Source organism: Telopea speciosissima, chromosome 11 (genome assembly GCF_018873765.1).
Source record: "Telopea speciosissima isolate NSW1024214 ecotype Mountain lineage chromosome 11, Tspe_v1, whole genome shotgun sequence".
In the NCBI taxonomy this organism is placed as follows: domain Eukaryota; kingdom Viridiplantae; phylum Streptophyta; class Magnoliopsida; order Proteales; family Proteaceae; genus Telopea; species Telopea speciosissima.
This window is the reverse complement of record NC_057926.1, coordinates 8698184-8770272: the sequence shown is the minus strand read 5'-3', so window position 1 is coordinate 8770272 and position 72089 is coordinate 8698184. Positions and strand designations below refer to the sequence as shown.

Genomic DNA, 72089 nt, shown 5'->3' with positions numbered 1-72089 from the left:
GTCATTTCACTTCTACTACTTCTCTTGATGGCGGTCTTTATAGCTTATCTTCGAGTTCCAGTTCTTCTCCAACGGTTCATCTCACTTCTACTACCTCTTTTGATGAGTGCCATCATCGTTTAGGCCATCCCCATGAACGTGTCCTTTGCAATATTGTTAGTGTCAATAAATTGCCGTATCAGTCCACACAAGTCCCTTTGATCTGTAATGCTTTCCAGTTGGGCAAGCTGTATCATTTATCTTTAAAAGAAACTTCTACCATAGTTTGTCTCCTTTAGATCTGATACATAGTGATGTGTGGGGACCTTCTGCTACCCCCTCTTCTGATGGACATCATTTTTTTTGTGATTTTTATGGATAATTACACTAAATATATTTGGTTTTACCCCGTTCCTCGTAAATTTGATGTGTTCTCCACTTTTATTTTGTTTCAAAATATTTTTGAACAGTTCTTCAGGAAAATCAATTCCATTCAAACTGACTAGGGTGGAGAATTTTGTATTCTCCCCAGATTTTTTGCTAACCTTGGAATTGTGCATCGTCTTTCTGCTCCACATAATCATGGAAAACAAGTCATAGTTGAAAGACGGCACAAGCACATTGTTGAGACTGGTTTATTCTTTCTTGCCCATATTCGGTGCCTATGTATATTAGTGGCACTTTGCCTTTGCAAAGGCTGTCTACTTAATCAATGCCCTCACAGGTTTCCCACAATAGATCACCCTTTCAATTGGTACCTCACAAGCCCCCTGACTATGGCTTTTTTTTTTTTTTTGGATGTTTTGCCTATCCTTACATTCGACCTTATAGTACTCACAAATTGGACTTTTGGTATGTTCCATGTGTTTTTCTTTGTTATAGTCTTTTCCACTCCGCTTATCGCTGTTAAACAATTCAGATCTATATTGCATGACATGTAAAGATCTCTGAATCTATTTTTCCTTTCTTTGTCTACTCATCCCCACGATCACCTCCCATTCCCTCTCCCTCCTTAGCACCATGGGTTGCAGCCCCTATTTTTATTTCCCCAACCACGGTCTCCCCAACTCTCCCTCTCCCATTGTCTTACCAAACTGTTCCCTGGTTCAGGTACCAACGTCCCTCCTAACCCGCCTCATGCAACCTCCCCCTCTCTACTTCTACCAGTTCACCTTCCCCAAGGGTGCACATCCGTCCCATCACTCCTCCATTGGATGCCTCCTCATCCCCACCCCTACAGACTCGACCTTCGATGAACCTTTATGCCTCTCCCTAACCTCCAGTCCATCCACTGCCCCTCAACTCGTATCCGTTCTCACCACATGCAACTGTGGCCCCATCCTGGACGGCCCTTTACTATATTGGTTACGAACTCCACTGAACCGACTTGTTTTTCACAGGCAGAAAAAATCCCTAAGTGGCGTGCTGCCATGAGCAAGGATTTTAATGCATTTCTTGGAAATGGCACCTGGTCTCTTATGCCTCGTTTTCTACATATGAACCGAGTGGGCTGCAAGTGGGTATACCGTATCAAGCATAAGGCAGACGGGTCTCTTGAGCAATATAAGACTCATTTGGTAGAAAAGGGGCCCCACTAACAACAAGTTGTGGACTATACTGAGATTTTCAGTCCAGCAGTCAAACCCACCACCATTCGAATGGTACACCGCTTAGTCATTTCCAATAGGTGATTTGTTCACCAACTAGATGTCCACAACGCTTTCCCTCATGGAGTTCTGAATGAGGAGGTATACATGTCCCTACTTCCCAGTTTTTTTGATCCCACACATCCGGATCACGTGTGCAAGCTCCACCGCTCTCTCTATGGCCTCAAGCAAGCTCCATGGTCATGGTTCCATCGATTCTCTCAACTTTTCATGTGTTTGTTATCATCAAAACCATTTTATGGATAAGGGTATTTTCCCACACTCTATTTATCCACAACACTGGTACACAAGTAATTTATGTCTTGGTTTATGTGTTTGATATCCTAGTTACTGGAAATTCTTCTCCACAAGTGGCCTCCCAGCCATTAAGTTCTCCATCAAGGACCTAGGTGAATTGAGTTTCTTTTAGGGCATTGAGGCTATACCACAAAAAATGGTCTTTTCTTATCTCAAACCCGGTACATTAGTGATCTATTACAACGTGCATGGATGAAGGACTGCAAGCCTCTCCTTAGCCCACTGTCTCCCTCTATCAAAGCATTTTCTACAAGGGGTGTCCCATATTCTGATCCGTCGCACTATCGCTCCATTGTTGGAGCATTACATTATGTCACCCTCACAAGACCGGATGTGCCAATTTATGCATGCACCCACTGTAACCGTTGGGGAATGGGGAAACGTATCCTATGGTATCTACAGGGAACCCGTACTTATGGACTCTTTATCACTCGTTCCCCCATATCAGCTTTACAACCATTCACAGATGCTCACTAGGCCGGTAGTTCTAATGACAAGAAGTCTGCCGGTGCTTACGCCATCTTCTTGGGTCCCAATCTTATTTCATGGGCCTCCAAGAAACAAAAGACGGTTGCTTGTTCCTCAACTGAGTCTGAGTACAAGGCTCTAGCGGATGCTAATGCCGAATTGATCTGGCAGCAAGCCTTATTCAAGGAATTAGGGGTTACGTTCCCCTCCCCTCCTATACTTTGGTATGACAATCTCGGTGCGACGTATATGTCTGCTAACCCCATTTTCCATGCACGCACCAAACATGTGGAAATAAATTTCCACTTTGTCCATGATTGTGTTACCAAACACCAACTATAGGTACAGTTCATTTCAACAAAGGTTCAGATTGCAGACATATTGACCAAGGCGTTTCCTACGGGGTGATTCAGTTATGAGGGATAAGTTGAAGATCCACTCACACGGCCCTTCAACTTGATGGGTGTATTGACCGGATATATAGTTTCCATATTTAATGAAACTCAATATTAGGATTATCTTTAGCGCAATTTTTCCTTATACTGTTGCAGTCCATTCATGGTAGCACAATCTTTCCATGTATAACAAGAGTCTATTTTTGGTTTTTAATCTTATGAAATCTTTTCCTTAATAGCCGAATAGGACATCTGGTAATCACTTTTATAAATCCTCTCTTTGAGGACGAACTATTTCACACATGAAATATATCAACTCTAACATTTTCTAATGAGTCAAATTTTGAAAGTAAAGTATCTCAATTTAGGCACTATATATTGTCCATTAACACAAGATGTTAGACAGTGAGGAATCTTCAGTTGTTTCAACAAAAATCCAATATAATTTTGCATTCAACCTAGATAATGGAGACCAGATGCAAATTGATGATCTTTACTCATCATAAGATCAAATGTCCTGGCGCACCAATGAAAATAATGGTTTTTCCTTCCCAAGTAAAATGGGCTATCCAATGCACAAGGCTTCTGCCATTACGGGGATTGGGTAGGGTCGTAATGTACACAGCCTTACCTTCATTTCGCAGATAGGTTGTTTCCCATTATTATTCCTAACTCATAGCATCCAATTTTTCAAGACTTGAACATCTAAGCTTATGTAGGTAAATAAGCAATAACAAAAAACGAAAGAAAAAAACCCCCTTTTTCTCCATATCAAGAATGCAAAGCATCGAAAGGAAGACATGCTTACAGCATATAATGCAACTGTCTCCCTATGTACGTACCCCTAGAACAACCAAAATCTAAGAGAACAAACCAACTCTAAAAGAGTAGTTATAGAAGAAAAGAATGCATCTATTGATGGTCCAATAATTAAAGAATAATAATTCAACCAACATGTCCCCATGACATATGATTATAAAATAATAACAAAAAAGTGTCCATCATATAAAGGATGCAGGTTCAAGGAAAGCATCGTGAAACAAATAAAAGTAAATAGTTCACTATTACCAAAAGAAGCAGCATATGTTGAAATGTATACAAGCACAAAATAGATCCAGTTTAGGAAACTTGAAACTTGAAAAAACAAAAACAATGTACTTGGAATTATATTTTTGCATTATTATAATTCTTATTTAGTTACTATTTATAAATTCAAATTAAGCCGCCCTTGTCACAACCATAGGTATCAATCAAACAAATCATTCACATCTATTAAGTTGTAAGCTATCAAGTCTATTCTCACTTCATGTTCGTGATCAATCCATAAGAGAAATAACGAGCAATAGACGAAGGATTTAATGTGGTTCAGCTTCCCAGTGTAGGAAGCCTACATCCACAGCAGGAAACCCCTCACTCACACACTTAATCGTGAGGAGGGTATTCTTCTTTCTTAAATAACCAAGGATTACACATGTGATAAGATAAGAGTGAACAACCCATAGAGACCCGATTACACCCATCAACAGCTGTAGAATCCTGATTATACTCTCCAACCATATATGCCATATTTCCTACCTTATCTGGTGCACTAATTTCGCTAACACTCCCCCTCCAAGTTGGAGCGAAGATGTCTTCAGAGGTCAACTTGGATAACATGTTTTGGAAGAGTCATCCAGATAAGGCTTTAGTAAACATATCCGCCAGCTGGTCTTTACTCTGTGTATATGGAGTTTCAATGACCTTGGCCTGGATTTTTTCACAAATAAAGTGACAGTCAACTTCTATGTGCTTCGTTCTCTCATGGAAGACAGGATTGGAAGCAATGTGTATGGCTGCCTGATTGTCACAAAATAACTTCATAGGAAGATTAGAAGACCCAAGATCGAGTTCAGTAATCAAGGAACGTAGCCAGACCAATTCACTGGTAGCTAAGGCCATTGCTCTGTATTCAGCTTCAGCACTAGAGTGGGCAACAACACTCTGTTTCTTGCTTTTCCAAGTGACTAAGTTACCTCCAACGAAGGTGCAAAAACCAGTAGTAGATCTTCTGTCAGTAGGAGAACCAGCCCAGTCGACATCAGCATAGCCAATAATTATAATGTGACCATTTTTCTTCATCCAAATTCCTCTTCCAGGACAAGACTTTAGGTATCGCAGGATACGATCAACAAGATCCATATGTCCTTTAGTGGGAGAATGCTTAAATTGGCTAACATAGCTAACTACATACATGATGTCAGGTCTTGGATCCTCCACCTAATCTCCTAAAAATAATATAACAAAATAAAGAACAAAGAGCTCAACCAATCTCTGAGAACTTTAAAATCATCAACTTAAGATCATCAGAATCGCCAAAAGAAATAAAAATAGGCCCATCTTTGAATGAACAAGAGGTTCAACCTTTGATTGAACTTTTGAAAGAATTCACAGGAGTGTTCGCACAGTCATACGATGACATTCCCAGTATTGACACCAACATTGTCACACACCGTCTACCTTTATACCCTGGGATGAAACCAGTAAAGCAAAAACTAAGACGGATGAGACCAGAATGAATCTTAAAGATTAAAGAGTAGGTCACTAAACAACTCAAAGTAGGATTCCTAAAAGTAATGGAATACCCTGGAATACCCTGATTTTTTTTTTTGGTAGAAACGGAATACCCTGAATGGTTGGCCAACATTGTGCCGGTACCTAAGAAAGATGGACAAGTGCGAATGTGCGTAGACTTTAGAGACCTGAACAAAGGAAGTCCAAAAGACGACTTTCCCCTACCTCACATTGATATACTTGTAGACAATACAGCCAAACACGCCCTTCTATCTTTCATGGATGGGTTCTTAGGGTACAATCAGATCAAATGGCACCAGAAGACATGTAAAAGACATCTTTTATAACCCAATGGGGAACATATTAATACAAAGTAATTTCATTTGGACTCAAAAATGTTGGGGCAACCTATCAAAGGGTGATAACCACCATTTTACATGACCTAATGAGCAAGGAGGCCGAGGTCTATGTTGATGACATGATCGTCAAGTCAAAAGAACGTGAGGGACACGTTGAAGCCTTTAGAAAATTCTACAAAAAAATTAAGACATAAACTAAGGCTAAATCCCCAGAAATGTATATTTGGAGCCACAGCTGGAAAACTCTTAGGGTTCATAATCAGCCACAAAGGCATTGAGGTTGACCTCAACAAAAACTGAAAAAAAAATAAAGGGTTTCCTAGGGAGGATCCAATACATCAGTCAGTTCATTGCTCGGTTAACCATGGTGTACGTATCTTCAAGTTAATTAAGAAGAACAAACCAAAAGAATGGAAAGAGTAGTATGAGGCAGCATTCGATAAAATCAAAAAATACTTGGCCAACCCACCGATATTTGCACCCCCAATATCCAGCAAACCTTTGTTGCAATATCTGTCTATAATAGACAGTACCATAGGAGCAATGTTAGCACAACACCAGGAAGATGGAAAGACAATACCCTATTTACACCCTCACTCCTACCCCAACTAGGATGTTGAAAAACTAAACCTAACATGATGCAAAAAAGAGCGGAAATCGCAAACAACAATCACACAAGGATTTACGTGGTTTTGTAAGATTACTTACGTCCACAGTGAGATCAGATCAGTTTCACTATCAATGGAGAATAGGGTTATAGTTGCTCATCCTCACACCTCTCTCGGATTGCGTTACAGAGAAAGAACCCTCGCTACATAGTTATAGTGAAACCCTATACAGGAAAATCACTGATATATCCATATAGTCCTTAAAAGATTTTCCTCAGGAGCTGCCACCCTCGAACTCCCGTATGGACCCGCTGGTTCGCCAAAATTCCACCAAAATAGTAGATTAACGCACAAGTGGGCCGATTCCTCTGGGCCTTGAAGCCTTTGGCTTCTTAATGGCCCTTCAAAATCAACCCACAAACCAAGCAACGGAATACAAGACATCATACCCTCAACATAGGATTCCTCCATAACTTCAGATTCGCCATTTGATTTAACTGTGACTTTCATCATCTCTTCTCTCCTATATAATCAATACTCGACCTACGTTTTAAGCCCATTCAACCACTTGATTTTCTATTATCAAGATTTTTCCTAATCTGAACTATCCTTTGATGAAAAGCTTCTGTTTTGGTTCTTGGTTTGGGCATTCACATCCAGAACTATATTAACCTCACATTTATACAATTACATGTTATTGACTTCCTTCTTCAACTCATTGAATGGGAAGATGGAATTTTGTTATGTAGTTCTTAATTTGGAGTTTTATATTGTTAAATGAATTATAGATTTTAGGTGCATAGTAAGAATTTTGTATTTCTTCTTTCTTCAAGGAATTTAAGTATGCCATTTTGAGTACAATGAGGAAGGCGTGGTTGATTATCTTTCTACAAATATGTTGGATCAACAAAAGTAATAATTCTTATTAACAAAATAAATACAAAATAAAAAATGCTATGGACTAGTATGCTTTTTTTTTAGCCCAAATATTACTTGGGACCCAGGACAGCCCCTAAGATTTTATTAAAATTAATCCAAATTAACGATGAATACAATAGGGGGGGAGATTTCCCCCTAACCCCAAGCCCAGTCGAGAACAAAAAATAATAGGACAAAGCACTCGACCGCTCAAAGAAAAAGCTCACTCCCAGACCCAAACAGAACCAAAGTTACACTCTTCACACTGGAAGACCACTAGCATCCTCGCGAGAAATCCACCAAAGATCCTGAGGTAAACTAGTTTCTTCCTGAAACAACAAATTAGAGGCCGATTCATAAGCCAAGTTTGCCAGGTAATCCATTGCCCTATTATCTTCACGATATGTGAACGAAATCATAGGTTTAAGGGAGTCAAACAGCTCCAAAACTTCCTGAAACCAATACCATCCTTTCCAAAAACCACATTTTCTTTTTGAAATGCAAAGCATTGTAGCTGCAGAATCAGTGTTGACATGGAACTTCCTAAACCCTAAGCTCGAGCATAGCTTAAGCCTATAGACTAGTATGATGTTCTATAAGGGAAATGTCGATGCTAAACACAAGTCTACATTTTATGAGCAAGTTAAATAAATCAAACAACCTGAACTCTAGGCTATTTAAAGATCCATGATAATATCCTTATCAACATTTACTTTTCTTGCTTGGGTCTCTTTCTTCCAAAGTTGACGAAGGTATTACTCAGTACTGATTGGGAGAAGAGAGAAGCCTTCAATAGTCTCAAAGCCTGCATAAAAAAAAAGTAAAATGATGTAAGAAGCATAACTATTAATATATCAAAACAGAAATCATCTCACCATGGACATAGGCAATCTTGCCTAACCACGTAAATCCTTGAGAGCACTATGTGATTGGTTGTTTGCGATTGTCATTCTTTCCTGCAACGTTATAAGTTTTGTTTTGTTCACCTACCTTAGTAAATGTTACATTATGTTGCGTCAAGAAATCGTCGGGCGGTCCTGCGAGTGCCGTCACCTGCAAGAGGACCAAGAAGTCACCAGAGAGAACCGGTGTGGTTCCGGCCTAGGGCTCTCCGATAGCAAAATCAGATCTCCTGAGCAAACAGATAAATAGTGATTATTCCAGATGGGTTGAGGGTGTGAGATACCTCTACTTTTATAGTGGTCTGTGGCGGAGTGAAGAGTCCCTAGATGATGTGGAGTCTTCTTCGTGGGTGGAGGAATCCTAAGTAGCAGGGCTCCTTCCTGGTTGATTGTCTTCCCGTGAGACTTAGTATCCTAGTAGGGTTGTTCTTCTTGGTGGATAGATCCTTCTACGTGGTAGATAAGGTCCCTGGTGCTTGAGTCCATCTGGGTTACGTAAGTGGTAGGTGATGGCCCAGAGTCCTCGCGGTGGTGTATATCTTGTTGGCGACGTGGTGGTGGTGTCATCCAGCTGGTTCCTACACCCTATCGAGGTCTCAACACCTCAGTGGATGAGGGCTGAGAGGGAAAGATGTCCGGGTGGTCCTTGGCTCAAGGTGGGTTGTGCCCAAGGCAACTGGCGCCCTGGTGGATGGTGCCCCAGGGGATGGCACGCAAGTACGAGTGACGGCGCCCAAGGTGTAGCTGGTGTCTGGGTGGATCTCCTGCTGTTAGTGTCCGGGTAGATCTCCTACTGTTGGTGTCTGGGTGGATCTCCTGTTGTTCAGGGACACGTGGCATCTTTTGATAGGTTGGGATGATTTGTGGTTCATCATTTGGCCCCCACTCTCTTGGAACAATGTGCTCAAGAGAGTTCTCTATACACTTGTATGTTACCTAGGGGGTTGGCGGCAAATAATCTCTCTTAGGGGGTGAGTCTGCAAATTGTTGGGTGAGGGAGAGGTTGTGGGTTCAAACCCCTCCTCTCACATCTTTTTACCTTTTTCTTTTCTTTTTTGTAGAGATATATATTCTTCTTTTTCTCATTCACTTTCCATTTCCTCTCATTTCCTCTCCTTAGCTTGTCTTTTTCCTTCCACTTCTTTCGTTTTTTTGCTCTTCTCCCCTACCTTTTTTTTGTCCCTCTCTTGGTGTGCCCCCCAAGTGTTTGTCACATATCCTCTCTCATGTCCTCCCTTACCTTTTACCCTTGGGACTTGGTGTCTTGTGGCTTGCCTTGAGCTTGCCTTTGTGGTGTCTTCTCTGCTGGAGGTGTGCCTACGGTCTTGTCCCTAGGCTCGTGCTCTGACCACCACCCATGCTTGGGCCTTGGCTTTGGCCCACTCCGTCTACTCTTGGCCACGACCACGCTTGCGCAGTCGCCCCCGCCAGTCGTCGTAGCGCCACGTCTGCTTACCGTCGTCGCGCCTGCCTTAGTGCATCACGCTCGCCCAAGTCATCATGCCCGCCTTGGTGCATCACGCCCGCCTGCCTATTGAGCTCACCTGTTCGTCACGCCCGCCTATCGCGCCCGCCTGTTCGTCGTGCCCATCTTCTCTCGATCGTGGTCACCGTCGCGTTGCACCTGGCCACCTTCTCTTGGTCGCGCCTGCCTTGGTTGTGTCCCTATCTTGGCATTTGGCACCTGCAGTCTGCGGTCCGCATCTGTGTAGTGGTCAGTGCTTGGCCATATTTCGATCAGTGCCTTTATGGCGGTTGGTGCCTGGTAAGAGCCTATATATTTTTATTTTATGTTTTTTTTAGATGACTTTCCCTGATCAGTTCACATGTTGGTGGTTGCAAGTTGGCATCCCTCTTCGGGAGTTGGAGATTGTCGCTCCGACTAAGTAGCTTGATCCTTCCTTCTTTATTCATGTCATCTCCCGACGACTCCGATCCGGCCAAGGCCCCGACTAAGTATCCTAGGGAATCTTTATCTGGGTCATCCTCCTTGACGGGTACCGCCTCGTCATTGCCCTCTCCCCCTGCTAGTGATGGGGAGGAGGAGGTTCCTAGAGGCTCTGCCTCTGGTGTCAATAGGGGTCGCAGGGTTCCCCGAGCCTCGATTGGGGATCCTCGCAATACGTTGGCCCAAACTGCTAGTGTCCTGACCGCCTTGGAGTTAGTTTCTATCCATCACGAGTTTCATATCCCTCCTGAGATTGTTCTTCGTGTCCCCGGTCCTAACGATCATGCCTACTCCCATCGAGCGGACGACCCATCGAGCGGACGAGGTCTGCCTCTACCGTATTTTTTTCACCTATGGTCTTTGTCTTCCCGTCTGCCGCTTTGTGGAGTTGGTATTGGTGCCTTACCCCTGGGCAAGTGGTGCCCAACTCTTGGCGGATTATTTTAGGAGTATATGTATTTTTTGCCCGGGCGGGGTATGCAGCCACTGTTCCCCTATTTTCGTGCTTCTACGTTCTGAGGAAGGGGGACAGTGGGTGCAACCACTTCGCCCGTCGTGCTCCCAAGGGGCCTCTTGTTGCATTTGATCCTATTGTGGGGTTTACCGACTCGATAAAATGCTGGAGGGATCGCTTCTTCTTTGCCACGGCCCCCCGATGTGCATTTTGGTTTACCTGGGAGGCCATTGATCTCAAGAGAGTGAACTGCCCTCTTCCGCTGAGTGACTCTGAGCTCGACACCCTCTGGCAGTGTCAGGGATGCGACTCGTTCGACGTTCATCAGTTGGATTCTGAGGCCTTCTTGTGCCTCTGGAAGTTCAGTCCTGGTAAGATTTTTCCTTTTTTGCTTGCATCCATGTTTATCTTCTACTTCACTAGCTGCCTGACTTGTCCTGTGGTCTTGATTTGATGTTGTTATGTAGTGAGTATACGGTTGGACCTTAATGTTTACCGGTCCAGTATGAGGAGGAAGGGCCCTTCGGTCACTCCTCCTGTGAGTAGTTCTGGTTTTAGAGCTGCTGGTGTCAACGTTCCCCCTGTCCCTGCCCCTTCTTCTCTTGCGGTCGCTGGGACCAAGCGGAAGGGTGGTTCGAATTCTTCCAGTGTGACAAGGTCTGGCATGCGTGTCATCCTCCCACGTTCTTCTCCCCCCGTTGTTGTTGCTTCAAGGTTTCCTGCTCCGCCTCCCACTGTTGCCCCCCTGGGGTCTTTTACTTTTCCCCCCTTTATGGGGAAGGGGGTGAGTTCTTCTTCAGTCGGCACGACTGTCGATCCGGCAGTCCCTTCGTAGTTGGTGCTTTCCTTGGATCTTGAGGAGGGTGCGACACTGTCTGGGCATGGCATGCCACGGGAGTGGTTGGATAAGGGGATGCTCCCTGTTGAGAGTTCAGCCCTACAGGGGCTTAGTGACGTGTTCCTGGCGCAGACCCTTTATCATGACATGGCCTCTATAAGTCCTACCTCTTCTTTCCCTTGATCTTTCGTGCTTGTAGCTTTCCCTGTATACTCATTGGTTGTGTTGCTTACAGGTTCAGCACCGCGCTACGGAGGCAGTACTCTATCTTGAGAGATGTGCTTTTTGGGAGGTTCAGTTATCCCGCCAACTGCAGGGTGTGGAGAGGGAGCTCCAGGGGCAGAAAGTGGCTAGGGAGGAGGATGCGGCTCTTGAGAGGAGCATGGCTGAGGAGCTCAGGGTGGCATCCGAGGGACTCAGGGTGGTGTCCGAGGAGCTCCGAGTCTCATCTGCTGCGGCGGCTGAGAGTTCAGCCAGAGTCCGCACCTTGGAGGAGGAGGTTCGTGCACTGAGGGAGAGTCATGAGGTCGAGCTGTCCGCGGCTGGGGAGCCAGCTGTGGCTGAGTTTCGGGAGTCTCGGGCGATGTTAGACTTGTTCCATGAGAGTGCCCAGGAGGTATATGAGGGGGGTGTCTGAGATTTGGCGGTTCGTATCTTGGAGGAGACCCCTAGTTATGATTTCTCGAGATTCTCTGAGTTTGCCTCGGTGCTGTCTGCGTTGGTTTGAGTTCCTACAGGGGATGGTTTTGTGGTGTTCGAGGTGAGTGCGATCTTGCCTTTGGGGAGTGTAGCCTTCCCTGTGGAGAGCACATCTCTGCCTGAGGAGAGCGCGGTCCTACTTGAGGAGAGTGTGGCTCATCCCCCTGAGGGTGACATGATGTCTCCTACAGGGTCTAACGTGACTCCTCCCGTCGACGCCCCATGATTTTATATGTATTCTAAACAGTGAACCTTGGGATGCTAAACTTGGTTGTAGTTATGACCTCTGTCGTTTATTTTTTATGTGTTTTCCTTCTATTTTTCTCCTTGCTATGTAGGACCTTGATGATCTTCGGTCCTTGGCGGTCTGGGGACCTGGGTGGCCTTGTGCCTTATTGGTCATTGGACCTTGGTGGCCTACGGGCCTTGGTGGTCATTAGACCTGGGTGGCCTTGCGCCTTATTGGTCATCGGACCTTGGTGGCCTTACGCCTTGGTGGCCTACGGGGCTTAGTGGTCATCGGACCTGGGTGGCCTTGAGCCTTGGTGGCCTACGGGCCTTAGTGGTCATCTGACCTGGGTAGCCTTGCGCCTTGGTGGTCATCGGACCTTGGTGGCCTACGGGCCTTAGTGGTCATCGGACCTGGGTGGCCTTGAGCCTTAGTAGCCTGCGAGCCTTAGTGGTCATCGGACCTTGGTGGCCTACGGGCCTTCGTGGTCATCGGACCTGGGTGGCCTTGCGCCTTGGTGGTCAATGAACCTTGGTGGCCTTGCGCCTTGGTGGTCGTCGGACTATGGTGGCCTACGGGCCTTGGTGGTCATCGGACCTGGGTGGCCTACGGGCCTTGATGGTCATCGGACCTGGGTGGCCATGCGCCTTGGTGGTCATAGGACCTTGGTGGCCTACAAGCCTTCATGGTCATCGGACCTGGGTGGCCTTGCGCCTTGGTGGTCATCGGACCTTGGTGGCCTACGGCCTTGCTGGTCATCAGACTTGGGTGGCCTATGGGCCTTGATGGTCATCGGTCCTGGTGGCCTTGCGCCTTGGTGGTCATCGGACCTTGGTGGCCAACGAGCCTTCGTGGTCATCAGACCTGGGTGGCCTTGCGCCTTGGTGGTCATCGGACCTTGGTGGCCTATGGGCCTTGGTGGTCATCGGACCTGGGTGGCCTACAGGCCCTAATTGTCATCGGACCTAGGTGGCCTTGCGCCTTGGTGGTCATTGGACCTTGGTGGCCTATGGGCCTTAGTGGCCATCGGACCTGGGTGGCCTACGGGCCTTGATGGTCATCGGACCTGGGTGGCCTTGCACCTTGGTGGTCATCGGACCTTGGTGGTAGTCGGCCAACAGGTAAGAGTAGACAAGCGTATCCCAATTTCCAAATTAAAATTTTAAATAACTCTTGAAAATCCAAACCTACTGTGTATCATGGCTGACTGCCGACTCTGCTACTGCTACTTGGCTGACTAGCGACTCTACTACTCCTACTTGGTTGACTAGCGACTTTGCTACTGCTGCTAGTGTTTCTCTCACTGGTGGTACTTTAGGTGTGTTCTGAGTTCCAAGTGCGTTCTATCTTCTTGCCCCCCTGAGTCTTCAAGCGGTAGGTCCCTGGACGTATCTGCTTGGAGACTATGTAAGGTCCTTCCCAATTGGCTGATAGCTTGCCTTCTTTCCTTGGCTGGGAAGCACTGGCCCTTCTCAGAACCAGGTCTCCATGGTGGAATAGCCTCTCTCTAACCCTGGTGTTGTAGTATTTGGTGGTTCATTGCTGGTAGGCTACATTTCTTAGAAGTGCTTTCTCCCGAACTTCATCGATGAAGTCTAAGTTCGCCCGTAGTCCGTCGATATAGGTGCGCTCATTGAAGTGTAGGACTCGATGGGACATAGCGAGGACCTCGACTGGTGCCAGTGCCTCCGTGCCATATGCTAGGCGGAATGGGCTCTCCCCTGTGGGTGTCCTGACTGTGGTCCGGTACGTCCACAGTACACTTGGTAGTTCCTCAACCCACTTCCCTATAGCTCCCTCTAGCCTCTTCTTGACCCCTTCTAGTAATGTTCTGTTGGTCAACTCCACCTGACCAATGGTCTGTGGGTAAGCTACCGAGACAGGCCGATAGTCGATGTTGTAGCTCTAACAGAATGCCCTGAACTTGGGGTTATCGAACTATTTACCGTTGTCTGAGACTAGGATCTTTGGTACCCCAAACCTGTAGATGACGTCGTCGTAGATGAACTTCTCCATTTTTGCCTCTGTGATTTTAGCCAACGGCTTAGCCTCGACCCACTTGGTGAAGTAGTCGATAGCGACGACCAAGTACTTCTTGTTCCCCGATGCTACCATGAAGTCGCCTAGGATGTCCATCCCCACATGGCAAAGGGTTTGGGGTTGAGGATCGATGTCAGTTTGGTGGCGGGTAGATGGGGTACTGGGGCGAACAACTGACACTGCTCGTACTTCCTGACATACTATATGGCCTCCTCTTGCATTCGTGGCCAGTAGAGTCCCTGGCGGAGGACCTTGTAGGCTAGGGCTCGTCCTCCCATGTGGCTTCCACATATCCCCTCGTGGACTTCAGCCAGGGTGTACTCGGCTCCCTTGGGTCCCAGGCATTGGAGTAGTGGTGTTGTGACCCCCCTCTTGTATAGTACTCTGTCCAGGATAGTGAACTTTGCCGCTCTCATCCTGACCTTCCTCGCCTCAACCTTGTCCTCTGGTAAGATGTCATTCTGTATGTAGTCAAGTACAAGGTGCATCCAGCTGGGCCCTTCCTCGACGGCATTGACTTGCTCCTCTTGGTATGTTGGTTCATGTAGTATTTCAATGTACACCGCCCCTGCCAGGTTTCGTTCATTGGCTAGCCTGGATAAAGCATCGGCGGTGGTGTTCTCGATCCTGGGAACGCGAACCATCTCAAACTTCACAAACCCCTCGATCAATGATTGGGCACGTGCTAGGTATGCCGCCATTCGCTCGTCCTTTACCTCAAATTCTCCATTCACCTAGTTCACCATAAGCTGGGAGTCACTCCGGATGGATAGGTGTGTGATTTGGATGACCTTGGCCACCCGGAGTTCGGCTAGCAGTGCCTCGTACTCGGGTTCATTATTGGAGGCTTGGAAGGTGAACCGGAGGGCATACTGGATCCAGAATCCGTCGGGGCTAGTGAGTATGAAGCCAGCCCCACTTCTTGTTGCACTACTCGAACCATCCATGAACATCATCCATGATCTGCGGTCATGTTCCTCTGGTTCTTCTTCCTCTGGCTCGATCTCAGATAGGGTGCATTCGGCGACGAAATCCGCCAGAGCTTGACCTTTGATGGCAGTCTGGGGTTGGAACCTGATGTCATGCTCACTCAGTTCCACTGCCCAGGCTATGAGTTGTCCAGATACATCTGGCTTGTGGAGTACCTTCTTCAGGGGTAGGTCAGTAAGGACTGTGATGGGGTGGGCTTGGAAGTATGGTCGTAGCTTCCTAGTTGTGATTACTAGTGCATAGGCGACCTTCTCGATCCTTATGTAGCTGATCTCTGCATTGATCAGAACGTGGCTGACATAGTAGATGGGCCTCTAGACCTTGCCTTCTTCTTTTAAGGGTACTCCGCTTACAGCGATCGGGGTGGCCGCGAGGTAGACCTGTATGTCTTCATTGGGTTCTAGTCGCCCCAGTAGTGGTGGGCTTTCTAGGTACTCCTTCAGCTCTTCGGATGCCTTCTAGCACTCCTCTGTCCACATGAAGTCCTTTGGGCTTCTGAGGTTCTTCAATGTTTTGAAGAACTGCATGCACTTGTCGCCCGACCGTGACACGAACCTCGAAAGGGCTGCGACCCTTCCATTTAACCTCTGCACCTCTCTGACCGTCCGGGGGGGTGCTATCTCCTGGATGGCTTTTATCTTAGACGAGTTGGCTTCTATTCCCTGTACTGAGACCATGAACCCCAGGAATTTTCCTAACGTTACCCCGAAGGCGCACTTTGCAGGGTTCAGCTTCATCTGGTTCCTTCTCAGTACTGTGAAGGGTTCCTCCAGGTCGGTGAGGTACTATTGGGCTTGGACGCTTTTCACAAGCATGTCGTCAACGTACACCTCCATGCTGTGCCCAATTTGTTCTTCGAACATTTTGTTGACCTTCTCTGGTAGGTGGCCCCTACGTTCTTTAACCCGAACGGCATGACATGGTAGCAGTAGTTCTCCTGGTCCGTCCAAAATGTCGTGTAGGACTCATCATCCTTATGCATTAGGATCTGGTTGTACCCCGAGTAGGCATCCATGAAGCTCAACATCTCATGGCCTACTATGGCATCGATTAACTGGTCAATCCTGAGCAGTGGGTACTCATCTTTCGGGCAGGCCTAGTTCAGGTCGGTGTAATCAACACACATCCTCCACTTCCCATTAGGCTTTGTCACCATGACTATGTTCGTCAGTCTGAAGGGGAATTTCTCCTTCCTGATGAACCCCTACTGGCTCAGTTTCTCGACCTCTTCCTTGATTGTTGCCTGTCGATCGAGGGTGAAGTTACTCCTCTTTTGCTGTACGGACTTCCTGGTCGGATTGATGTGCAACCGGTGCTCTGCTATAGAGCGTGGTATGCCTGGCATGTCAGAGGTCGACCATGCGAAGACATCCATGTTGGCTTGGAGGAGGTGCCCAAGCTCATTCCTCTGGTCGCTGCTCAACAATGAACCTATCTTTACAACCTTGGAGGGGTCGTCCTTACTGAGTGGCCATGGGACAAGGTCCTCCATCGGTCTACCTATCCTCTTTGTTAGTTCATCTCTCTGGTCGCTGACCAGGGTCTCTAGGCAGAGTGCCATTCCTCGGGTGTTGCCATTGTTCTTCTTTATGAAGGTCGCATAGCACTCCCTTGCTTTCTTCTAATCTCCCCAGACCTCATCTACCCCATTATCGGTGGGGAACTTCATCTTCAGGTGGAGTGGCGATACGACTCCTCTAAGGGCTGTCAGGGATGGTCGCCCTAGGAGACCGTTGAATGACACCAGAAACTTGACAACCATGAAGTTGACCATCATCGTCACTTATTGAGGGTGTACTCCGAAGGTGACTAGTAACTCTAGGGTGCCTCTAATGGAGGCGATCGCGCCCGAGAATCCATGGAGGTAGATAGGTTCTGGCTTGAGCTAATCATCCCCGAACCTGAACTGTCGATAGGCATCCAAGGAGAGCACGTCTACAGATGCGCCTGTGTCTATCAGTACCCTGTGTACAGGTCGGTTGGCTACCTCCACCTGTACCACCAGGGCATCCTCATGTGGGAAGCTTAGTCCTTCCAGGTTTTCATCCAAGAAGGAGATCACCGTCTCGATCTTGGCTATCTTGCTTAGCTTCTCTGTAACTCCCACGAACCGTGCATGGGCTTTGGCCTTCCTGGTGGACTCCTGCCCCAGTCCTCCTAGTATGGTGAGGATGGGGGCTCCCTTGATGCTACTAGGCTCTGCTGCATCTCTCCGCTCTTCTAGGCGGTCTCTCTCTCAATCCGTCCTCTTCTCTTCTCTTCTTGATTCCTCTCTCTCCCGATCACGACCTCTATCTGCTTGACCTGAACGATAATCACGTCTTCCTTTCACGTATTTGTTCAAGCTCCCGGCCCTTACAAGGTTTTCTATCTCCCTCTTTAGCTGGTAACAGTCCTTTGTATCATGCCCATTCTCTTTGTGGAAGAGATAATACTTGTTAGGGTTCCACTTCTCGAGTCCTGCCAGCATGGGTCGTGGCCAACGGATTAGGTCACAGCCCTGGATCTGCATAAGGATTTATGACCTGATTGTGTTCAACGGCGTTAACTCAGGGCTGCTGGCTCTTTCACTTCTCTCAGGACGACGATCAGTTCTTCTTGATGGGCGATCGTTCTTCTCCTGTCGACGTTCGGTCCTTGACCGCTTGCCTTCCTTACGGTCGTCTGGCGCTGACCTCTTGTTGTCTTGCGGCTTAGCCTCGATCACCTTCTTCCTGGCTTATAGTACCTCTGCCATATTGGCCAACTCATTGCACCGCTCCAGGAGCTCCTTCATAGTCCTGGTCTCGTGACGCGCCAGGTCCTTGATCAGGTTCAGGTCTCTGATGCCTCCCGCCAAGGCTGCATGCTGGGTCTGGTCGTCCAAGTCTCAAACTTCCAAGGACTCCTTGGTGAACCTATTGACATATTCCCTGAGAGATTCCCCAGGATTCTGTACCACGTTCAGTAGATTGACGGTGGTCTTCTTTTGCTTGATGCTACTTTGGAAGCAGGTGACGAATTGTTCGTACAGCTCCGCGAATGAACCTATCTACCTCGGTCGTAGCCTAGAGAACCATGAAGTAGCTGCACCCTTGAGGGATGCAGGGAATGCTCGACAGGAGACCATGTCTGATCTACCATACAGGGTCATCATCCCATTGAAATAGTTGATGTGGTCATTAGGATCCGTGGTACCATTGTAGAGCTCAAAGGTAGGCAACCTGAACCTGGAGGGGAGTGTGGCAGACATGATCTCCGTGGAGAATGGATACTGACCTGGTATGGAATGTGTCTCGCCCTTGGTCTACTTCTTCAACCCTTCCAGCTTCTCGTCCAGGTCACACAGTCTTCGATCTAGCCCCTCATCTCTCGTCTGTCCTTCATGGCTGGTAGGATGTTCACTGCGACCTCGTTCCCATCCTCTCCTTGAAGTTCCCTCCCGCCTTGAGTGCTGGCGGGATGGTGAGTGGTCACACCGTGACGAACCCTGGCGCGAAGGTGAGGGCTCTCCTCCCTGTACGTCTGGCTACGTGGTGGTATAGGACTTCCTCCCAGACGACCTTCGAACACGGACCTCCGGATGGATCTCTCCAGGCTTGGCACCCTTGTCCTAGGTGTTGGTGTCCTCCCACGCTCTGACCTTACAGGGAGGTCTGCCATCCTTCTGGGATGCTGGGAAGGATCCCCGTGCTGGTGTACAAGACTTGCTCGCCCTACAGTCTCCCCGATCTGTCACCCCTGGGAGAAGACCTCCTAAGGTTTGATTCTTGTCGTGGTACAGGCTTTGCTCTTAGTGATGATGATGTTCTGTGGTGGTGGGACGTGACCCGCTGCCTCAGGTAGTCTCGAAAGAGTCGCTGTTCATCAGGGATTTGTCTCTGCAGGTCGTTAATCTGACCCATGGTGGCTGGTGCATTGGGGTCAGGTACCACCTCCACCACTACGTCGTTTGCAGGGTTGTTGTTGGGCTCGTTGACCGCGACTTGGTCATCATGAGGGATCTCTTCCCCCAGAGGGACATGGTCCTGGCCATTGGCTCTGCGACGAGAGCACTCTAGAGAGGATGATCCATTCCTTGCAACATTATTGGTGGAGGTAGTCTTCCTTCGTGGCAGCATTGTATGAGTATGGAAGCGAGCTAGTAGGTATGATGGCTAGCGTCATTCCCACAGATGGTACCAATCTGTTGCGTCAGAAAATCGTCGGGCAGTCCTGCGAGTGCCGTCACCTGCAAGAGGACCAAGAAGTCACCAGAGAGAACCGGTGTGGTTCTGGCCTAGGGCTCTCCGATGGCAAAGTCAGATCTCCTGAGCAAACAGATGAATAGTGATTATTCCATATGGGTTTAGGGTGTGAGATACCTCTTCTTTTATAGTGGTCTGTGGCGAAGTGGAGAGTCCCTAGTTGATGTGGAGTCTTCTTCGTGGGTGGAGGAGTCCTGAGTAGCAGAGCTCCTTCCTGGTTGGTTGTCTTCCCGTGAGACTTAGTATCCCAGTAGGGTTGTCCTTCTTGGTGGATAGATCCTTTTACGTGGTAGATAAGGTCCCTGGTGCTTGAGTCCATCTGGGTTACGTAAGTGGTAGGTGATGGCCAAGAGTCTTCGCGGTGGTGTATATCTTGTTGGCAACGTAGTGGTGGTGTCGTCCAGCTTGTACCTACACCCTGTCGAGGTCTCAACACCTCAGTGGATGAGGCCTGAGAGGGAAAGATGTCCGGGTGGTCCTTGGCCCAAGGTGGGTGGTGCTCAGGGCGGCTGGCGCCCTGGTGGATGGAGCCCCAGGGGATGGTGCCCAAGGTGTAGCTGGTGTCCGGGTGGATCTCCTGCTGTTGGTGTCCAGGTGGATCTCCTGTTGTTCAGGGACACGTGGCATCTTCTGATAGGTTGGGATGATTTGTGGTTCATCACATTATTTAGGTTTATTTTCTCTACAGATTCTCAACCATAGGATATAAGTTTTTTTGTTTAATTTTGGCCATAGAATAGCTTAGATTAGGGTTTAAAATGAGTTTTGGTTTCTTATTGTAAGAACTTTGCTCATTGAATAGTGAATAGAGGAGTTGAATTTGCTTTGAACAGACACCTTGTGTGTATAAACCTTGAAACCTAGAAGAATTTCATTGCATTCTTGAAAAATTGCAACTTTCCCCTATTCTGTTTTCTTTCTATCTTGTATTTGAATTGTTCAGTTGCACAGCTAAAAGAATGTTTCTTGACTCCCTTTTTTGTATCTTCCAAGGAGGCTGCATTAGTCAACGTGCTTGATTTTGATATACATGATTAATGATTAGGTGACTTTTCCTCATTGGATAAATAGCTCTTATACCTACCACATAACATTGTTATAGATTTTCAAAGTTTGAACATGTCCACATTTTTCTTTTGTCAAAATGATAACTATTATTTTAAAAAAATGAGAAGAAAAATTCCTGCCCGAGTGAAAAAAGATGTATGAGGAAAATGGGTGATTGTAAGTTGTAACCACCAGACTTTAGACAATTTTAAAATCGGAACACACTTAATTAAGACAATGGCTTCACCATTGTGCAAACAAGAAACATACAAGAATAAAATATGAACAAAATATCAACTCTTGAGTAAAGGAATATCCTATGTATAACAAGAGCAACCCAGTATATTGAGGATGGAGAGTGATTTAAAAAAGCTACTAAAGTTTTGGAATCTGATTACATAGTCAGCTACTTAAACTATAAATTCAGCCATCCAGCCATCAGTAAAGCATCACGTTTCCCTCTGCTTCCATTGATGCAATTGAAAATCCCTAGGTATGCTTACATTTTGCTACAACAAAATTACACTTGTTACCCCTTATAATACCCCTTATAATGACACCCTTTCCACCACACTTTGTGTTAGCTTTCGTTGCACCATCAATAAAAATGATTTATTTATTTATTTAAAGAGGGGAACAGTGATATGGAAAATAAAGCAACAATATTAGTGTGATACTCTGCTGCACCCAGAAAGTTTGGGTCAAACTGGGAAGAACCATATGTCGTCACCATGGTTCACCTTGAGAATGCATATAGAATAGCACCTTTCATGTTACTGCCTTGGATTTCCCTTGTGTTGATTCTAAACGAAGATGTCATCAAAGAACCAGTAGAAAATGACAAATTATTATTTTCACAATGGTCTGTTATATTTCAAAATGTGATAAAGCATCAATTCTATCACTTGGACAGATGATATGTACATTCTTTGCTGGCTAGAGAGGACATGGTCTACCTAGCCACGTGTCAAATTTCAAAATCTAATTCAACTAAATGCTCCCATTTGTTTTGGCACACATCCTGTGTACGTCCATGCATGTTTACCAGTACTCAGCACATTATTGTTACTATGCATCCTTCCAACTCTAAGTGAAAACAGATGGTTTAGATTAAAAAAAAAATGACTCAGATTTGTCTTCTGATTTTCAAAAACATCATCTTCAATTGTAACATATATAACTACATGAAAAAAAGTAGTCGACTTTTCTATTCTTTGAAGCAAATGATTGTTCTTCTTTTACCCTACCTTCTATCTTTTGTGCATTGAGAATGGGTCCATTCATGTGTCCCCATAGTAGTTTTCCTTTTTTATGGTATGCAGTGAACTGACAAATAGATTTCATAACAGCCATGAAGAAATTTTTTTACTTTTTAAAGGTATATCATAAAGATAAAATGCATGCTAAGTGTTGTTGAACGGTTACTAAAAGGCATGCATTTATTATGAGCAATCGATATATTGTCGGCATGATTATTATGTGTTTATTTCATTTCATTCCCAAAATATATTCACTAACACCATTTTGTTGCTTTTCACTCATATTTTGTTTGTTATTAGAACATGAGAAAGAATTTTAATCAAGAAATTTCAATGACTAGACTAATCAAGGAATTTGTGTGGTAAGTGTACATTTATTATAGACATCAAACTACTTTTTTTCCTTACCCTAAAGTATTCACCATACTCATTCTCAGTCTAAATATTTGTCATTAGAATATGAAAAAAGAATTATTAAATTGATACATTGGAAGAAACCATTCAAAGGAATTTGTTTGGTAAGTATACATTTATCTTAGACCTTTAAAATACTTTTCCTCTTATTAAATCTTCAAAAACATTATCGTTTAGTCTTATTAGATTTGTTTCAAGTAATGCTCATAGGTTATATTATTATTATTATTAATCATGCATAAAATTTTGATCAAAGTTAATTGGGATTATAGAAATAGTGATCAAGCAATTTAGTATACATTAACCACGTGGTAAAAATAAAGGTGACAGTTGATCAATCGACGCAAATTTTCATAAACTAATGGTAGAAGTGATTACTATAACAGAAACTATACCATTGAACTGTATAAGAATAATTTATCAAGCTCGACATAACAAATTGAACTCCTAGTAGCTGTCGAAGGAGTAAGTCAACCAGTTCCCACTCAACGAAACATTCTCCATATGAAAGGACTCTCATTAAGGGTGCCAAACTTGCCCAACACGACCAGATTGAACCCAATTCAAACCGAACCGAGCCTTTATTAGGCCAAGCTCGATTTATGACTAATGGGTACTATTTGGTTTCGGTTCAGGCTAAAATGACAGGCCACTGATTAGCCCGACCGATAGGTACGAACCCAAATCGAACCAAACCAAAACCTGAGCCCGACCCCGAACCCTAGGAAATATGCCTCATCCCTACCAAAAACCAGTCCCTACCTGGTTTTCAAATCAAACTGATTCAAACCCAACCCGATAACACAACTGAACCTAACTGAAACTGAGCCAAAACCAAAAAGTCTTTAACGGTTCAGGTTCGGTTTCCCTAAAAGTCACACCAAAACCGCAAAAAAACCTAATTTTTATAATTAGGTTGTGTGATAAATTTATGGTTTTCTTTTGGATTTATATGTTATTGCATGTAGGTATTAGTGGTGACTCAATAATCTTACTTCTTGTTTGTACACTTCAGCTTGCATGGTGCACAGAGATGTAAAACTGATGCACGAATCATCCGAGAGTGTAAAATTGATTTGTAGGAACCTCTTTTAGTGAAAAATCTCATTGTGTTAATGGGAGATGAAAAATATGTTTTCGAAAAAGAAAGATATGAAACAATGAATAATATAGTGCTAATGAAAGAATGTTGCTTCTGTTTTGAGTGTTTTTTTGTTACTCAAAGGGTCATGAATTTAGGTTTCTATACTATTTGTAATTTTCATTTTGATGGAGATTTCGGTTAAGAGAAGGAAATGAAATGTTTAGAAATATCATTCAATTTGTTTGGAATATTATTATGTATTCAACATTTTTTATATCATTTCTGACTTCCATTACAGAAAGAGCAGATGGAGAAAACCTTTTCTTAAATTTGAGGGGTCCTTTTTTGGGTTTAGGTTTGAATTGAATACATCAGCGGCCTCCTAGTGATGTATTACCATCTCATGTTGAATTTTCGAATGCTCACTCATGATTTTGACAAAACCAAAGCTTGATGGAGGTCCAGCAATAGAGAAGACAAACTGCAAATGCTTTATTTTTGTTTTGTTTTGTTTTGTTTTGTTTTTGTGTTGTTTTTTTTTAATGCAAGAGTATTAAAATCTACACAAAAACAAAGAAGTCTTGATACATTCCTTAAAATCCAACTCAAACCACTAGGGAACTCTTCCTTCCACATAATATTAGAAGATATTGTTTTCTTGGTTAGAAAATCATTGTGATGATTGAGATATCTCCCTCCAACAATCCATTGCCGCCCCACCCCTTTTTTCCCTCTTTCATTCCAAGGAATTTAAAAATCGATGAATTGGATTCGGAATCATCCAGGACCGATCCCGAATTTTGCCTTTTCAGATCCAAATACTCATGTCAAGATTCCACTGAAATTGGTAAGTTTGCCAATCAAATGGCCGATCCCAATTCTAAACTGATCTTGATCAGAATTGATCCCGTCACTAGTTTTGAAACCTTGCCCATTCTCTGCCCTATCTCGCAACCCATAATGTGAGAGTCTGGATATGGTTCCCCACATGCGGACAATGGGGACAGATCTGGAGCGGTCTAGATCTATCCCAGTCCCCACATCCAAACTCCTGGTAAGACTGGTTCAAGAGAGTACAAGAGAGGGACCCAACCGAAGAGTTGCTATGTGGAGATGTCCGAGGCGGAGTTGTACATTGAAGGGTTGAAATTCAGGTCTTTTGACAAGATTGGAAAGGATAAGAAGTCTTTTTGGGCCTTTTTTTTTTTAGTTTTTTCCCATTTTCTTTTAGTTAAATTATTAACTCGTCCTTTGTTCTTCCTGATATTCTGTTCTAATTTATTGCTTTTTCTCAGTAAAAAACCTAGGCGGCCTAGCCTATCCAACTTTCTCTTGGATCCCTCTCATGCAAGAATTTCTGCTTCAAAATTCAGGCTGCTTCCGCCGAGTGCTCTGCCTCGGGCAATGTGAACACCGTCTTTATGAGTTAATGTTAGATAAGAACCCTTCTTGGTCATGTGATTTGGGTTGCTATATTCACCCAAAAAAAGAGATTTAGGTTGCCATTACTGTGCTTACCTCTCTATCTAACAACAAGAGTTGCTAATATGCAACCTGCAGTTTCTCAGACAAGGATTATGTAGTGGTAATCTTCTTTTGTTGGTTCACTCTGCAAGAATACGGCCATACAGGGAGGAGAGGAGAGGTTCTAATATTAGGCCGTATAGGATAATAATGGTAATTGTGCAAATAATTTCTAATTAAACGAGGCAATCAATTATAGGGGAAGGGTTCTCTCAGTGTGGCTCTACGCATGCAGGGGCTAATGGGAGCGTACATGGTAGCGGTTATTATCGTCATTCATGGGGTCACCCCCTCTGTGTATTATTGGACTCATCTGGGACGCTAGTGAGGATTTGACTGAATCCTCATTTGACGTTGATTGTTATATGGGATACTATTTGGGGTAAGGGTGTCAATTTTGAATCAGATTGGAACCGACCCACCCAATAGCTTATTGGTCCGATTTTGGATCTACCAATTACATTGTTGGTCCAATTCTAAAACTATAGATTAAGGGTCTCTTTGGTATCATTTTTCATTTTCATGTATTTAGTATCATTTTTTAAACTTTATTTTTATTTAAAATAAAGGATTTTTTCAAATGCCCCCTTCAAATTGTTCATTTGTACATATGCACCTTTAAAATTTTACTATTTCCAATTGCATCCCTATTTTCCAAACATTGTAACACTTTAGTTCAGTCCGTTAGTATGAGACGTTAGACATTAGTTTCAAGGAATCTAATGACCAAAATGCCCTTAAACAAGGAATGTAATGACCAAAATGCCCTTAAGATAAACTCTTTATTCCTCCTTCCCTCTATTCTCCTCTTCCTCTTCCTTCTCTCGATTTCAGGCTCAACACAGGACGAAAACCAGAGGAGAACCACCATCATTTGTTAGACTAATAAATTGGACTAAAGTGTTACCTTGTTTGGAAAGTATGGATGCAATTGGAAATAGTAAAGTTTCAAGGGTGCATTTGTACAAATGGGAAATTTGAGGAGGCATTTGAAAAAAAAACCTAAAATAAATGAAAACATCCCTAAATGATAATAGATTTTTTTTTTTTTTTTTTTTTAAATGATAATAGATTGCATTATGATCAAAATCTGTTTTTATTTCATTATTTCGCGCTTTAACGAGCAAGTGCTCATATGGCCAAACATGAAGGGTAAAAAAGACATTTTCTTTTATTTTTTGAAAGACAATCCCCACCCTTTTCTTCTCTTCTTCTTTTTGTTCTTCTCCGTCGTTCAACCCACGTTGAACAACTGGATTTGTCATGTTTCCAAACTACAAACAAAAAACAGTCTTGATTACCATGATTTCTGTTTACAGTGAACTAGCGTTTACACCACTATGCTTGTGCATGTGTTTCTTAAATGATGATTGCCATTCTTTTTAAGGATTAGGGAATCAAAATCCATTAAACTAGGATGCTAGTCAGATTGATGTTGTATTTCAGGAGATTTATGGTTTCAAATTGATTTGGGAAAGACGATGGATGAGGGGAGAATTTTTTCACTTACCACTAAAATATATATGGGCTTTGGGCCAATTTCTCTTAAAAACAAGTCTGCTTTGGACCCATTTGTTCAAAAATGTTATAAAAATTATTCGCACCTGGGTAGTTATCAAACTTATTTTTCATTCTACTAGCTATTGTGTTTAGTAATTACCAAATGTTTTTATTTTTTTGATCAAAATGGTTTTTAGCAATGATTTTTTTTAAATAGGACAAAATGAAAATGAAAAATGATACCAAAGTGAGCCAAAGTTATCAATTTCCCAACGATTCTAGAACCGATAGACCAACTAGGAACTGTTGGGTACACATACACATCCTAACCTAGGGTTGTCAACTGGCCGGGTCGGTCGGTCCGTTGGTATCAGTCGGGCCTAATTGGGCTTAACCAAGCTCAAACCATGTACCGTGACTGCCCATTTAGCTAATTGGGTCGGGTCTGGACAGGCTCGACCGATCTCAAACTATAATCGGACTACTATAATTGGGCCTTAAACAAGCTATGGAACCCTTGGGCTACTCTCCCCCCCCCCCCCAAAAAAAAAAACAAAAAAGAAGATGATGAGAAGGAAATAATAACTCAGAAAAGGATTTAGATTCTACGGACCCTTGTGAAACATTCTATTTCTCTTTGGTTTCTGGACATTGCCAAATTGGCATTAGAATTGGATTTGAGCCCCAAGTACAAGTAGAGGTTTAGGGAAAGGGTATCTCCGGCTATATCCCCAGCCCAAGCCCACATCTGATTTGTTAATTTGGATAAGATGAGGTGTGGTGACTGAGCCCAACCCATTTATTATGTAAAGATGTTATTTTATACAAAGAGTGATCGAGGAGCGGGCTCACTCCGTCTCAAGGCAGTTGGCTGCTATGATGGAGGTTTTGTGTGACAGTAGGCATGGTGGCCATCCATTGCCGGGGGATTAGTCGGGGTCAATGTGTGTGGATACCCCTTGTTATCAAAAAAAAACAAACAAAACAAAAAGATTAAGGAGCAGGGTGGGGTTCCACATTTCCTAGCGATGGCTAAGGTCAAACCCTTTATTTATTAGTCTTTCAATTTTGACTGATACCTTTTATCCCATATACTATTTTGTAGTTTTAATAAAGATTCTATTGTTAATTTAAAGGTTAATCTGGGACTATAAACTTAAAAACATGCTTTAAACTAATCTTAGTTTATGAGGATGGTGGTGTTCCTACTTATCAGTTGAATATAAAAAACAACAAAAAGAGATAAATGCAAAAATAAAATGCTCAAAATCCATTCTTATCTGTGATATATCACTATCTCAAAGCACACGTAAGCCCTACCTTAAATTTTGGTCAAGTCTAGATCCATGTTAGCCTTGATAACCAATAATGTGGCAAGTCCTAGCTTGTTTTTTAGGGCTATTTTGTTGGTTTTGCCGTCTGCCAATGGCCATCCTTTCTTGGTGGATGTGCCCAAACCCAAAATAGGCTTCTCTCTTTATTGTTTATTTTGTGGTGGTCATCTTTGAACGTCTCTTGTTGGCTTGGTATTACAAGAAAAATGGTCATTTACGCTGGAATGTTTTTTTCGTCTCAAAAAGACTTATTTAAGTGAAAATACAATTTCATGATTAAAAATCCCATCTTTCATAACGGCATTATATTACCATAGTAAAAAATGATCTAAAACGATAGACTTTATATTCTATTGTAAATATATACTTTGGCCATTTTCTTTTATTTATTTATTTATTTATTTATTTGTCTTATGATTGGACTAATTTACAGGTTTGGAACGTATCCAAGGACCTACAGGATACTATCAAGGACCCCTATTAAAATCAGCGATTTTGAAACTCCTTTTATATTTTTGAAAAGTTAGAAACATTATCTCAGATAATCACTTTTTTTTTGTAATATTGGGAATCATGGGATTATTAGTGTTTCCAGGAGGCTTGCAGTATTGGCAAGCAAGTTGACTAGGCTGTTTCTACGTTAGGTATTGTAAACAATATCTCTGAAAATTATCTCCTCTAGTTTCTTGTCTGGCCCAGTTCCCTAATGCCTCTAATAAGGGAGGGGGTGGACCCTATCCAAGTAGGGGTACAGTGGTCATTGTGTCCCCTTGTTAGAGGCACTAGGGAACTGGGCCGGACAAGAAACTGGAGAAGATAAAGATCCACAATATCACTTTTTAATGCTATCTCTTTTTATTTTATCCAACAAAAAGCAAGCTCTAAGGTGGAAAAATAACTTGTCAAATAAGTCGATCTTCTAGTTTTTTTTTTTTTTTGGTAAGAATATAAGTCTTCTAGTTGGAGACAAGGCATTTTAAACTCCATAGCAAAGATTCTATGATAAGGAAAAACATAAAGTAACACAGTTGAGACAATAAGGAGATGTTTAAAAATTGATTTTGGATGTCCAAATTCATACATGGATGAAATTACAAGTGCAATATAAATATCTCGTTCCTGAGTACACTTGAAGTTTGAATTTCCTTACTAAATGATTGAGACCCTATAGCCTAGAGGAGGAGAACCCACCTCTAGGGTGCGGGACACATTACCCATGGAGGGGTCAGATCTGTCCCCACCCGTCCCCATGTGGGTAACTGATCCGGATTCAAGAACAAAGAGGAGATTTTTGTGATTGTTTGGGAACTGTGACCCACCGAATGATGATCAAATTCAAAGTAAATAAACATCTTTAAAAGTAAATGAATTATTGATAGACAAGCCCATATATTTGTATTCCTATATAATGGTAGATAGACGAGCACATATATACATTATTTTGTAGCATGTGTTGGATTGAGCATTATCTGTATTAACACAAAAACCATAACACATTACTATCAAAATTTAGTCCAAAATGAAATACTTCGACCACACTAAATATGAATTAACCATCTTTAGTACTTTCAAGACAAGGGGAGGGGAAATACTTTACAAGATGTCGAAAAAAAGATTCCATGTAAGGGAAATGATTTTCCTTCTTTAACCCACCTTCTATTTTTGTACATTGAGGTTCCCACAGTAATTTTCCTTTTTTATTGTATGTGGTTAACCGTCACATAGATTCCTTAACAACCATGCAAAATTTTTTTAATTTTTTAAAGGTATATCATAAAGATAAAATGCATGTTAAGTGATGTTGAACGATTACTAAAAGACATGCATTTATTATGAACAATGGGTAGTTGAATAAACAAAATCATCATATATTCATATATTATCGGTATGTTTTTTATGTATTTATTTCACTTCATTGCCAAAATATATTCACTAACCCCATTTTGTTGCTTTTTCACTCTTACTTAGTCGGTTATTAGAACATGAGAAAGAATTTTAATAAAAAAATTTCAATGACGAGACTAATTAAAGGAATTTGTTTGGTAAATATACATTTATCATAGACCTTAAGCTACTTTTTTTCCCCTTATCCTAAAGTATTTACCATACTCATTCTCAGTCTAAATGTTTGTGATTAGAATATGAGAAAGAATTACTCGACTGATATATTGGAGGAAACCAATCAAAATAATTTGTTTGGTAAATATACCTTTACCTTAGAGCTTTAAATGCTTTTCCCCTTAAATCTTCAAAAACATTATCATTTAGTCTTTTTAGATTCGTTTATTGCAATCCTCTTATATTATATTATTATTATTATTATTATTACTAATCATGCACAAAATTTTGATTAAGGTTAATTAGAATTATAGAAATCGTGATCAAGCAATTTAGTATACATTAACTACATGGTAAAAATAAAGGCGTCTGTGAAAAAAATACTGTTGTCATGTTTTTTAGTGACAATAAATTCTGTCATCTAAAATGGAATATGTACTGTCAACTAAAAATTATGCTTGTGCAACAAAAAAAAGTATATTAAAACATATTTGGCAATAGAAAAAATTTACCATCACTCAAAAATAATTTTTTTTTTTTATTTATTTCACAATTATATATTACCTGTAACTACATCAACACATTAGTTCACTTCTGAAAAAAATTAACCACACATCCATGTAAGAATACATTGGTTTTATTTCAATTTTAAAATAGTGCTACAATCATAAGATGTCATTCCTTAAATTACAGTTTCAATATTACACTGTTAAATAATCAAATGCATTATGAAGGCCTTAACAATGCAATCTATACATTACCAGGATCTAAAGTTAAAAACCAATCGAGTAGATAATCTGAAGGTAAAAAAGCCATCAACCAGATCTAATCATTTATGATAAAATAAAATAAACTAAACTGTATAAGAATAATCCTAGCTCGACATAACACTCTGAACTCCTAGCCATCTAAGGAGTAAGTCAACCATTCCCACTCAACGGAACATTCTCTATATAAGGACTCTCCCCTAAGGGGGTGTCCAACCCTAAACCAAATCAGTCAAACCCACCCGGTTTGATCCAATTGAGCCCGCTCCAAACTGAACCGAGCTTTTATTGGGCTGGTCTCGATTTATCATTAATGGAACCATTCGGTTTCCGTTCGGCCTAAACCGACAGGCCATTGACTAGCCCGAACCCGAAGCTTAGGAAATATGCCTAATTCCTACCAAAAACCAATCCATACCTGGTTTTCAAATCAAACCAACCTGAATCCAGTCCATTAACACAAATTGAACCTATCTTGAACCAAAATCGAACAAAAACCAAAAAAGTTCTTAACAATTCGGGTTCGATTCCCCTAAAAGTTACACCGAAACAAAAATACCGAACCGCCAGATTGATACCCTTAACTCTCATGAGTCTATCAAATACACCAATTCATTTGTACCAAAGGAACCAATTTCAAGATATTAACTAGGTATAATGTAAATAAATTAAAGCATGACCCATTCACGAAAACAGCCATAACTAGTAGAAAATTTCTTAAATTGTCTAAATATTTCAATTTTCAATACATGCCACATAAGCCACCCAATATGTAGAAGTAATCAAGAAAATTGGAAGTAGCACAAGAACAGTTATCGAATTGGGTAAAGTTGACACTCAGCGTTCACATCACGAGAAACCTTCCTTTTTTGGCTCCGTAGCCCTCTGCAAGAAGAAGACGAGATATTGGTACCAAGTTGGAATGTTTATAGATGCTGGAAATTGTCTTGGATGGCGAGGAGTACCCTGTGATATTCTATTTTAAACTCGCAAGAACTGCTACAAAATCCAAGGGCTGCTTCGGCGAGTATTCTGCTGTGCACCGTCGTCGGAAATGAAGATCTGAGCAGGGGAATTGCAGGTGTCGAAATGGGTTAATTTCAGTCAAGAAATGTTCTTGGGTTATGAGATGTTGGGTTTCGTCGCCAAGAACAAGAACGGAGCAACAAAATTCGAATATCTGGAAATGGGTTCTGTTGTTTTTTATCGTGAGGGAGTGTGGTTTAATCAACAAATCGTTACATTTCTGTATTTCTCAGACAATGTGGTTTAATCTTCTTTTGTTACCAAACGGGACTTAACTGTGCTAAACCGTTTAACTGTGCTAATATGTATCTTGTTCTTGAATTCGGCAATGAATTATAGGGAAAGGGAAGGGTTCTCTCTTGGGGAGCGTGGCCCCTGCACATGTGAGGGCTAATGGGAGCGCGCATGGCAGCATCATGTGTGTGGTCATTACTGTCATTCATGGGGTTACTCGGGCCCTCTGTCTATTATTGGACCCGAGCTCTTTCTTCGCTGCTTCTCCTTGTTTCCTTATTTTCTTTCATGCTTGCTTATGGCAGGCCCTTACTAAGGGGTGGGTTGAAAACGTTGGATCGACTAACCCTTTCATCATCAGTTCATTCACCGGCTCATTCACGGGGCATTTGAGTTTGCTAAGAGGCCCATGGATATTCCTTACCTTGGGACCAAATTGGTTATTGGGGAGTCAAAATTGTGACAGGTATACCTGAAGCTATTCCTGTAATAGGATCATCCTTGGTAGAGTTATTGCGTGGAAGTGCTAATGTGGGTCAATCTACTTTGACTTGTTTTTATAGTTTACACACTTTTGTACTACCTCTTCTTATTGCAGTATTTATGTTAATGCACTTGCGGAACCAGTGGCAGCGGTAGTTGCCGAATCTTCAACTGGTACATGGACAATTGTGTGGACCGAAGGACTTACCCGCCTTGATCGTTACAAAGGACGCTGCTACCACATTGAGCCGGTTGCTGGAGAAGAAAATCATATTGCTTATGTAGCTTACCCTTTAGACCTTTTTGAAGAAGGTTCTATTACTAACATGTTTACTTCGATTGTGGGTATGGGTGCTCGTAGATCAGCTCACAAATCTATTACTAAGACGTGTTAGCATGCTTTGATATGGGAGCGTGCTAATGCCTGTTTATATAGCGGTAGGCCTTTTCTTGCTGGGCTAACGTGCGCTTTTATTTTATATAGGGGTAAGGCTTTTCTTCGCAAGCTTCGGGAGAACTTGTAGAAGGGAGACGTAACCATTTTTTAAACTCTCGGAGCACGCTTCACACTAACCTCATCGCTTTTTCTCACACAAGTTGAAATCGAAAAATATAAGATTTCACGGCTCCCTTGCGAGATGGGAAGGATCACGGCAACGGCTTTCTCTGATAGGCTCGCTTCGCTTTTCAAGCAGAGCTCGCTGCCTCCCCACCCCTACAGCGTGTACCACTTGTGATCCTAGATGCAGTGGAGGATTTTGATAAATGCGCCCGAATATTCCCCCGTCCCTCCATAAGACCCTCTTTCTCTCCTCTTTCTCTTTTCCCCCTCGAGAAAGAGAAAGAAGAGAATCAATCCTTTCTTCTCTTCTTTTATGTGAACGGCCCTATCTTGTATCGAAAGGTTTTCGTGCTATACACCACGTTGAGAAACCTCCTATGTACCGTACCATTTTGGTACCTCTAAAGGGAGGTGCTCCTTATGATGCTACGAACAGTTGTTCGAAGTGCAAGGGGTAAACTTGGACTCGAATAGGATAGGATTGTGCGTGCCGGGCCCTTCGAGTGTCATATTTTGGCCGAGTTCCCATACCGTAGGCCCCTATGTTACACAATTGGTAATGGCTCAATCTATAGATAGAAAGCCCTATGATGGGAAACTACCACGTTAGGTCTGGAGAGAGATGGGACCGGTAATATAATAGGGGGAGCAGATGCAAGCTTTTTCTTTCAATAGCCGGACAAATGACTATAGGATCATCGGTCTACTCTACCTCAATTCACCATTTCGAACCTTATCAAAAGGTTTTTCCTCCTTTATTGTAATACATATATGATCATATGCATATGTAGTTGTGGTTAAGAATCGCTTGTATTTTTACGCGGAATCCCTAACAAAAATTGATATGTATAATAATCTGATAAATGAGATTGAATTTTTTCTTAAAACGAGGGAGATCAACAGAGAATACTTTTTCAGAATTATTTGGCCCTCGAGGAGAATGTTGCCCAAATGTCAACTCTACATCATCAGAAGCATTTTGCTGTCCGGATTCAGATGGAGTAGCTTCGGTTGAGGAATAAAGATCTTTTTTTTTAGCCCATCCCGAATGAGAGTCCAATTCCGTACACTTACTATGTTTGTTCAAGATTTGATCTAGAAACTTCAAAATCTTCCTTTAATATATGGAGTCGTAGAAGTGAAGATTAGTTTTTTATCATTGAATGAGCATCTTGTATTTCATAGAAATTGGGGGCAATAATAATCCTTACGTAGGGGCCATCCTATCCAACTTTCAGGCATCAAGATTTGTTTCAGGCGTGGATGATTATCATAAGAGATTCCAGAATTCTGTTTGCTATAATAAAAAAAGTGCTTCCGAATTGATCTCATCTTTCATTTTCAAATTCCAATTTTTCTTTGTTTAGTAATAACTTAATCCTTTAATATAATACTCGTTCTAACAATATCAATAGAAAATTCGACCCATATCTTTCGATTCCGAAAAAGAATTAGACTTTAGATTAGTTCATGAATCATAATAAGAAGTCAATCTCCATTACTATGGATAGAATATGGGAAAAAAAGAAAAAAATCTCTTATTTTTCCTTTTTTTCTATTGCATGCAATTGCATTCCATTTCTTTCGTTCCTATTCTTCTTTCGCAGAAAAGGGGACTCTAAAAAAATGGCTGTGAATGACTGATTTTTTCAATTTTTTCGACCTTGGTTCCGTAGGAGCAAGTCAAAAAGATTGAGAAATAGAACCATCTGATTTGATTCATTCTCAATAGCCATGAGATGATCATCTTAGGGTGATCCTTTTGTCGACGGATGTTCCTATTACACTTGTAGTCTCTGAAGGATGAGAACCAACTATGCAGCATCTACATTGAGAATTCAAGTATTGTATACGTCATTAGTCCGATCCTTTGTAGGAACTACCCGTAATAACGAACTTGCAAAATGGATCAGTTTATCATAAAGAGATTCGTTGACCCATACGCTCCCATTTTTAATAAGATTTCGGCTAGAAGCGTACATGTAATGTAATGTGCTTCTCTGTGGGTATCTGATAATCGTATATGTTGGGGTATAATCGGTGATTTGACAGCATAAACAATAAGAAATCCAAAATAGAATAAAATTTTAAATGCCACAGGCGTGAAATACAAACGGTACCAGCTACGAAAATCCAGGGAACAGTGGTGGAGGAGGAGTGACTCGCAATGACAAAGGTGATCTGATCTTATGTTTTGCTTCCTACTATGATTATTTGAAATATAATCTGGCTGATTTGATTTGACTAGATCCCATCTAAGACGTTGATTGTGGGTATCATTAGACCCCATATGGGACACTATTTGGGGTAAGGGTGTCAATTTTGGACCAGAATCGGAAACCAGACCGAAACGACCCACCCAATAGCTTATTATTGGTCTGGTTTTGGATCTATCAATTCCGTTATTGGTCCAAATCTTAATCTACAGATTAAGTTATTGGTCTCCCAACAGTTCTAGAACCGTTAGACCAACTAGGAAACGTTGGAACGAAAACCGGTGGAAATGGTACAAATCCACATACTAACCTAGGGGTGTCAACCGGCCGGGTCGATTGGTCGGGCCTAACTGGGCTTAACCAAGCTCAAGCCATGCACCGTGACCGCCCATTTAGTTAATCGGGCCAGGCCTGGATGGGCTCGATCGGTCTCGGGCTACTATAATTAGGCCTTGACTAGGCCTTAAACAGGCTATGGACCTGTTTAACCTCTAGATGGTCTTAAACAGGCTCTAAACCCTGCAGCCCTAAAAAAAATTTATTGGAAAATCAGAAAAAAAAGATAAGTTCTTTGTTTACAAAAAGAAAAAAAAAAAACCAAAAACAAAAACAAAATAAAAAGAAGAAAGATGATGAAAAGTAAATAATAAGTCAAAAAAAAAAAAAGGATTTAGCTTCTAGGGCTTGTTAATTTGGATAAGATGAAGAGTGGTGAATGAGCCCAACCCATTCATTTTCGGCCAGCACATGTAAAGATGTTATTTTATCCAAACAGTGATCAAGGAGAGGGGTGGGGTTCCACATTCCCTAGTGATAGCTAAAGTTGAACCCTTTATTTTTTTGGACCCTGACTAGTTTATATATTGGACCCATCTAATTGATCAGTGGGGTGAGCTCCTATGGGGATCTCAGGCCCTCAACTATTGCGAGGTGATCTCCTATAGGGACCCCGAACACTCATTTGACTCATCAATGGGTATTGTTTACATTGTTTGGTCCTCATTGAGTGTTTCCAAATGGATTGAAATCTATGGGAAAAAAATGAAAATAATATGAACCGTTGGGCATAAATGAAAATGCATATTTGTTACTGAACATTTTTCCTTAGGCTTCATTTGAATCGAGTCGATAAAATAAATTTTACTGTAAATTAGATTTTCTAACATTTGTTTTGTAATTTGAAAATTTTTCAAGAGGTAAAATTTCACCAATGCCTGTCCATTTACCGAAAAATACCTTAATAATCTTTTACTAAGAATAGAGCTCTCATTTTCAAATGCGATTGAATCAGAGCTTCTTCGTTTACCCAAAAAAAAGAAGAATCGGAGCATCTTCCTCCACTATGAGATTAGAGTTCTCATTTTCAGGCGATTCTCTGCAACAATGAGGCATGAATCCTCTTCAGGTATGCCTGCAAACTTTCTCCCTTTGATCATTCTTTTCCATTACTTTATTTCACATGTTCTTATTTCATTTTGTGTGACAGTTGGTTCTCATCATCGGAACTAAAAACTGAGATGATCAGGTCACTGAAGAGCTTTCCCCTCCGATTGTCATTGATTACTCAGCCCCAACGACAACGATTAGACATTCTTCTTTCTTCCCCTTTTACGTCAAAATCCTCTATGTCGACTCTGATCACCCTGAAGCCTAAACCCTTGTAAAGATAGAATATTTTCTAGAATTTCTCCTCATCTCAAAACGATGAGTTTGAGGTGTATTTATATTTGAATTTTGATATACATGAAGTTACAATAGGATGCTATCCGTTGTAGAGTTGGGATAGCATTGAACAAGCTAAAATAGAGGGATAAGAAGTTACAGTTTGAATGGTTCAAACTATTTTAAAATTTTAAAACTCTGTTGGAGATTCAAATTCAAACGTACTCCTAACCTTAGTTAGTAAGTTTGGGAACGGCAATTGAACGGGAACGGATACGTACGACAATTAAACGGACTAGACAGTAATAATACTTTTAAAAAATTTGGCTTCATAAAACGCATACGATAATAATACGATACGCATTTAATACGGGTATAATACGGCATAGACGGCAATAATACTTTTAAAAAAACGGACATATATTCATTATATAACATGCATTCACCACCTAATAAACAAAATAATATCATGATTTTACGAACTAAAATAAATACAATAATATAATATGCTATATAACACCTCTAAGATTATCATTTAACATACCAAAATATCAATAATCTACCAAAAATGAATGTAGATTGTCTGAAAATGAGATGAGCAAGTTGATTACCTTATCATTAAATCATTCTTCCAACATTACATTTCTTTCTATCTACAATGAGATAACCATATATTTTTAACCAGATGTGTTCTTGTGAAGGGGGATGAGTTCCCACTAATTAACCAACACAAGACAAGAGGGAGAGTTCCAGATATGGATCTCCAATTCTCCACCGTACACATTAGCTACAAGAGACAGAAAAACAAGAATAAAATAGAATAGAGATTGAGCCGTTCTCGCCAATATCACACCAGATTCATTTGCTTCACTAGCACCATCAAAGTTCAAAGACCAGAGAAACAAGAGGAGAGTACAAGACTTAAGTGCCGCTTTGTTGAACGGAGATGGGGAGGATGATTGGAGATGGAAGGCGGCTACTGTTGCCTGCTACGGTTGGATGTTCAATGCAAATCGAAAGAGACGAAAGGGAAAGTGAAATCGTTTCCCTAAATTCAAATCTTTTGGGTATTTTTTTTTTTTTAAAAGTATAATACGCGTATTATACGAGTATAATACTCGATCGACTAAAAAACATGTTTTTTATAAAAATATGGGAAAATACGGGGATGGGAGTATTATACGTTCAAAAATTTAGGTACACATATAATACGCATATTTACTAACTAAGCTCCTAACATCCCCCCCCCTCAAGATGAAGAGGGGCGTTGGCAAATTTTTAGCTTGTCACGGATGAAGGCAAATCAAGCCGTTGACAGAGGTTTGGTGAGAATATGGCCAGCTGATCCTTTGTGGAGATGAACCTCACCTCAAGTTGTCCTTGTGCCACTAGATGTCGGACAAAATGAAAATCCACCTCAATATGCTTTGTTCGTGCATGAAATAATGGATTTGTTGTTAAATATATTCCTCCCAAATTGTCACACCATAGCACAGGTCTAGGATTGTTGGAGATACCTAGTTCTTGAAGTAAGGATGTGATCCAAATGATTTCGGCTGTTGCATTGGCTAAGGTTCGATACTCAGATTCGGTGGAGGATCTTGCTATGGTGGGTTGTTTCCTGGCAAACCATGAAATTAGATTAGCCCGGCCCCATAAAAATCGCATAACCTCCAGTGGACCTACAATCATCAACACAACTAGCCCAGTCAGCATCAAAGAAGGCCATCAAACCGGTTGTGGAACTCTTAGAAATGAGAAGACCGTGTGTCACAGTTGCCTTAAGATTGCACAAGATTCTTTTAACGGCCTACCAATGAACCTCTGTAGGAGTTTGAAGAAACTGGCATACTTTGTTGACTAAAAAGGAAATATCTGGCCTTGTGAGTGTGGCATATTGAAGGGCCCCAGCTATGCTACGATACAAGGTGCAATCAACCATTGGATTCCCATCATGCTTAGATAGCCGAGTAGTAGTTGCCATGGGTGTTTGAACTGGCTTGACACCTTCCAGACCGGTTCTTTCCAACATATCAGTGATGTATTTTTATTGAGATAAAATAATCCCTTGTGAGTGAGGGATGACCTCTACACCCAAAAAATAATGTAGCTGGCCCAAGTCACACAGAGCAAACTCCTTGTGGAGGTCTTGAATCACCTGTCATGAACCAGAGACAAAGTAGAGCCGGTGATAACTATATCATCAACATAAACCAGGATGTATAGACATTGTGCACCCTTATTCAGTATGAATATGTGTCTGTTTTGGATCCTTGAAACCCTAGTTTCAGTAAGTAAGAACTCAAACGTTCAAACCAGGCTCTTGGTGCTTGCTTCAATCCATAGAGGGATTTTTGAAGTTTACACACATAGTCAGGTCGATCTGGATCTGTAAAACCGGTTGGCTGAGACATGTATACATCTTCATGTAGTGCACCATTTAAGAAGGCATTACTGATGTCAAGCTGCCGTATGGGCCAATTACGGAATGTTGCCAATGATAGAACCATTCTCACTATGGTGGGCTTAACAATCGGGCTAAATGTTTCTATGTAATCAATTCCGGCTTGTTGATTATACCCTTTGGCTACTAGTCTAGGCTTATATCTTTCTATGGTGCCATCAGACTTTCTCTTTATTCTAAAAACCCATTTTGATCCAACCACATTTTAATTTGGAGATGGAGGTACCAAAACCCAAGTTCCATTTTGCAACAAAGCATTAAATTCTTGTAACATTGCCTCATTCCATCTAGAGCATTTTGCAGCCTCTGTATGGCAAGTAGGTTCTTTTTCGGTATTGGTTTGGGCAAGAAAGGTAGATGGTAATGGATATCGGGTTGAGGGTTTTGGATTTGATCTTAATTGCATATTGTGGGTCCGTTTGGGCGGTTCTTGTGTTTTAGTTGCAGCAGGCTGAGATTGTGGGCCTGATGTAACCGAAATAGGAATGGGTAATGGGGCTGATGGTGATGGATCCATAGATGGTGGGGGAGGGCTTGGGGGAGGTACTGCAGGTATAGGTGATGGCAAGGCAGCAATAGGTGATGGAGAGTGCATGGGTGAGTGAGGTGTGTGAGTTGTGAGAGGACCAAGTGACATACCTCTATTGTCGTGTGCTCCATTGGGGCCTATAGATGGATTAGGTACAGCTGAAACCGTAAGCCATGGGGTAGAGGAAAATTCTGCAGGTGAGGAATGACTAGACTGACACAAAGAGTTATATGGAAATAAAGATTCAATAAAATCCACATGTCTAGCAATATACATTCGGTTTGCAGAAATGTCTAGACATTTGTAACCCATGTGATTCGAACTGTATCCTAGAAAAATGCAAGGAGTAGTTCAAAAAGAGAATTTGTGATTGTTATAAGGCCGATGTAGGGAGTTTGGCATGGAACAATAGCTCAAAGGGACTCTTGTTATTGAGAACCGGTGTAGGGAGCCTGTTCACCAGATATACAATGGTCTCAAAGGCAAAATTCTAGAATTTTAAGGGGAGTTGAGCATGAGCCAAAATGGTGAGGCCATTGTCAACAATGTGACGAATTTTACGCTCAGCAGATCCATTTTGTTCATGCGTGTGAGGGCAAGCCACTCTATGAATAATACCACAATTTGCAAGGAGCTTATTTAATTTTCGGTATTCCCCGCCCCAATCAGATTGAAATGCCTTGGTTTGAGTAGAGAATTGATGTTCTACCATGGCCTTAAATTGATCAAAAATTGAATGAACTTGTGACCGTTTGGTCATAGGATAAAGCCATGTATATTTAGAAAAGTCGTCAATGAAAATTATGAAATAAGTATGACCATTAGTAGAAGAAATAGGCACAGGGCCCCAAACATCACTAAATATCAAATCTAACGATGCATTACTAATAGTGCCAGTGAGTGGTAGATAAACACGATGAGCTTTTCCATTGAAACAAGATGAACATTTATTTGATGATGTGGATGAGCAAGGTAATGAATTAGAGCTAACAATATTACGAACAAGACGACAATGCGGATGACCTAAACGAGCATGCCATGCATCAATGGAACTACTGGAACTGGTGTTGGCTTCCTTTGAAAAAACTTTAGCAGGGAGGGAGAGACTTTGTAGACAGTACAATCCATCTTTAAGGGACCCTTGGAGCAGCGGCATTTTCGTCACCTGGTCCTTCACAACAAAATGGTAAGGATGAAATTCAAAGAAACATGAGTTATCTTTAGTAAAATGATGAACTGATAACAGATTCTTAGTAATGTCAGGAACATGAAGAAGATTAGAAAATTGAAATTTCTTTTGGGTGGGTGAAGTAAAATGAGATGAACCAATGTTAGTAATGGGTAAACCTAACCCATTACCAACACGCAGTCTATCTTTACCAGAATAGGGTGAAGAGGTTTGAAGCATGGACAGATCAGGTGTGATGTGGTTTGTAGCTGCAGTGTCAGGGAACCATTCTTTTAGATTTGGTGATGAAGAGGGTAGAATTCCAACCATATTAGCAGTGGGTGGAGTCTGTGCTGAAGAGTTGGTGGAGTACCGAAAATAACACTTGCTTGTAGTGTGATTAAACTTGTTACAAATTTGACAGCGATCCTTCTTCCTTGGACGCTGGCCTTGGCTGTGATTGGTCTACTTGGTAGGACCCACAGGAGTGCGAAGAATACCTTGTTGCAAAGGAACAGAGTTGGTGGTGCTCTTGGACGAGTGGGCCTTAACATGAGAGAGATTGGCTTCAACAACACTTTGGGCAATCTTCATTCGCGTCTCATGACTGATAAGAAGGCGATGAAGATCATGAAATGATACCGGTTCAGCCTTGATGGCAAGGGCTGACACAATATCGCTGAAATCTTCTCCCAAGTTTTTAAAGACAATGGCATTGAGTTTCTCCACAGAGAGAGGTTTGTTGGCTGCAGCCAACTGATTAGTGATGTACTTCACTTCTCGAAGATAGGTGCTTACTGATTTGTCACCCTTCATTGTGTTGTGCAGCTGCATATGGAGTTGAAGAATGCTAGTTGTTGATAGGGTGCCAAATGCCGTTTCAAGGGAATGCTAAACTTCAGCTGCAGTTGTGAGGCCAACGACATATGGCAGTACTGCAGGTGTAAGAGATGCAAGAAGCCAGCTCATGACCATCTGGTCCTTGCGAATCCACTCAGTATAGTCTGGATTTATAAGTGAAGATGAGGGACTGGAAGAATCCGTTGCAGCAGAAGAAGAATCTGGAGTTGGTGTTTGCATCGGTGGGCAGATGGTAGAACCATCGATGAAACCCACAAGATCATGGGAACGCAGGAGTGGCATGAGTTGTGTTTTCCATAACAGAAAATTATCAGCAAAGAGCTTCAAAGTGATGTGGTGTTCAAATTCAAACGTACTCCTAACTACCCTCATCTCCAGTCTCATGCCTATTGGGGTTGGATTCCTCACATCAAATCAAATTCAACGAATGTTGTGACTTCCTAGTGGTGACATCAAGCTACACGAGGTCTGTCTCTGTGAAATGCTAAAGCCTTTTTTCTTCCTTCACAATTTTGCTTGTGAAGCGACATGCTTAAATGGAATCAAACTATTAGTCTTCAATGTTGGAGTACGTCCATCAAATCCAAATTGATTTGAATAAATAATTTAATTTTTATTATGCATGAATTGTATTTACAAGCTTATAAGTTTGTTCCATGGGTTTTCATCCAAAACCGTTCTCGTCTAAGGATAGGACCGGACATCCTGTTTATATGGTCGTTATATTGTATATCACTAAAACTGATGATTTCAGGACATAAATGTAATTACACATTATGTATGTGTTTTAAATAGAATCTGATACAATTCTCACATGAGTTACTCTCTGTGTATAAGGACGAGATGCATACCTGTCACTAGTTGACCCTTTGACCTGATAGATCTTTATTGTTCGGTGTTATGTTATGGGTTTTGGTACACCAATGGTTATTGTCATATGGACTATATATCGATGTGCTGGATTCGTGATTACGCGATGTGAACGGAAGAGATGCTCAACATGGAATCCACTGTGATTGGGGAATATCAGGAAGAAAGAAAGTACGTGATCAATCGGATTGGAAATTGGATCCAGTGACATTTTTCGTAAATTATTTATAAAATTATTTTTATATTATTATATTATTTTTATCATGTTTGATCGCGTTTTTGGGGTTTGATTGTGATCACAAAATCTCTGATATGGACATTTACGATGAATTGAGGTTTGACAATATATAATTACATGTCCTATATTTCATCATGAGATATTGTTTAGTAGAGAGTCTTATATGCAATTTAAAGAGTTTAATTATCCATGACAATTATTAAGAAAATAAAATATGTTAACTATATTTTTAATTATGGTGATTTTATTTGATAAAATCTTCAACCACAATTAAAGAGATATCAAATCACTTTTAGATTCTACGTCTTCTCACTTTAGAAGCAAAATAGATTGTAAAGTTTTAAGTTCACCAAAAAGACTCCCAACCAATTTAGGAAACTAGGAATTGAGATTATCTTCAACTCTCACTTTTTATTTTTGGGTAATTTACATATATCACCCCTGAGGTTTAACGAAAGTATAATTTTACCCCCCAGTTTTGGATAATTCTGAGTACCCCCTAAGGTTTAAAAGCGTTAACACATACACCCATTCTATCAGTTTATGACTAACAGTGTTAAAATCAAGAGATAAAGTTACAAAAATGCCCTTACAAGAAAAAAAAACCTACAACTCATCTTCCCCAAATCGTTTAGGGTTTGAAAGAAAGGGAAGATGAATTGCAGGCATAACTTACCGATAATAATTGTGATCGTCAACTGGAACAGGAAGGTTAAGATTTATCAAATTGTCTCCACATTTAACAGTATTTGTAGTTGTAGCTGTAACTGAACCAGAAAGATGGGATCTTTTGTGCCCACCAAGAGCTTGACCAGACCCAAAAAACTCTGAAACAAACAGGGCATTCATGGATTTTCCAATCGACAGTGGAAGTGCCAGCATTACCTTGTTCGGAATCTGCTTCATGGGTCCGAGCAGCATGGAAGAAGATAGGGTACAGCCTCTAATCTTCTTATGACTTGCTCTATGCCCTCCCAAAGCTTGGTATGACCTGAACACCTTCTTGCATGTCCCACACTGATATCTCTCCCGAGTCCGAGTTGGGAATTTGAGCTCTTCCGAGTCATCCGGCTTTTCCATAGACTTCTCTGCTTCTTCATCTTCTTCTTGTTCTTCCTCCGTCTCCACTTCTTCTTTTCTCATCCATATATCCCTCGAAAGCATCATAAGACATCGCACAACATCTTCCTTTGGAGTAGTATCAGATACAGAGCTCACCGGTTCTGCCTCGGGCAGCGACTCAGCTTTACTAGGTTTGCTCGACTTGGGCTTCTTCAGCTCCGGTGTTTGTGGTTGTTGATGCTGCTATAGATTTCTTTGTTCTCCGATGAAGCTGGATTTGGGAATCCTCTTCGATCGTCTTCTAGATGGGTTCTTAGATGATTCTGTTTCATTTTCTCTGTCTTGCACAACCGACCCAGCATCGACGGCAAAAGAAAACTCAAGATCTACCAAACGAAAGCTTTTCTTCGGATTCTCTCTCAGCCCATAATACAAACCTTTTTCCTCTTCTTCTTCAAAATATGATAATCAGATGCTTTGGGGAAGCTGGATTTGCAATTCATCTACCCTTTTTTTTAAACCCTAAACGATTTGGGGAAGATGTGTTGCAGGTTTTTTTTTTGCAAGGGCATTTTTGTAATTTTACCTCTTAATTTTAATATTGTTAATCATAAACTGACGGAATAGGTGTATGTGTTAACAGTTGTAAACCTTATAAGGGTACGTAGAATATTCCAAAACTGAGGAGTAAAATTATACTTTCGTTAAACCTTAGGGGTGGTATGTGTAAATACGTGCAAATGCACATGTGAGCCTTTGTTACGTGGCAAAGAGAGAGAGAGATTCATACACTTGGATGAAAAGTGAACTAATTATTGTGTAGGTTATCAGCCCTTAAACAAATTTACTAATTAGGGTTTTAATGCACATGTTAATTACATATGACAAGTGGCAAGTGACTGATATGAAGGTTAATAATACTCACATGAGCTTTTTTTATGTTTTTCTTGGGGGAGGGGTGTAAATTGTTAAATTGATGAGAATCAGCTTGTGATTCGTAAATGCACAAATAAAATGCTCAAATTCCATTCCTATTTTGTTGGTTTTGCCGTCCGCCATGGCCATCCTTTCTTGGTGGATGGGCCCAAATCCAAAATGGGCTTTTCTTTATTGTTTATTTTGCCGTTGTCATCTTTGAATGTCTCTTGTTACATTGGTCGAAGCCCTCCGTGTAGTCCCTCTCAATCACAAATTCAAAAATGGGAATCAAATAAACCAATCATCCGATTCAATTCGGCTTATCTATGTATGAAATCCGTTTCTCTGTTTCTCTTACTAAATTAATATGTTTCTTAATGTAACTAATATGTAAGATTTTTTTTCTAATTAGGCTGGCAATGTGAACTATAATAGGAGCTTGTTTCCTAATTAGGGTGGTTTACTTATCTAAGTTTTAAAGGAAGTAGAGTTATGTTTTTAGGAAGAGATAAAAGTGCAGCGATGGTGAATATGGGAAGAGAGATGTTTTAATTGGGAATCCCAAACTTTTAGAGCTAAAAAATTAACTGTAGTAAAGCTGCCCTTTATGTAATGTGTCATATGTTCTAGAAATGTTATTTTGTCCCACAATTAGGCTGTTATTGTGACCTATATTAGGAGATTAGTAGACTTATTATAAGAAAAGTGAAAATGCAGAAGAGGAAGAGATAAAGATGAAGAGATTGTGAATATGGGAAGAGAAATATTCTAATTGGTGATAAGATTTGGAATTAAAACTCTTAAATCATGATATCTTTTATTTACTTATTTATTTATTTGTCAATCTTTAATGCTCTCTGATAAACCCAAAATTATCCCTGACCACTCAGGGATCACCACGTGTCCTAGCCCAGAGAGGAGGACCAGCTCAGGACCAGAACCAAACCGACAAACCAAGGAAAGATTCAACCCAAACCGGACTCGGGCGCCAACCACGGGCGCGGACAGCCGACCTCGGGCGTGGATCACCGACCCCGGGCGTGGATCGCGGACCCCGGGCGCAGACCGCCGACCTGGGGTGCGAACCGAAGGCCCCAGGCGCAGACTCGGACCCCCTCGGGCTCATCATCCCTGGACACAGTCTCCCTCGAACACGGTGGCGACCACCACCATCAACAAGATAGATCACATCACCAAGGATCCGTTGGCCACCAAGGTCCGTTGACCACCAAGACGCAAAGCCACCAAGGCCCGTTGGCCACCAAGGTCTGTAGACCACCAAGCTATCAGTCACGTAGTCTGAAAGGACTCATATACCAAGAACCTCATCTACCAAGATAGGTCTATCCATCAAGGACACCAAGTCTAACATAACGTTACGTCTCACGAAAGGCAACTACCAAAGTCTATCATGACACCACGTCTCACGGGAAGACAACCAATCAAGGATGAGCCCTGCTACTCAGGGACTCTATCAACTACGAGGACTACTCACCATCAACTGGGACTCTCCACATCGCCATGCTCTATTATAAAAAGAAAGGTACTCTACCCATCTAAATCCATCTTGAATTCTACTATTTATCTGTTTGCTCAGAGAGATCTAACTCAGGCATCGGAGAGTCCTAGGCCGGAACGACACCGGTTCTCCTTTGTCACCCTTGGTCCTTTTGCAAGTGACGGCACTCGAGGGACCACTGAGTGATTTCTTGACGCAACAAATTGGTGCCGTCTGTGGGAACGATGCTATCCATCATACCTACTAGCTTGTTCTCATAACCATTCCATGGCACCACGAGGCAAGAAGACCGCTCCCTCCACCAACAATGCTGCGAGGGAGGGGAACGGATCACCTCTTCCTGAGAGTTCACGTCGCAGAGCCACTGACCATGTCTCTCAGGAGAGGGAGGTCCCCGAGAACCAATAAGCTGGGGTAATTGACCTCAACCCTGATGTAGCCATTGAAGCCACCGTGGAGCCAGCACCTGATCCCAACGCACCAGCGATTGTGGGTCAGATCAATGACTTGCAGTGACAGATCCTCCATGACCAGCAACTCTTCCGCGACTACCTGAGGCAGCGTGCAACATCCCACCATCGTAGGACGGATCCTCGACAGGAACGGAGCCCTAGGAGATCACCTCCCAGGGGTGATAGGTCAGAGAGGCACACCAGGCAACGGGGGGAGCCATCCCAACCTCCCAGAAGAACAGTGGACCTTCCAGTACGATCAGACCATGGGAGAACACCGTCACACCGGTCCGTGGTACCCAACCCAGAAGGGTCCATCAGGAGGTCGGTGTTCCAAGGTCGACTAGGAGGAAGTCACACGCCAAGGCGGAGCCAAACCGACCGTGAAGAAAGCCCCTCACGATCGCGCCAGGATTCATCACGACGTGACCATTCACCATCCCGCCAATACTCAAGGCAGGAGGGGACTTCAAGGAGAGGACATGAACGAGGTCACAGTGAACGTCCTGCCAAGCGTGAGGGACAGACACGGGATGAAGAGCTCAACAAGAGACTCCGAGATCTAGACGAGAAGCTGGAAGGATTGAAGAAACAGACCAAGGGCGAGACTCACTCAATACCCGGGCAACACCCATTCTCGACAAAGATCATGTCAGCCACACTCCCATCTAGGTTTAGGTTACCCACCTTCGAACTCTATAGTGGTACCACGGACCTTAATGACCACATCAACTATTTTAATGGTATGATGACACTATACGGTGGATCGGACATGGTCTCCTGCAGAGCATTCCCTGCATCCCTTAAGGGTGCAGCTACTTCCTGGTTCTCCAGACTACGATTGAGGTCGAAAGGTTCATTCGCAGAACTGTGTGAGTAATTCGTTACCCGCTTCCAGAGCAGCGTCAAGAAGAAGAAGACCATGGTCAATCTACTAAATGTGGTACAGAACCCTGGGGAGTCCCTCAGGGAGTATGTCACCAGGTTCACCAAGGAGTCCTTGGAGGTCCGAGATTTAGACGACCAGACCCCGCATACAGTCTTGGCAGGAGGTATCAGAGACCTGGACCTGATCAAGGACCTGGCACGTCATGAGATCAGGACTATGAAGGAACTCCTAGAGCGATGCAATGAGTTCGCCAATATGGTCGAAGTACTACAGGCTAGGAAGAAGGTGATCGAGGCCAAGCCACAAGACAACAAGAGGTCAGCACCAGATGACCGTAAAGAGAGTAAGAGGTCAAGGACTGAACGTCGACAGGGGAAGGGCGACCGCCCATCTGGAAGGACTGACTGTCGTCTAGAGAGGAGTGATAGAGCAAGTAGTCCAGAGTTCACACCACTGAACACCACCAGGTCTCAGATCCTCATGCAGATTCAAGACCGTGACCTACTCCATTGGCCACGACCCATGCTAGCAGGACCTGAGAAGCGTAACCCCAACAAGTATTGTCTCTTCCACAAAGAGAATGGACATGATACAGAAGACTGCTACCAACTGAAGAGGAAGCCCAGTGGAGGACCTCGTCCCATGGCCACTCAGCAACGACGACCCCTCCAAGGTCGTACAAGTTGGCTCACAATTGAGCAAACAGAAGGATGAGCTTGGGTGCCTCCGCCAAGCAAACATGCATGTCTTCGCATGATCGACCTCCGACATGTCAGGCACACCCAGATCTATAGCAGAGCACAGGCTACACATAGACTCAACCAGGAAGCCCCTTCCTCCTCTTCACTAGTAGTAAGGGAGGGCAATGAGGGAAGAGTGTCTGCAGGGGAGGACAACCCCGACAAGGGCTCCCTAGAAGACCCAATAACAATAGAGGCACCGATCGAGTCGAATGGGCATCACCAAGCGGTTTGAACGACGGTCGTGGATCGAATGGGCACTGATCGAAGGAGCGTTGATCGAAGGGTCGCTGATCGAATAGGCGCAGATCAAGTGGGCGCTGATCGAAGGGGTGCTGATCACCACGAGCGTAGATTGAATCAAACAAGCATCGTAGGTGCGGATCGAGTCGAACAAGCATCACCAGGCGCGGATTGAACGAGCGTCACTAGGCGCAGATGGAACGCAGGCGCGGATCAAATGGGCACCAATCAGGCATGGATAGAGGTCATGGGCATGGACGAGGTTCGAGGTCCGAGGTCGAGGATCGAGGTTCGAGGTCAAGGTTCGAGCAAAGATGTGTTCGTGACCAAAGATCAAATCAAGTAAAAAAAAAAACAATTGCCACAGCCAAGGGCCGTAGGCGACAGGCCATGGGCATGTCTTGAATTCTACTATTCATCTATTTGCTCAGAGAGATCTAACTTAGGCATCGGAGAGTCCTAGGCCGGAACCACACCGGTTCTCCTTTGTCAACCTTGGTCCTTTTGCAGGTGACGGCACTCGAGGGACTGCTGAGCGATTTCTTGACACAACACTCTCTCTTTCTTGAATCGTTATCCTCTACAGTTCCCTGACCGGTGTGGTTCCCTAGTTCCTCTCACAAGAGGGGAGTGGGACCCACCCGGGGCACCTGACCGAACACTCTGCCTGGGTAGGGTCCACCCTCCTCTTGTGAGAGAAACTAGGGAACCGCATAGGAAAAAAATTCCTCTTTCTCTCCTTGTCGATTCACTTGATGTTACTTTCTAAGTTCATGTGATTCCCACATTGCTTATCTTCTTTCCAAAACCAAATTGTGCAATTCAGTCAGGGAGTGATAGATATGTTGGGTTTTGGGTCTAATTATTATGGCTTGATTTATTAGGCTCATATTAATCACTTGAGATTTAATCCAGACTGTTCAATGTGGGGATTGATTAGGTCTGGAGTTTATTTATAATAACCCTGGGTCCCTGCTGTTGTCCATCGTATTCTTGTAACTTAACTCACGAGAGTTACAGAAAGGAGGAGACTGCAGAAGGCGTAAAGGCTAAGGGAGTAACCTTAGGGCAGGTCAGAGCGTGTGGTTGTTAACCAAAGGAGCTTGGATCTTCTGCAATCCAAAGGAATAGGTATGGAATATTGTCCCATCTATTATTATTATTTTGCTTATAATCTAACAGCGGCATTAGAGCTAGGGTCTTCACATACTAGAATCAATTGTTAGCAATGGAATAAAATATTAAAGATTATTTTCCTGTTGTGCATTATTTGTATTGTTGGAAAGATGAATCAAATTCAAAAGGTTAGAATTTGGTAGAATCTAGAGAGAAAGGAACCTTGGTTTTGTCAAAACAATAGTTCTGCTACAGACTCTGCAATTAGAGAAGCCTGTCCCATTGGGTTTTAGGTAGAACTGTACTTAAAAAATAAATAAACGTTGCCACTGCCATTGGTCGGCGACCGGAGTGAAAACCGCGGCTGGCAACATGGAGGCCGCCATGGCCCTTGCCCATTTGGGCAGCGGACATAGCAGTAGCCATGGCCGATTGCCTTGTGCTTTCGGCTGTGGGATGAAGACAGAGGCTCTATCTGTATGTTTTGTGAAAATTTAAGGGCGTTTTGGTCCTTTTGGTTGTAATAATTACTACCCTATTACATGGCGCTTGTCTATTGGGCAAGGTTAAAATATATTAGATGTAAGGAGAACGTTTCAAACTGGGATGTAGTTTCCAGATTTTTCGATTGGGTTTTTCATGCAATTGTTATAGGAGGTGATACACTGATACCGTTTTGGTGTTGGGAACGTGTTTGCCATTAAACGTGGTGTTGTACGGTTATTAAAACCATATGGAGCACTATGCACGGTATTTTCAACCGTTTAATGTTTAGGTCCTTTTGGAAGTGGGCCATGTTGGGAGTGGCCCGTCTTTATAAAATTTGTCGTCATTAGATAAGTTTTACTTAGGGCTGCAACAAGGTCGGGTTGGGTCGGGCCTTTTAAAACCCTTGCCCAACCCTGAGTCCCTTTAGCTGGTCCCAAGCTTGACCCGACCCTGACTCAGGGTCAAGCCGGGCTGACCCTGATTGGCCCTAGGCATGGGGAGGAATGGAAATGCATGGGCTGGCCAAGCTGGGAAAGGTAGATGTATGGCTGGCCAAGCTGGGAAAGGGAGATGAATGGGTTGGTTAGGCTGGGAAAGGAAGATGCATGGGGTTGCTACCCTGGGAAGAAGAAGCAAAAAAAGAAGGAAGAAGAAAGAACAAGAACAAAAATAAAAAATAGAGGACAGGGTCGGGTTGGGTTGGGCCAGGCTCAGTCTGAGGGCTAAACCATGACCCGGCTTGACACTGACTCAGGGCCAGAAATTCTTGACCCTAACCCGCCCTCAGGGTCAAGGTATCTCAACCCAGGCTCTGTTCGGGCTCAGGGCGGATTCGGGCCGTCAAGGCCAAACTTGCACCCCTAGTTTTACTGTTTTAATGGAATGAGCTGGACCAGTTCATGTTTCGATTAAATTTAATGGTCCATCAACGATTTCTTTTAAAAGCCCATGCCTGATTTATAATTAAAACGTTTTAATGGGCCTTCTTGTATTAATAGCACATTGAAATTAAATGGCCCATTTTAATTAAAATTGAACCCAATTTGATTTGGTTCAAGTTTCAACAAACCAACCTGGTTCAAATTGATATTGAACCGGAACCGGTTTGGGTACTTGGATCAACCCAAATACCCGACCCATGATCAGGAATTTTTACCCATCGGTCAGCCGGCGGCGCGCCGAAAACTGTCGCCGGCGGCAGCATCTTCGGCCATTGATCGGTGAATGTCAAGTTAAAAAAAAAAACCACAAACAAACAAAAACAGAAATCATTTTGGTTTAGTTTATAAACTAATTTCAATTTCATTATTTTTGTTTCTGTTTCGAAACAGATTTCTATTCCAGAACAAAAAAGTAGTTTAGAACTGTTCTAGGATTATAAAAGCATCGTTTTTGTTCTAATTTTGCTCTAAATTGATGATTTTGTATCATTTCTAATACTTTAATGCTTGTTTTGGGTTATTTCTTTAACATTAATGAGCATGGAATAGTACCTAGGTTGATATGGCACGTAGTATAGAGTACAAAACTGAATGTATGCATGGTTAAATTATAAATTCTTTTATAATGAATGTAAATTCTCCATTAGCTATGGTTTATAGAGTCATATTGGGTTATGGTAGAATAAGACTAAAGCCACCAATGTGGTAAGGTCCAATTCAACTATAGCACAAATGATCCAAAGTTTAAAATAAGGGCAACACAATAGATGGCTGATCACCCAAAGGTGATGTCATCAAATTAAAATTGAAATACATACAAAATAGGGGAAAACTCTAATCTAGAGGATTCTAGCCGCCCAAAGGTGGTGCTCTCTTCAAATGTTAGAGTTGTCCCGCGGTACCAGCACAAGTAGATGGTTGATCATCCGAAGGTGATGACATGAAAGAAAATTGAATGGATATAAATAGGAAAAACCCTAATCTTAAAGAGACTAGTTACCCAAAGGTGGTAGTCCCTCTTAAGGTTAGAGTTGTCCAGCAGTTTTGTAAAGTAGATGACTGATCACCCAAAGGAGATGTCATCAAAGTTATCAAGCAGTATTTGCAAAGTAGGTGGTTGATCACCTAAAGGTGATATTATCAAAGTTTTGAGATGACCATAGCATTTCAAGACCCAATAGCTTAAAAATGTGAACATGGTTGTAACTTTGTTTTATTAGCTAGTTTGTCTTGTTGTAACTAGCATGGAATTTGGCATTGGTTAAATGTCTTAGTTATGTTCCAACTCAAACTTTGCTTTTGGTTTTATAAAAATAATTATGCATTGGGGTTTGTTTTCCTCACCATACGAATGAAAACTCACTCGTTTACTGCTGCTACGAGTCTTCTCCATTGAAGAGACCTTGTGTGTGATCAAGGGAAAAGGATTGGTGTATGATCCAATTGACAACTTGCGGTGGGAAGCTCGGGTGTGTCATCTTATGTTCATGTTCTCTAGCTGCTATTATTTTACTAGGAGTATTGATCTTCTTTTATTCAGTGTCATTAACAAGTTCTATTCTGGATTTTCTGCAACTAGAAACCATGTTTCTAGAAGACTGTATGCAAGATGTTTTTTGCATGAAATCTGAATAACCCAATTAGGCCATCAGAACCCCTCCATCTTTTGATCGAGTTTTCTGTCCAACTAAAAGGGAAATTCGATCCAAGTTGTAGGTCCATCTGACCTGCTGATCCTTGGTTATTTGAGTTCTCCCAATTCTTTCTGTGTTGAATCTAGAGCTATTTCTGAACAGATTCATTAAGACTAAATCTGAGACCTATATTGTTCTGAGAATCTGATTTCTGACCACAATATCCATAATTCTATTGCTATTAGGACTTGTCCATATCTGCTGATTTGACCATTTGATTAGGCTTAAGTTTTCAGCAGATCTTCCCTCTCCATTTAGGCTCTGTTTGGTTGCAAGGGGAATTAAAGGGAAGGGAAATGAAAATTTTAAACATAAAAAAAAACTTTTGTAATAAGTACACCACGTGACTATATCATTAACTCCAAATCATTCCATATTTGGTTATAAATTTCACTTTTCTTTGCATCTAATTCCCTGTGGTTTAAAAAGTAAAATAAAACTTACATATAAAATGTATCATAACTAAATATGGTAAGAAATTTTAGTAGTATATACAATCACATGGGATAATCATTACAAAGTTTCTTTTTTAGGCTTGAAAGTTTTCACTTCCCTTCTCTTCAATTCTCCTTGCAACCAAACGTAGTCTTAGTGAACTCGACCCCAATTTCATTACCTGTTGACCACCTGATTTACTTACTGTCACCATTTTAGTTGATGGTGCATATATACTAGATTTGATATTTATCTTAACCAAGTGTATTTTCTTTTTTCTTTCCTAATAGATTCTCCTCCATGACTCCAACCCCCAAGGAAAAAAATTTGTCATTCTCCTCAACTCAACTTCTTAACATTTCTTAACAGTATACAAAATATTATACTCAGATTCAATCATTCTGTGTAGATGCAAACTTCAGGATTAAGTCCCAACTCCTAACATATTGTACAAGATACAATATAAATTGCGGATATGTTAAAACAAAATCAATGTCGATTTGATCATGCTATAAAAATAAAAAACCATCATCAGTTACAAAATCTCCAAATATTAGGAAAAAATAATTTTGCCAGATCATATGGCCTCTACACCCAAACACAGACCTTCCTGAAATGACTGTCATGTCCCCTTACAAAATGAAAAATCCCCCCTCTCGCACTGGTGCAAGGGCCACATGACCAAGTAACATTCTTCGTCCTCATTAATAATTAAAATTTTAAATAATGGTTAAACACTTACATTCATCAGGATTTGTGTTGATTTGGTCATGTTGTAAAAATAAAAAACCATCGTCATTTACAAAATCTCAAAATATTAGGAAAAAATAACCTTGCTAGATAGTGTGGCCTCTACACCCAAACACAGACCTTCCTGAAATGACTACCATGTACCTTTACAATGAAAAATCCCCCCTCCCGCGCTGGTGTAGGGGCCACATGACCGGACAATATTCTTTATCCCCATTAATAACTAAAAATTTAAATAATAGATAAACACTTACGTTCAACGAGATATGCACAAAAGTGTTCCGCATAAATCGGATAATATCAGAACCAGCTACATATCCCCCCGATTTTTGATCTGTCATATAAAGACATAATAACAATTGTTTAATTACGTAGGTGATGATAGACTGGGCCACACAATTGGGCTTATTTTTGGGTGATGGTAAATTTTTTCCGTCGCCAAATATATTTTAATATCTTTTTTTTGGATGAGTCTAATTTTTGGTCGACAGTACATATTCCATTTTAGATTATGGAACTTACTGTCACTAACAAACATATGATGAGAATTTTTTTTTACTGTTGCTCAAAATATTTTTCCCTACTGACCCCTTTTACCGTCACCTATTTTTGGCTACAGCAGTATTGACAATAAGCTAGGCGACGGATTGATCAACCGTCGCCCAAATTTTTAGTACATGGTTAATGTATACTAAATTGCTTGATCACGATTTCTATAATCCCAATTAACCTTGATCAAAATTTTGTACTTGATTAATAATAATAATAATATAATTCATGAGGATTACATAAAACAAATCTAATAAGACTAAACGACAAAGTTTTTGAAGATTTAAAGGGAAAAGTATTTTAAAGATCTAAGATAAAGGTATACTTACCAAACAATTTCTTTTGATTGGTTTCCTCCAATGTATTAGTCGAGTAATTCTCCCATATTCTAACATCAAATATTTAGACTGAGAATGAGTATGGTGAATACTTTAGGGTAAAGGAAAAAGGTAGTTTAAGGTCTATGATAAATGTATACTTACAAAACAAATTCTTTTGATTAGTCTCCAATATATTAGTCTCGTCATTGAAATTTCTTCATTAAAATTCTTTCTCATGTTCTAATAATAAGTTAGTGAATATATTTTGACAATGAATGAAATAAACACATAAAAATCATGCCAACAATATATGATGATTTTGTTTATTCAGCTATACATTGCTCATAATAAAATGCATGCCTTTTAGTAATCGTTCAACAACACTGAGCATGCATTTTATCTTTATAATATATACCTTTAAAAAATAAAAAGTTTTCTGTATGGCTGTCAAGGAATTTATTTTACGATTCAGTCCATACCATAAAAAAGAAAAACTACTATGTGGACATATGCATGGACCCGCCCTCAATATACAAAAGATAGAAGGTAGTGGGGTTAAAGAAGAAAAATCATTTGCTTCAAAGAGTAAAAATATTGACTAAATTTTCTTTGCATAGTTATCTACATAACAATTGAAGATGAAGTTTCTAGAAAGCACAAGACCAAATCTGAGCCATATTTTTTAATCTAAATCATCAGTTTTCACTTAGAGTTGGAGGAATTAATGCACAATAACAATAATGTCCAGAGTACTGGTAAACATGCATGGACATACACGGGATGTGTGCCAATACAAATGAGGTATTTAATTGAATTAGACTTTGAAATTTGACACGTGGCTAACTAGACCATGTCCTCTTTACCCAATAGTGGGAATGGAGATATTATCTGTCCAACTGATAGAATTGATGCTTTGTCACTTTTTGAAATTTAACAGACCGTTGTGATAACAATAATTTTTCATTTTCTACTTATCCTTGGATGACATCTTCGTTTAGAGTCAACACAAGGGAAATCCAAGGCAATAACATGAAAGGTTTAATCCAGTTTTTTTCTTAAATACCTCTTTTTCTAAATACCCCCTCTACTTACCCAGATTCAAATGATGCTATTATGCAATAAGTTTCCCTTCTTTGGCAAATTTGGGAAGCCTGCAATCGAACTGTCTTTAATCATTCAAATCTATGTTTGATTAATCATTTAATTGAATATGAGGGAATAAACCTCAACAAGGAAAGGGCTAAGCATCATATACTAATACTGTTGCTTTATTTTTCATATCAATGGTCATTTCTTTAAATAAATTTATCATTTTTATTAATAGTAAATAGAATTGCTCATAATAGAATCTTAGACTGATGTATCATACAATTGTGATACACATAATCAACAAATTGCATATAATCCGTTGGATTGGAATGATATTAAACGGCCTGGATTGTATAATAAAAAATCATTAATTGTATTAATATGCATGTGCGTAAAATCTTTTGTAGTTAATATCATACATCACAGATTAGAGGTAAATCCATACAAATCAAGACAAAATTTCAGCAATGGAATCTTGTACGCTATTCCGGTGAGTTCAACTACACCAATGTACACCCATGATTGGGAGATGCACCGCATACCACAATGTATCTGAACCCAACCACTGAAATACCGTGCGCCAGGATCTCTTCCGGTTGGGCTTGTGCATGCTTGCGGATTTGAATCTAGATCTTCAATTCTCATCCATCAGTCCAGATTACATTGGAACCGATTAAATCTTAAAGTAAAACAATGGAAGGCCAATGTTCACAGTAGCGACATTAGATTGGATCTTGTTCCCTTAAGTTTCCTGCCCGGCCCAGTTCCCCCAGTGACTCTAATAAGGGAGGCACAATGACCACCCTGCCCTTTCCCGAACACTGTCCGGGTGTCACACCCTGAATTTTGAATCACCGGAATCTGTGACCAAAGCGTATAAATACGCTCTCGCACTACCGCCAGGATCATAGATGCAGTAGTTAAGCTAACTCATCCACACCGCACAAGACATAAATGATCAGGAGAGGATATAATATAATTAAATCAGAGTAACAGAAGCTAAATGATAATATAATAACATAATTTGTCAATGTTTATCCCTATTCAATAATCCGCCACAAACACACATGGAACCATGATGACATCCCATCAGGACTTATGTATTACATAGTGTATAAATAATACATTCTTCATGATAGAATCAAGATAATGAGATAGTTAATATCCAAAAAGGTAAATATCCAAAAAGAGGCCATCGGCCCAATGTCTCAAGAAGCTACTCTCCTAAGTAGCAAGTCTCATAGTAGCAGTCTAGTCCATACTCCCCTTCCTCAGGAGCCCACCAGTCCTCGCCACTGTCGCCCTCAGGGGCCATAGGCTCGGAGCCGATTGGCTCCACCAAACCTGCATCATCATCTAAAAATAAGTTTCCACGAGGGATGAGCTCCATTGAGCCCAATGAGTAAATCAAATCATGCAAAGGGTTACAATATGCATGGATGATAATGTTATGATGCATGAAACAATGATTACATGTGCACCTAACTCTAACCTCTGAGTCAGGTATAGTACTACTACAACGCCCTAGGTAGCATCCCCGGCCCTCCATCTCTCACACACGGATGGTCTATTCGGTGATGTCAAACCCGAGTTGCGCAAGGAGCCTGTTGGTCCCGGTCCTCAATCGGACTTGCCGGTCCCAGTACCTCAACTGGAATCGTTGGTTTACCCAGCAAACCCCCAAGGTTAACCCCACTGCCACGGTTCTGGTCCTCCATCGGAATTGCCGATCCCAGTCCTCAATCGGAATCGTTGGTTTCTCTGTGGGGGGATCATCCAACATGTAAACCCCTGTTGGCAAGGGTCATAGCATTAGGTATAGTGTCATCCTAATCAGCATACATCTAATGCATATTAAGGTACGTACACACGTAGGCCAGAGGTCGAGTCCATAGTCCCTCCACGTCGGGCTCGCTATCCTCTCACGCCCTCTAACTTACACGTGCACATTATCCACCTACCAAAGAAATGCCTAAGTCAGGTATAGTACTACTGCAATGCCATAGGTAGCATCCCCGGCCCTCCATCTCTCACACGCGGATGGTCTATCTGGCGATGTCAAACCCGAGTTGCGCAGGGAGCCTGCCGGTCCCGATCCTCAATCGGACTCGCCGGTCCAAGTACCTCAACCGGAATCGCTGGTTTATCCAGTAAACCCCCAAGGTTATCCCCACTGCCACGGTTCCGGTCCTCCATCAGAATCGCCGATCCTAGTCCTCAATCGAAATCACTGGTTTCCCCGTGGGAGATCATCCAACATGTAAACCCCTATTGGCAAGGGTCGTAGCACTGGGTACGCAATGCCTAGCCACAACACCTACTGTCTAGTGGTGTACGTATACTATAACATATAGATTCCATCATTGTCAAATCTCAGAACATTGTCATTCACAATATATATCACCATATTCTCAGTCAAATATCACATCATAACAGTAATTGAAAGTAAAGTGCAACCTAGTATCTACACTCAACGTGGAAGAGTTTCCATCACTAAACAATAGATTTTTTGATAAGTAAACATACATGTACGTGTATGACAATCATATAATGAAATGCAAGTAGGTTCGGGTATCCGATTTCCTCACCTTGAGTTTTGGTTTAATCGAACCGTGAATGATCCGGTGCACTAAAATGTGAGTCGACCCCCGTATTTGGGTGCCCTAGATGCACAAAAAGACACACAAGAGACTACTACTAAGGTCCCCAAAAGGGTAGGAATCAATAAGGTTTCAAAAGTGTAAATATTGTAAAATGGTAGGAAGAAATTGGTAAAACGGTAGATGCATTTCTGGACTGTTCCTACTGTTTTTCACCGAGAGAAAAAGGTAGGTAGGCAGGGCTTAAAAAGGTAGGAAGGCACTTGGGCTGCTCCTATCGTTTTAGCCTGACTGTACCTACCTTTTTACATAAACAAGCTTAAAATGAATGTTTGGCTTGGGGCTTTGGTTTCATGGCTCAAATGGGTATGTTCTAGGATCATGCCATACAATGATGGCCAAGAATGTTACTCTAATCTAGGGTTTTAGATCTTACCATCAAGAGGGTTTATAAACCCAAGCTCACACATGAGGTGGGTGATAGCTTTGGAAGCAATAAACCCTAGCTTACACATCCTTGAGCTAGGGTTGGCATTGATGGTCTAGGTCATCTAATGGGGTGGAATGGAAGCATTTAAGGTCACCTTTCACAACAAGAAGGCATTAGTACCTTCCATTAATGGTTCCTCCAATAGATTGGTGAAGCCATTAATGGTAGGACACCATCCAAGATCCAAGAGTGTAGGGATTAATGGGGATGAGAGAAATGACAGTGGTTAGGTGAGGAACTTACCAAATGGGGATGGTGAGTGAGTGAATCCTCCTCCTTTCCTCTCTTCCTTCTTCCTCTCCTTCTTTCTCTTCATCTCTTCTTCTCTTCTTTTCTTCTTTTCCTCCCCAAGTCGATTTATGGTTAGAGTGATATGGGAATAGTGGTCTTTTGGCCTTATCTATCCCAAAAGGTCCCTAGGGTAGGTTTGGCTGCGTGTTGGTCCTTAGGCCTAAATACTCTAGGGTCTGTTTGGTTGGACCCCAAACCATGGTTCATGTTCAAGTTATTGGGCCTCAACAAAGCCTCATCTTTATGAGGTCCACATGCCCTCTCTATCTTTAAATTAAAGGGGTGCAATACACCCAAGCCCAATCAATTACCTATACATAATATTATTTATACTATAGATGGAGTATGAGAATAATGGCTTACTCCTAATCGTCCCAAAGTGGTACATCGAATAGGGCCGGGACTTATGGGTCCGCCTGCGGAGGGAACGCCAAGAACACTCCCTTGTTGAAAAACTTCCCCCTGTCTCTGTCGATGAACCTCTCCTCGACGACCTCCCCTGAATCAAGGTTAATGATCTTGTGAGATGGTTTGAGTATCATTGCCCATAGTTCCCTGGAGTACTCTGTCGTCGATTCTACACAATTTAAACTAGGCCGGTTAGACCAGGCTTTAAGCCGAGGTTTGGGCATGGATTTAACATCCCCCCCACCTTATAAGAATTTTGTCCTCGAAATTGAGACATACCTGGCATGTCGAATAAGTGAGGGTGCTTTACTCGAACTTCGCTTTTACACTCCCAAGATGCTTCCTTTTCAGAGTGATTCTTCCATTGGACCTTGACATAGGAGATGATACGATTGCGGAGATTGTGTTCGTTCCTCTCAAGAATCTTCATAGGTTCTTCCACATAAGTCAGGTTCTCAGAAAGCTCAAATGGTTCATGAGTTAAGGCATGGGTTGGATCCGGAATGTACTTCCGTAGCATCGATACATGGAACATGTCATTAACACCCGCTAATGACTGGGGGGCGCGGGGGTAGGGCCAGCCTGTATGCCACGGCTCCGATTCTTGCTAGAATCTCATATGGTCCAAAGTATCTAGGACTCAACTTCCCTTTCTTACCGAACCGCAACACCCCTTTTGTTGGCGATACGCGAACGAACACCTTATTACCCACGCCAAACTCGAGGTCCATGCGCTTCAAATCCGCATAACTTTTCTGTCTCATATTCAACTCCTTCTGGGTGAAGAAGTACTTCAAGCTTTTGTGGTCACTGAAAATTTCACTCTTCGTGCTGTACAAGTAATGGCGCCATATTTTCAAAGCAAATACTACCGCCGCCAACTCCAAGTCATGAGTGGGGTAGTTCTTCTCGTAGGTCCTTCAGTTGCCTAGATGCATAGGCAACCACCTTACCATGTTGCATCAAGACACATCCAAGCCCCAATTTGAACGCATCCATATAGACAGTCATGCCACCAGTACCTGATGGAAGTGTCAGAATTGGGGCACTGACCAGCCTCTTCTTCAGTTCTTGGAAGCTTTTCTCACACACCTCTGACCATTCATATTTCACCCCCTTTCGAGTTAGCCTAGTCATCGGTGCCGATATGCGAGCGGAATTCTCAATGAATCTCCTGTAACAACCAACCAATCCAAGGAAACTTCGAATTTCTCCCACATTCTTCGGTGATTCCCAATCCAATACCGCCTGGACCTTCCTTGGGTCCACTTCTATACCCTTCTCAGAGACGATGTGGCCTAGGAATGCCACTTGGTGTAGCTAGAATTCACACTTGCTAAACTTGGCGTACAATTGCTTCTCTCTTAGCCGCTGTAAAACTAGCCAGAGGTGAATGGCATGCTCTTCCCCCTGTCTCTGTCGATGAACCTCTCCTCGACGACCTCCCCCGAATCAAGGTTAATGATCTTGTGAGATGGTTTGAGTATCATTGCCCATAGTTCCCTGGGGTACTCCGTCGCCGATTCTACATAATTTAAACCAGACCGGTTAGACCGGGCTTTAACCTGGGGTTTGGGCACGAATTTAACACCGGGTGGCCACCCCCCTTTATTACAGGAATTGGGGGAACTGGGTCAGGCAAGGAACTGGAGGAGATAATTTTTCCATCAGATTTCATTTGCAAAAATCTCGTAAGGCACGAGAAGCTTACTAGGTGTTCTACTAAAGATCAAAAGACATGAATCCTTGGTATGGTGCATACCGGCGTGAGCACCATGCGCGGGGGCCTCTGCGTGCAAGCTGCCCATCACATGGGCTCATGCCATATGCATGCGGCCTTACTACCTAGATGTGTTAAGCCTTGCTAAGTCTTCATGCATGCCCAGCTGGGTTGAGGTGCTACTTTGCCATATGTCAAGCCATCAAGTGATGCTACGACTTGGCTGATTCACTGCCTAGTATCATCTCCATGATGAAAATAATCGATGCAAAAACATTCATGGAGATCAATGAGCATATAAACATAATTACGAAGGTGTGATCGATGTACCTGAATCCATGGTTGTGGAAGCCGAATCCTTTCTTGATGATCTCAAACTGTGTGGGTCTGGTCTACCCTCTTCCACTCTGCTTTAGGTTTCCTTAGGTTGTTCACTTAATGGGCCAGTGACAACTATTTATAGTGGTGAGGGTAGGGACCAACCCTGTAAAGAAATTAGGGTTTCATTCCCATTATGGAAACAATACTTTAGGTCCACACATGGAAACTAGACTCATACCATTAAGGTAGCTCCCATTAACACTAATAAACCGGTTTTATTAAAACAAAATTGAGACTATATTAGCCCACCTTATGGAAATCTTACAATCTTCCACTTGGGCTGCATATGTCACAAGTTTTGGTTTTGAAAACTCTTTTAAAAGACTCTCCGATTTAGAAAAACTGATTGTGGCCACAAAAGACAGTGTTGAATGGAGTACGCCTTAAACCTGATGCCTTGATCCAAATGAAACTACAAACACCAAACAGTGCAGATTATCACATCTAAAAAGACATGGGACCTAACATGTTAAAGTGCTTATGGCCTCACTGGCTTGGGTTGTACAGCATAAGAGTGTGGTATGAAAAATGCATGAGACCATGATTAGCATGTCAATTTTCAAATTGGTCCAAGCTCAAAAAGCCGAATGAGTCGTATGAGACAAATACTAAAGGTCTCATCAATCGCAACCGTCACCCAAACGCTTATGCTTCACCTAAGGATGTTCATTGGGACTGGGTCCGGATGTCTTAAAACACTAGCACCAGTCCTCAATCCAAATGAGACTTTTACTAATAACTGGATGTGTGCGTATTGGCTAGAATCTCAGATACTGAATGAAGTTAATACACCACATTTGGCCTCAATTTATTCTGTAGGAGGCAATTAATCAAGTGTATAAACATAAACAAATGGCCATGAAAAAATGCATGTATATTCTTAAGAATAAAATATCACAAAAGACAAGGATCTGAAATCAATTGCAACTGAATACATAAGTATGACTCACACTAATAAAAATGCATAAACAGAACTAACAAGTTTCATATTACTGACATGCCCCTGAAAAACTTTTGGAGTCAAGTCCTTAGTGAGAGGATTAACAATCATGCTATCTGTAGGGATGTACCCTACTGAGTTTCGTGACTCACATACTTTCTCTCTAACACGGAAGTATAAGCATCAATTGCCCTGAGTTAAAAAATTCTTTAGCCATAGAGTCTAAACAATAGCATCATAATAAGCCATAAACCCTGCTTGCACATAGAAAAGCAATCAGTGTCTGTTAGACACTTTTCTAACATATAGCATCATCTGCCATCACTAAATAAATACCCAGATGTGGACTTTTAAGTCATCTTGGTAGTTACGTAATGTGCTACTCCAAGATTGCTCAAATATTTATTGAGCAATATCAATCCATATGCATTCTTAAGATTACATTAAACTACCAACATTAGATGCATAAAGAGTCTTATTAACCTGAGTTCATTGAGTGTTGGTAAATTTGTCCTCTTTTATAAGAGGTCTTTTTGGAGACAAACCAAGAAAGCAACAGGTTCTATTACGGTGAATTTTAATGACTCAGACATAAGAGGCTTCACCAAAATCTTCATATTAAAATGATTATTATTGTTTTGTCTCATGTAAAAGGATACATGTATTATGTAAAATAAGAATATCATTACTATAAAATACAAGAAAGATTAACTCCTACCGATCTTTAGATAAATGTATTGGTTTACAATAGATTTCTTGTATTATATTCTTTTCTTTTTTTTTTTAACTAAACCCTTAATTTCAAGTTAATTTTAACTTTGAACAATATAGGAGGTCATCAAACTACGACAAGAATAACTGAATAAGATACCATACAAGAAACGTATTAGGTATGTTATCTATATTTCGCCCAACTTGCATGACATAATTAGTGATTTATAATATAATAATTATAAATTTCACTCACACCATCATAAAAGTGGGTATAAATATTACAAAATCCATGTAAGTGATCTTTTCAGTCTATCATGAATAAGAAATCTCCTATTTATAGGTATAATGAGTTTTTGTTCCTTAGCACTCTCAGTTAGAGTGACACTTAATGGTCATATCCATAATGTATTTAATGACTATCAGACATGGGCAATTTTACTTCTCCCACTTTTCATAAAGAGCAATATCTTCAGTGAAGCTATCAGCCAATGGCTTGGGAGGTTCATCAATTCAAAATGAAAAAATTCATTCTTATTATAGCTAGAGAAAAATTAAACAATGCGTTCCATTCTCTAAATTGGAACTATTTAAGATTTTGATGGAAGATATGGTTGGAAAGTCAAAGGTTGGTAAACATAATCATAATTATTTACCAAAAACACACAATATGCAAGGAAGGCATATCAACATCCCAATAATATGATTAAAATTGATTAATTAGGGCTTATTAATCAGATTTATCCCAGTTTTATTTTCAATAACTGTAGAAAAACAACAACTGGGTAAAGATCCAACATCATTGAGGTCACACCTGTGGTGGCAAGATCGCCCAACACGCAATTGACTCTTTCACATGTAAGACGAGACGCTTGAAACAACATCACTCTAAAGATTCTGTCACCTATGGTGGTAAGAGAAGAACCTCTAAAGCTGCGAAGCCCAAAATGCCACCCTCACATCGTTGAGCAGATCACTCTAAAGATTTTGTTACCTGTGGTGGTAAGAGAAGAACCTCTAAAGCTGCGAAGCCCAAAATGCCACCCTCACATCGTTGAGCAAAATCGACCAAACGATGACTCACCTGTGGTGGCAAGAGCACATCATTTGTCATATGGTTTTCTTGACTACAATCCATCCGGATAGCCAATGACGATCTCACAATCCAAGTAACTAGCCCACTAAATAGAAACATAATCACTTAAATCACGAACCCCATAGACTTAGATTGCTACTGAATGCCCAAATAATTTTCATCAAGATTTCTTTTATCATAAAACACACATAGCCAATATATTTAAAGAAATGTCACCTAAATTAATCTTTTTATGACGTTTTGAATTATCATAGGTTGTCAATATCATAAATAGGCTACATGCAATTTCTCGTGACGAAACTGAATGTCACAGACTAAATAACATCGACGAGCAAGTCAAAATACATAAGACTGGCTAAAGAATCATGAAAGACAAGTGTATTGCATATAAACCAATATGTAATACATTCATCACCCATAGTAGGATAGAATTCTATCTTCCCATGATGACATCATAAGAAAATCTCATATAAGATCTAAAAAAATTTGTTCACTTTTGAACTAACCAACCTTGTTCGAATCTGTCCTAAATAAAAAAGGACCAAAATCGATCAAAGTCAAAAGCCAAATGGGTAATGGGTCTTTGGGTCCGAAAAATAAGTCGACGAGCCCGATTATCGAGTCGACCTAAACTAGTGGAATATGATGGCAGAAATGCCGGTGCACAATAGTCTGACTAACAAGTCAATAGGTTCATAATTATAACATTTGTAGAAGTTCCAAAGTAATAATTATAAATGCAGAAAGCAATCCATAAATGTTTCTTGATAAATAATTTTCAAAACTAGAAATGATATATAGAACCAATCTACAAAATCGATTTCTAGAAATGAAGCCAAACACAATTAATTATAAGGTAATAAATATAATTCAGAAATCATTTCAATAAATTAAACTTAAATCTTATAATTCTTGATTCACTTTCATAAATAACTTATGGTCTATCCATTTATAAGACTTCACAAGTAGGTTTTATTAAAACTATGAAAGTATTTAATCTACAACTTTATAAGCCTAAGCTTACTACTTTAGTGACCCAAAACCTCAATTACATGTGGGCATTATCCTACCTATTTTGTACATAAGTTTAAAAAATTTTCAATGTCTTCACATATTTATAAGATTGTCCAAAATAACTTTATAGGATATAAAAAAATGGAATATGTGATAACAATATCCCCTCAATAGTAAAATTATAAATACTAGACATGGTAAGATTGTGTTTTCCAGAATGTCACAAGTAACTAAATGCATACATCACTGATTTAAATATAATACCTCATGACATTACAAAATGTCAAGACCTTATGTATTATAATATACATGTGATTTTATTTACTGTCTTGTGGCATAGTTAAATGTCATAATCTTAATGGCACTGAATCCATACCTAGAATTGTCTAAAATGTGATATTACAAATATATATGTATGTGATATAGTATAAGAGAAAATAAGTATAATAATCATATTAAATAATTAAATAATTGAACAACCAATATGGAACCAAATAATTCTTTATGTATCAAAACAACATCTTAGAAAGCCAAAGGGATACTTACTGTAGCCAAACAAACCCTTATGTGGGAGTTTAATTTAATGTCCCTTAAATTGAGAATATACCTTAACACTTTTCTGTCACTGTATGGAACATTAAATTATCATTTTATAGGATCTAAATTTTATACTCCCACTGATTCAAGTTACTCTTTAAATTCATAATCAAAATTGTTCAAAATGGCTTTAAATAGCCTTAAATTAATTTTTCTGAAACTGTTTCTAAAATAGAAATAATTTTCTTAATGGGAATTATTTTTCTGAAACAAAAAATTTTTCACTGCTCTTGTTGATGTGAGTTGGAGTTTGTGAGACTTGAGAGCTTGAGTTCTCTTAATGAAGAGTTTGAACTCAAGGATAAATTGTACTTGAAAGTACTTTGTATTCACTTCAAAAGTATATTTGATTGAATGGTAGTTGAATATTATGAAACTATTGTTTTAGTACCTTTTGAGTGCTCTTTATATAGCTAAAAGTTGGAGTTGATTTGAGCTCCAACAGACACAAAACGATCACATTTTTAGTCAACCAGTTAACCTGTTTGAAGAACCGGTTGGACCAGTGCACTAGCCATAATAGGGAATATAGTTGTTGTCGAACTGGTTCTGACTAACTGATCTGATACTGGTTGGACTTTGTCCAGCAGGTTAAAACATGGAGTTTCTGCCTTTAACCGGTTTGACTCTGTCAAGCCGATTGGTGCAGAAATGCCTAGTTTGGCTTATTTTTGCTCCAGTCTTTTGGGTATTTTCACCATTGGTCCTTCCGTATATATTTTACCATTTTATGTCTCCTTTGGTACCTCCTAGGGTCCATCTAGGCTTAGACATAAATGAGTATGCAATGTCATGAATGAAAGTGTCCTAATCCATGATTATGTGCACTCGATCCTTTTCTTTGTTTCTAATCTTATTCTTCAAGCTTGTTTCTTTCTTTGTCTTCAGCTTTTCTTATTTTCTTTGACTTCTCTTGGTCTTGCTCTCAACTCATCATCTTCTTTAGTCTTGTATATCACCGTTGCATTTCTTCCTCATTTGAATTACTACAAAATATCATACTTGAATAGAGGTTGTTAAACATTATCAATTGTTTGTTGTCTTCAAAACTTAGTTGAAATCAACCTATGAGAGTGGACTTTCCCAACAAATCCCGTTCCTCAGTACACTTGAAGTTTGAATTTTCATGCTAAATGATGGAAGCCCCTATAGCCTAGAGGAGGAGAACAAAGAAGAGACTTTTGTGGCTGTTTGGGAATTGTGATCCATCGAATGATGACCAAATTCAAAGTAGAGAAGTATCTTTAAGAGTAAATGAATTATAGATAGACAATCACATATATTCGTATTACTGCATAATGCCAGATAGACAAGCACATATATACATTATTTTGCAGTGTGAGTTGGATTGAGCATCATCCTTATTAGCATAAAACTCATAACACATTACCATTAAAATTTAGCCTGAAATGAATTACTTTGAGCACACTACATATGAATTATGCATCCTTACTACTTTCAAGACATGGGGGGAAATCCTTTACAAGATGTGGGAAAAAAGATTCCATGTGAGGGAAATTTTATGATCAACTGAGCTTCCTTTAATCAGAGATCAAATTATAAAAATGCAATTCAAACTGCTCTATCGAAACCTACTTGAATTACTCTTGTATACACCCAATCCGTAATCAAAGAGCAAGTTCTCCTTATCAGCAGCCTCTGTCCGCTAACTTTATTGTTTAAACTCTACTGGTTCCTGATTCTATATTAGCCAACATATATAGCATAATGGATTATGGAACCATACTCAATTCTCTCAGCCTTGAAAACTATGGCTTTTGGCACCTTTTTAATCCGTACTCAATATCAGCCGATCCATTTGTCATATGGGCATCATTATGGGAACAACAATAGCTACGTATATTAGTGCATGTGAATGAGACTTTTGTCCCTCTTATTGCATGTCTTGCTTTTGCTTTCCATACAATCCAACATTGTGGCGAGTTCTCTTTTTCTCTCTCTTAAATCCAATTCAAGCGATGTTCTTTTTGGTCACTTTCTCCTACAAAGACAAACAATTTTCAAACTATATATTGGAAAGAAAAAAATGCTTGTTTATAATAGAACACAATATATATGTATATGTTAAGGGAAAACAACAAATAAAATAAATTCACTCCTAAGACTAGCTTATTTCCCTTCTTTTTATTACGTTTTTTTTGCTTCCTGAAGCAAAGCTTAGGCTTCTTAAAGTTTCCTCTCTTCAATTTCCCTGTGAATCCTTTGTTCCTCCCTTCAGGAATATTCAGTAGCGAGTCTCTTCTGTTTAGCTTCTTCAGTTATCTCTGTAATTTTAGTCCTTTTGACTCCTCCTCGCACTCCTAAAGACTTAAATAAAAGATTAAAATGGAAATGATTTATTCACATTCCAATCAGAAAGATCCATTATGTGTTAGTTATAAATTCACAAAAAAATAAAAAAATGTATTACCATTTCAAATTTTTGTCATTCCTTGTGTTTGTGGATTATCGATTTCCGAGCAAGAAGCCTCTTGTGTTCTTTATCCACAATCTCGGTTAAAGAAAGGAAAGTTTCACCTAATTTGGATGTTTTCTTCACTAGAGGATAAATCAGAGTTATTGCTTTATTAAGAGATTCAACAAGAATGGTAAGGTGGTCTCGAAGTCTGTCAAATTATATGACGGGATATCTGACAATCATAACAAGTCAAAGATTTGTTTGTTTTGTTGAAGTCACAAATTGTGGAAAAAAGGAGGACTTAATATACAAATAATAATCGAGGGGGAAAAGAGTTTGGAGAACTTGAGGTGTGATAGAGTTAACACAAGCCAGTTTATTAGAATAAGACTAAATTAATTTCTATAATTCTGTCTCTCATTGGGAAATGGCAATATTCCATTACAGAATAAATATGTTTTTGACAAATATCCAAGGAATATATGTTCCATGTTGAAGAATTAGACCAACCAATACCGGTTCTCTATAGTTCTCTATATTAGTTCAATATGTAATGTGTCCAGATTCATTGTACCACATGCTAGAATAGGCTGAGTCAGCTTTAGCTAGCATGCCATATTTGTTCTCTCCTAAATTATTATAAATAAAGGCTTGGCCACTGTCTCTAAGACAAGCCTAAATCATTCTATCATAATCTCTTTCTCTTTTAATCTTTATATTTTTGCTTGGTATCAGAGCCATTTTCCCCTTTTTTGGAATTTTCTTTTGGAGGTCAGCTCTCCTCTATTAGAGGCTTCGGCCTCCCAAAGCTGTGAACATGAGATCATAAGTCATGCCGCCTCCACATTTACCCACTGACCACTAATACCTCCACCGCCATGGCCATCAGGCCCATCATTGCCACTGCTGCCGTAGGGACCACTAGGTCCCTTGCCACCAACATTGGGCATCTCGCCCCATGCTCTCTAGAGGTATTGCCCCTCTCGCCCAGGGCATCTGACCCCCTCGAAGGGCTTCTAGGCCCACCTACTACCTCCGCTAGGTCTTCTAGACCCCTTCGACAACATGAATAGGGCCCCAAGCCCTCCTCTTCCTCTCGTAGGGCTCCAAGTCCCTTTTGTCACCATTGATAGGGCTTCCAGGCCCCTTCTGCCTCCATCGACAAGGCTCCAGCCCCTCCTACCGCTTCAACAGGGCTCCAAGCCCCTTTTTCCACCTCTCTCCACTTGTGACAAGGGCCTAGGTCCTTTGTTCCACCTTCGACAGGCCACCAGGCCACCAGGCCATCTATTCTGCTTCTGATAGGCCCCATACCCTTTGTTTACATTTGAAAAGGACCCAAGTTCTCTTTTGCCATCTTTTGCACCTTGCGCTAGGGCTTCTAGCCACCTTTCGTGGCAGTTCTACCACTCCAGGGCTTTTGTTCCCTCCTTCTTTCAATGTTTAGCTCCCTATATATATGCGTTGGTGCCAGGTTCTCCTTTTCATACCTATTTTTTGGTTCCATATAACATCCAAGTTTCTCATGGTCGGCCTCAACCTTCGGTAGAAGTATTTTGGTGCCGAAACCTTGGGAAGGAGAGAGCAATGGGTTATCAGAGACTTAACGCCAAGGTCATCTCCTCTTTTCGAACTTACATTGGGATTTCTACAAATTTCGTAGCAAAGTTTCAGGTTTTGATCTTGGGATTGCAACAAGCTAAATCTCTACAACTCCCCAAGCTTTGGATTTAGTGTGACTCGTTGGCAATGGTTCTCTTAATTTTGAAGCATTTGGTCTCTTGGTTTGTTCGACAACAATGCTATGCTCTTCAGGGCCTCCTTGGTGGCATTGAGTGGAAAATCTCCCATTGTTTTTAGGAAGCCAACCTGGTAGCGGACTTCCTTGCAAAGTCGACAGCAAAATATGAAACTTGTACTCCCATTGATTGTTGGCCTGGTCTAGTGGTAGAGGAGCTCAGGATCGACGCTCAGGGAAGACCAAGATTCCACCTGCATTAATTCTTATTTAGTTTTTCTTCTTGTTAGCCTGTGCAAGGCAGATTGCGACCTCTTATTAGTTGATCTATATTTGCGTTTACAGATTTGTCCCTCTTGTTGATGGCAATGTCTAAGGTGTGAGGGGCTGATTTTGCATTTTGTGTTTTGAGTTTCAAGTTTTGGGCCAGTGTTTCTTTGTAATTCTTTTCATTCTTTTAATACAAGTGATCTTTTAGTGGGAAAAAAAGTGTGTGAGAAGAGGGGGCTAGTACAAAAGAGAGGGTAAAGGGGAATACAATTCGGGTGGGGTGTGTGTGTGTGTGCTATGTAGGAAGTAAGGGAAGATACTCAAGTGGTGGTAGTGGGAGTATGTGTGTGAGGAGGTATAGGGAAGGGATTTGGGTATAATGTGGGTGCGTGTGTGTGTGTGTGTGTGTGTGTGTGTGTGTATGCTGAAAAAGAGAAAAGGAAGGTGTGGGGTTCGAGTAATGGTATGCGGAGGATGTGTGAGTGTGTGCTTATGTGATGCTAAAACAATAAAAAGAAAGATGAGGGGAGGGATTCAGTTAAGTGGGAAGGGAATTATGGGTGTGTGCTTATATGGTACAAAAATAGAAAAAGAGAAAGGGGAGGGTAAGTGTTCGGTTAGGTGGGAGGGCAACCAAGGAGAGGGAACAACTACAGTCTACAAAGAGGAAAAGTGCTATGGATGTTTAGGGTTAAAGAGGGGGGAAGAAACTAAGGAGAGAGGGGATGTAGACACTACATTTTGATATCTTGGGAGATCATACCAACAATGATGATTCAGGATCAATGTGCTCCCGGGGTACCGAATAACAAATTTATCACTTTGCCCCTACCCTACTTTTGCAACCAGACTGTCCCAAATAGATCCATGACCCTTAGAATAGCCTTAGTTAACTGTTTTAATCCCCTACATGAAGTTTCACACAAATCTAGCACCTTTTGTAAAAATAACTATTTTGCCCATGACACTTTCTCGGTATCCAACCACCCGATGTGACTCGAAACCCTTTGGATGACCCTATTTGGTTATATTTGACTTATACATAAAATTTCATGAAATTCTAGCTCATTCAGACCTTGATCGATGTGAAACATCATTTTTGTTAATTCTTTGAATTTTATGCCACTTTTTTATAGAATCTAGTCATGGTCGTCAAATGGATGGAAAGTATGCATCGAGACCTTCATAGTGATATGTGGTGCATCAAAATCGACGGCATGGATTTGGAGAAATTAGCATTTTAAATTCTGACCCTTAAAAAGGAATCTTTAAACAAATTAAAAAGATAATTCGGGTCAACCCAGGTTGACCTAAGTTAATTTGGGCCAACCCGGGTTGACC

The 72089-nt window shown here is 41.2% G+C and overlaps 1 pseudogene; it reads right to left on the bottom strand.

The window, feature by feature from the left end:
* Window positions 1-43539: 43539 nt before the first annotated feature.
* LOC122644748 lies at window positions 43540-60382 on the bottom strand (annotated as a pseudogene).
* Between the last annotated feature and the right edge of the window lie 11707 nt (window positions 60383-72089).